At 38.2% G+C, this 72,089-nt stretch overlaps 1 pseudogene; it reads left to right on the plus strand.

Annotated features, from left to right (window-relative positions):
- The first annotated feature begins 16,537 nt into the window (after positions 1 to 16,537).
- On the plus strand, positions 16,538 to 35,068 carry LOC101549023 (rab proteins geranylgeranyltransferase component A 2-like; annotated as a pseudogene).
- Positions 35,069 to 72,089: the final 37,021 nt, after the last annotated feature.

A 72,089-nucleotide genomic window follows, 5' to 3' on the forward strand; every position in this document is an offset into this window, starting at 1 on the left:
TTACAAAGTCAAGTCCAATTTTATTTTCTAAGTTGAATTTTTTTTCCTTTTGGGTCATACCCGGCAATGCACAAGGCTCATGCACTCAGGAATTACTTTTGGCGGTGCTCAGGGGACCATATGGGATTCCGGGTCTATTGCGTGCAAGGCAAATGCCCTACCTGCTGTGCAATCACCCCAACCCCCATAAATTGCAGTGTTTTGCTTAATTTTTGTTTTTTAAAAGAGAGCATTTTAGTAAAATACTGGAATCCCCTCACAAAGATACATTTATTATTATCCCAATGATTAGAAAAGGAAAGCATACAGAAAAAATATGAGTCAATTTCTTGAAGATGTTCTGTACTCTTCTCATATTAGTGTTCTCTGACACGACCAATTCTCTGCATGATACAGAAAATGTAAAAGGAGACCTTTTCTGAAAAGTAAATCATAGCCTTTTGAAGTAAAACTAAAATCAAAGGTAGCCTGTAGCTGTGTCTTTTGGTCAAGCACATGAAGCTGTTTTCTATCTGACAGCATTTATCCAAAGGTTAAAAGAGTTCACAACAGAACATTTTTTACTATTCACATAACAGTGATTCTTTCTCTTGTTCTTCCTCAACATTTTATTATCTCATTCTAACATTCTATTCATATTTTCTATAATGTGTATTCTCTCAGATGATAACAAATAACTCTTCACTTGCACTTTCCCTGCCATTATTTTTATCTCTCATTCCCTTCAGTGTTTACTGAATCACAAAAGTGCTTTATATAGTGTATATAATTTTTCATATTTTCATATCTTTCAGCATAAGAAATAAAAAAGTGTGGTATTACTGCTATTACAGTAATGTCAAAATGTCCCCCAAAAGAAAGTCTTTAGTGAAAAAATTTACATATAAGTACTTAGTCCTGCCCTGTTTTATGTATTTAACGATGAAACCAAACATTTCTTACTCACCAATTCTTATGTCTAGCACATAATTGGTAGCTAAAGGAGTCTGTTTAAAATATCACTGACCAAGGTAAGGATGTTATAATCACTGACCAAATTGATAAAATATTTTTAAATCTCTGTACACAATTAATAGTTTGGATAACAAAAGAGAAAAATGAAACCATAGCTGAGACAATTCACAAATTATCTAGTCTAATAAAGATAAAAATCGTTTGTAAGAGAAAACTAGACTATGTTTGCCATAGAATTTAAAGAAAGGATTCTGGAAAGGTCAGTAGATGGAAGAAGGGGAGATTTTTCATTCCCAACAAAAAATGGGCAAGTAGCTGACTATTCAGGAGGGAGGACTAAAGAGCTAATGAAGAACCAAGAGAAATATAAGTCAGCGCTGGGCAGGTCCCAGTCATTCGCCCACCGAGCCTGATCCCGCCCTCCCGTGTCCAAAGAGGTTAGGGGCGTGTCCTGTCATTTGGGGGCGTGGCCTCAAAAGTGGGCGTGGCCTGTTTCCGGAGCACAGGCCGCTAACGCGGCCGCAGATATTTTTCTTACCATTCCATGCATTGTCCTTTGGCTACAATTGATTGAACCCATTCCTCCGAAGAACTCCCTCATCATATTAGTTACTATATGTTGATACTCAACTAACCTAGCCTATCCTAACTTCACAGAAACTGTCAATGAACACATCAACTTGCACAGAAAAGTACTTTGTCAAAAAAGCATAGCCAAAAATCTTTAGTTGAGGTTCCTCCCAAGTTAACGAGAGCTCCAGATAGTAAAGCCCATAACAACATGATGAAACTGAGAAAATTCCCACCACTAGGAGAGAGCCAAGAAAATATCTCACTAACCTCAGCAGCAACCTCCCAGAAATACACCCTCCTCTCAGATAGAGAATTCAGAGAGGAAATTGTGAGGATGATTCATGAACTCAACACAACTATGGAACGAACATCCAATAAATTAAGGGAGGATATGGATGCCGCGTTGGAACGCTCCACCAAGATAATCCAGGAAGAAATGAGAGCAGAAATTTCAAAGCTACGAACAGAAGTCACACAACTAAAAGAATCAGTAGATGAAATGAAAAACTTCCTAGAAGCCCTCAATAGTAGAATGACTACAGCCAAAGACAGAATCAGTGAGCTTGAAGATGAGCTGCACAAAGCATATAGACAACAGCAAATAATGGCAAAAGACCTCAAAATGGCTCTAGAGCGAGTTAGAGTCCTAGGGGACGACCTCAGGAGAAACAACATAAGAATCATGGGAGTGCCGGAACCACACGGAACCAATCCCAATGAAAAAAACACCATTAAAGACATCATTGCTAAAAAATTCCCAGAGCTAGAGAATGTGGACATCCAGATACAAGGAGTCCGAAGGGTGCCAGCTAAAAGGGACCCAAATAGAAAATCCCCAAGGCATATCATAGTCAGAATGATGGATGCCGTGGATAGAGACACAATACTGCAAATAGCAAGATCAAAGAAGGAGATCATATGCAAAGGCGCACCCCTTAGATTCACAGCAGACCTATCAGAAGAAACCCTCCAAGCCCGAAGACAATGGTGGGATATAGTGAAAAAACTTCATGAAATGAATGTCTCACCAAGAATACTCTACCCGGCTAAACTCTCAGTTAAACTTGAAGGAACCATACATTATTTCATGGAAAAGCAACAGCTCAGGAACTTCATAGACTCAAGACCAAATTTAAAAGAAGGACTCAAAGGGCTATATAAGACAAGGAAAAAGACCTATAAGAACAACAAACTCTACAGAAAAATGGCACAAAATCCAATGACAATAATCTCTCTTAATGTTAACGGGCTAAATGCACCAATCAAGAGGCATAGAGTGGCAAAATGGATTCGGAAACTAAACCCAACTTTCTGCTGCCTACAAGAAACACATCTGAATAGCCGGAACAAACACAGACTAAAAATCAAAGGATGGAAAACAATCCTGCAAGCAAACAGCCCCCTCAAAAAAAAAGCGGGGGTGGCCATACTAGTATCCGATAGCATTGATTTCAGGCTGAAAAAGATCAGAAGGGACAGCAAAGGTCATTTTATATTCATCAAGGGATATGTGCAACAGGAAGAAATCACACTCCTAAATGTATACGCACCTAATGAACGACCAGCGAAATACTTAAAAGAACTCCTAACAGAATTTAAGGAGGACATAACTAGCACCACGACAGTAGTTGGAGATTTCAACACTGCCTTATCACCTCTGGATAGATCGACAAGAACAACACTCAGCAAGGAAACGATGGCCCTGAAGGAAGAAATGGAGGAGACAGGGCTAATAGACCTATACAGGGCTATATACCCCAAAAAGAAAGAATACACATTCTTTTCCAGCGCACATGGAACATTTTCCAAAATAGACCATGTTCTGGGCCACAAGTTATACCTTAATAGAATTGGAAAGATAGAAATTGTATCAACTATCTTTTCAGACCATGATGCACTGAAGATGGAAGTTAATCATGCACAGACGCGGAGAACCAAATCAAACACTTGGAAATTAAACAACTCACTATTGAACAATGAGTGGGTCACGGAGGAAATCAAGAAAGAAATTAAGAGATACCTCGAAACAAATGAGAATGAAGACACAAGCTACCAGAACCTATGGGACGCAGCTAAAGCTGTATTAAGGGGAAAATTTATAGCTCTGCAAGCCTTCCTCAGAAAGGAAGAAAGGGCCTATATAGATAGTTTGACTTCGCAGCTCAAGATCTTAGAAGAGGACCAGCAAAAGGAACCCAAACCAGATCGAAGGAAAGAAATAATAAAACTTAGAGCAGAAATTAACGATATGGAAACCCGAAAAACAATCCATAAGATCAATGAAACAAAGAGCTGGTTCTTCGAGAAAATAAATAAGATTGATAAACCGCTAGCAAGACTCACAAAGAAAGAAAGAGAGAAAACCCTAATAAACCGAATCAGAAATGAAAAGGGGGACATCACAACAGAAACCAAGGAGATTCAAAGGATCATCAGAGACTACTTTGAAAGTCTGTATGCCACAAAACAAGAGAACCTAAAAGAAATGGATGATTAGGGGCCGGAGCGATAGCACAGCGGGTAGGGCGTTTGCCTTGCACGCGGCCAACCCGGGTTCGATCCCCGGCATCCCATATGGTCCCCCAAGCACCGCCAGGAGTAATTCCTGAGTGCAAAGCCAGGAGTAACCCCTGAGCATCGCTGGGTGTGACCCAAAAAGCAAAAAAAAAAAAAAAAATAAAAAAAAAATAAAAGAAATGGATGAATTCCTTGACTCCTACAACCTCCCAAGACTGAGCCAAGAAGACGTGAAATACCTGAATAGGCCCATAAATATCAAGGAAATCGAAACGGTAATCAAAAGTCTCCCCAAAAACAAAAGCCCAGGTCCAGATGGATTCACTGGCGAATTCTTCCAAACATTCAAAGAAGACTTGTTGCCAGTTCTCCTTAAGCTTTTCCAGGAAATCGAAAAGACCGGAACCCTTCCGAACAGTTTCTATGAGGCACATATCTCCCTAATACCAAAACCAAACAAAGACACCACTAACAAAGAAAACTATAGACCAATATCCTTGATGAATACCGATGCGAAGATTCTCAACAAAATACTAGCAAATAGAATCCAACAACTCATCAAAAAGATCATACACCATGACCAAGTGGGATTCATCCCAGGGATGCAAGGTTGGTTTAACATTCGGAAATCAATCAACATAATCCATCACATCAACAAAAGTAAAGATAAAAACCATATGATCATATCCATAGATGCAGAAAAAGCATTTGACAAGATCCAACACCCATTCATGATAAAAACTCTCACCAAAATGGGTTTTGGAGGAACTTTTCTCAAGATAGTCAAAGCCATCTACCATGAACCTATGGCAAGCATTATCATCAATGGAGAAAAACTAAGGGCTTTTCCTCTAAGATTGGGGACAAGACAAGGATGTCCACTCTCACCACTTCTCTTTAATATAGTACTGGAAGTATTAGTAATAGCCATCAGGCAAGAAAAAGATATTAAGGGGATTCAGATTGGAAAGGAAGAAATCAAGCTCTCACTATTCGCAGACGATATGATACTATACCTAGAGAAACCTAAAAGCTCTAGTAAGAAACTCTTAGAAACAATTGACCTATACAGTAAAGTCGCAGGCTATAAAATCAATACCCAAAAATCCATGGCCTTCCTATATGCAAACAATGAGACAGAGGAAAGGGACATGAAAAAAGCAATCCCGTTCACAATTGTGCCCCAGAAAATCAAATACCTTGGAATCAGCTTAACTAAAGAAGTAAAGGACCTCTACAAAGAAAACTATAAAACGCTACTTCATGAAATAAAAGAGGACATGAGGAAATGGAAAAATATCCCCTGCTCATGGATAGGGAGAATAAACATTGTCAAAATGGCAATACTCCCAAAAGCATTATACAGATTTAACGCGATCCCTATAGGGATACCCATGGCATTCTTCAAAGAAACGGAGCAAGCAATCCTGAAATTTATATGGAACAATAAACGCCCACGGATAGCTAAAACAATTCTTGGGAAAAAGATGATGGGAGGCATCACCCTTCCCAACCTTAAACTCTACTACAAAGCGGTAACAATTAAAACAGCATGGTACTGGAACAAAAGCAGAACTGCAGACCAATGGAACAGGGTGGAATATCCCCACACACAACCTCAAATGTATGATCATCTAATCTTTGATAAAGGTGCAAGAGATGTGAAGTGGAGCAAGGAAAGTCTCTTTAACAAATGGTGCTGGCACAACTGGACAACCACATGCAAAAAAATGGGCTTAGAACTCGATCTGTCACCATGCACAAAGGTCAGATCAAAATGGATTAAAGACCTCAACATCAGACCACAAACCATAAGGTACATTGAAGACAAGGTAGGCAAAACCCTCCAGGATATTGAAGATAAAGGTATCTTCAAAGATGACACGGAACTAAGCAATCTAGTAAAAACAGAGATCAACAAATGGGACTACATTAAACTAAAAAGCTTCTGCACCGCAAAAGAAACAGCGACCAGAATACAAAGACTATCCACAGAATGGGAAAGGATATTTACACAATACCCATCAGATAAGGGGTTGATATCAAGGGTATATAAAGCACTGGTTGAACTCTACAAGAAGAAAACATCCAACCCCATCAAAAAATGGGGCAAAGAAATGAACAGAAACTTTACCAAGGAAGAGATACGAATGGCCAAAAGACACATGAAAAAGTGCTCTACATCACTAATCATCAGAGAGATGCAGATCAAAACAACCTTGAGATACCACCTCACACCACAGAGGCTAGCACACATCCAAAAGAACAAAAGCAACCACTGTTGGAGAGGATGTGGGGAGAAAGGGACCCTTCTACACTGCTGGTGGGAATGCCGGCTAGTTCAGCCCTTTTGGAAAACAGTATGGACGATTCTCAAAAAACTTGAGGTTGAGCTCCCATTTGACCCAGCAATACCACTGCTGGGAATATATCCCAGAAAAGCCAAAAAGTATAGTCAAAGTGACATATGCACTTATATGTTCACCGCAGCACTGTTTACAATAGCCAGAATCTGGAAAAAAAACCCGAGTGCCCTAGAACAGATGACTGGTTGAAGAAACTCTGGTACATCTATACAATGGAATACTATGCAGCTGTTAGAAAAAATGAGGTCATGACGTTTGCATATAAGTGGATCAACATGGAAAGTATCATGCTAAGTGAAATGAGTCAGAAAGAGAGAGACAGACATAGAAAGATTGCACTCATCTGTGGAATATAGAATAATAGACTATAAGACGAACACCCAAGAATAGTAGAAATAAGTACCAGGAGGTTGTCACCATGGCTTGGAGGCTGTTCTCTCATTCTGGGCAACTCAGAGAAGGGAACAGCAAGTAAAATGTGGTTGTTGGTCATGTGGGGGAAAGATGATGCGGGCCAAATATAGACTAGAGACTGAACACAATGGCCACTCAACACCTTTATTGCAAACCACAACACCTAATCAGAGAGAGAGAACAAAAGGGAATACCCTGCCATAGTGGCAGTGTGGAGTGGGGGGAGACGGGACTGGGGAGGGGGGAGGGATGTTGGGTTTACTGGTGGTGGAGAATGGGCACTGGTGAAGGGATGGGTTATCAAACTTTGTAAGGGAGAAACATGAGCACAAAAATGTATAAATCTGTAACTGTACCCTCACGTTGACTCACTAATTAAAAATAAACTATTAATTAAAAAAAAGAAATATAAGTCAGCATGAAAAACGAGATATAATTACATAGAAGATAGCTTCAGAACTCTATTTAGCTGGGATGTTTGTAAAGTTCAAGAACCTAATATTGGGGGGTGGTGTGCCCAGAAAACAGACTTAGGGAACTTCAAGAACACCCCCCCCACATCAGTTAAGGTGCCCCCAGCACTCCAGCAAATGTTAGGACTGCATCAGAGGTGGGACTTTAATTCTGCTAGGGCACCTACACGATTAACAGTGGCAGGGGTTGTGGCCTTCAGGGCAGCAGCCTCTCAGGTGGCTGCAGTTATTTCCCACGTCCCAGCACCCTGGACTCACATCTCAATCTCCATTATCTAATTCTGAGGAAAACATCCTAGCTATACCAATCACATTAGGCCAATAATCCAGTAGCCTATTCCAATATCACCAAAATGACAGTGAACACAAGAAATTGAACACACGCCTAATATAAAAGAACACACCCTCTGAAGCTTCAGTAGAAGCCTCACATTAGTCACAGAGGAGCAAAAAATAAGAAGGTAGTATTCTAGAAGGGGTAAAGGGTGACCACCATTGAATGAGCTCATCCAGAATCATTTCTTCCAGTGAGAGGGGTACACTGATAGTGAACTGGAGGGTCTCTCCTCCTTATTACAACCACAACATGAAGCAACAGTGTAAATTACCACCACGAGGAGTGGATGAAGAAAAGAGTCCAGGAGTCTCAACAAGGATGACCCACAAAAACGATCACTCTGATAGAGAATTTATAGATGAAATGTTCAGTGAACTTAAATAAATGGTGGACCAGACATCCAGCAAATTAAAGGAGGCCATGAAAAAAACAGTGGAACAGAAAGCTAAGAAAACTCAGGAAGAAATAAGAGCAGAAATAAGAAAGCTACAAGCAGAAGTGTCACTGATAAAGGATTCAGTAGATAAAATAAAAAAATCAGTGGGTGCCCTCAACAGTAGATTGACTACAGCCGAAGACAGGATCAGTGAACTTGAAGATGAGCTTGAGAAAGCATACAGGCAACAACATACAATGGGGAAAGACCTCAAAATAGCTTTAGGGTAAGTAAGAGACCTAGGGGATGACCTCAAGAGGAACAACATAAGAAGCATCAAAGTACCAGAAGGACAGGGAGGCAACCCCAATGAAAAAGCAACAGTTAAAAATATCATTGCTGAGAAGTTCCCAAACCTGGAGAATGTGGACATCCAGATCCTAGGATCCCAAAGGGTACCAGCTAAAAAAGACCCTAGTAAAAAGACTCTAAGACATATCATAATCAGAATGATGGATACCACAGATAGAGACACAATATTGCAAGCAGCAAGGTCAAAGAAGAAAATCACAGGCAAAGGAACACCCCTTAGATTTACAGCAGACTTATCAGAGAAAACCTTCCAAGCCTGAAGACAGTGGTTGGAAATAGTGTAGAAACTCAATGAAATGAACATCCTTGCTCCACTTCACATTTCTTGCTCCCTTATTGGAGATTAGATGGTCATACATTTGGGGTTGTGTGTAGGGATATTCCACCCTTTTCCATTGGTCTGAAGCTCTGCCTTTGTTCCAGTACCATGATGTTTTGATTATTAACCGCTTTGTAGTAGTTTAAGGTTAGGGAGGGTAATGCCTCCCATTGTCATTTTCCCAAGAATTGTTTTAGCAATCCGTGGACGTTTGTTGTTCCATATGAATTTCAGGATTGCTTGATCCATTTCTTTGAAAAACATCACGGGTATCCTTATAGGGATTGCGTTGAATATATGTATAATGCTTTGGGGAGTATTGACATTTTGACAATGTTGATTCTAACTAACCATGAGCAGGGGATATGTTTCTATTTCCTCATGTCCTCTTTTATTTCATGGAGTAGCGTCTTATAGTTTTCTTTGCAGAGTTCTTTTACTTTTTTAGTTAAGCTGATTCTGAGGTACCTGATTTTCTGGGGCACAATGGTGAATGGAATTGCTTTTTTCATGTCCCTTTCCTTTGTCTCATTGTTTGCATATAGGAAGGTCATTGATTTTTGGGTATTTATTTTATAGCCTGCAACTTTACTGTACAAGAATATTGTTTCTAAGAGTTTCTTAGTAGAGGTTTTAGGGTTCTCTAGATATAGTATTATATCGTCTGCGAATAGTGAGAGTTCAATTTCTACCTTTCCTATCTGGATGCCCTTGATATATTTTTCTTGCCTAATAGCTATCCCAAGTACTTCCAGTACTATATTGAAGAGAAGTGGTGAGAGTGGGCATCCTTGTCTTGTCTCTGATCTTAGATGAAATGCCCTTAGTTTTTCCCCATTGAGGATAATGCTTGCCATAGGCTTGTGGTAAATGGCTTCAACTATCTTGAAGAAGGTTCCTCCAAAAACCATTTTTGTGAGGGTTTTCATCATGAATGGATGCTGGATCTTGTCAAATGCTTTCTCTGCATAAATTGATATGATCATATGGTTTTTATCTTTACTTTTGTTGATATGATGGATTTTGTTGATTTATTTCCGAATGTTAAACCATCCTTGCATCCCCAGAATGAATCCCACTTGGTCATGGTGTATGATCTTTTTGATGAGTTGTTGGATCCTATTTGCTAATATTTTGTTGAGGATCTTCGCATTGGTGTTCATCAGGGATATTGTTCTATAATTTTCTTTCTTAGTGGTGTCTTTGTTTGCTTTTAGTGTTAAGGAGATATGTGCTTCATAGAAACTGTTTTGGAAAGTTAGTGTTTTTTTTAATTTTCTGGAAAACCTTGAGGACAACTGGCAACAAGTCTTTTTTAAATGTTTGGAAGAGGGCTGGAGCGATAGCACAGTGGGTAGGGCATGTGCCTTGCACGCGGCCGACCTGGGTTCGAATCCAAGCATCCCATATGGTCCCCTGAGCACCGCCAGGGGTAATTCCTGAGTGAAGAGCCAGGAGTAACCCCTGTGCATCGCCGGGTGTGACCCAAAAACCAAAAAAAAAAAAGTTTGGAAGAATTCGCCAGTGAATCCATCTGGACCTGGGCTTTTGTTTTTGGGGTTACTTTTTATTACAGTTTCAATTTCCTTGATATTAATGGGTCTACTCAGGTATTCCAAAGTCTTGGGAGATTGTAGGAGTCAAGGAATTCATCCATTTTTTTTAAGGTTCTCTTGTTTCGTGACATACAGATTTTCAAAGTAGTCTCTGATGATCTTTTGAATTTCATTGGTTTCTGTTGTGATGTCCCCCTTTTCATTCCTGATTAAGTTTATTAGGGTTCTCTCTCTCTCTTTCTTTGTAAGTCTTGCTAGAAGTCTATCAATCTTGTTTATTTTCTCAAAGAACCAGCTCTTGTTTTCTTTGACCTTTCGGATTGTTTTCTGGGTTTCCATGTCGTTAATTTCTGCTTTAATTTTTATTATTTCTTTCCTTTGGTCTGGTTAGGGTTCCTTTTTCTCGTCCTTTTCTAAGGCCTTGAGCTGTGAAGTCAAGCTATCTGTGTAGGCCCTTTCTTCCTTCCTAAGGAATGCTTAACACAGCTTTAGCTGCGTCCCGTAGGTTTTGGTAGCTTGTGTCTTCATTCTCATTTGTTTTGAGCTATCTCTTGATTTCTTTCTTGATTTCCTTCCTGACCCACTCATTGTTCAACACTAAGCTGTTTAATTTCCAGGTGTTTGCTTTGATTCTCTGTGTCAGTGTGTGGTTAGCTTCTATCTTCTCGCATTGTGGTCTGAAAAGATAGTTGATACAATTTCTATTTTTCTGATTCTATTGAGCTATGTTTTGTGGCCCAGTACATAGTCTATTTTAGAAAATGTTCCGTGTGCACTGGAAAAGAATATGTATTCTTTCTTTTGGGGATGTAAAGCCCTGTATATGTCTATTAGGCCTCTCTCTTCTATTTCTTCCTTCAGTGTCAGTATTTACTTGGTGAGTTTTATTCTTGTCGATCTATCCAGAGGTGATAGGCGTTGTTGAAGTCTCCGACTACAATTTTGCTGCTAGCAATGTCCTCCTTAAAGTCTATTAGGACTTGTTTTAGTATTTAGCTGGTCGCTCATTAGGTGCATATACGTTTAAAAGTGTGATTTCTTCCTGTTGTACATATCCCTTGATAAATAGAAAGTGACCTTTGCTGTCCCTTCTAATCTTTTTCAACCTGAAATCTATGTTGTCGGATACTAGTATGGCCACCCCAGCTTTTCTGAGGGAGTTATTTGCTTACAGGATTGTTTTCCATCCTTTGACTTTGTGTCTGTGTTAGTTCTGACTGTTCAGGTATGTTTCTTGTAGGCTGCAGATTGTCGGGTTTTGTTTCCGAATCCATTTTGTCACTCTGTGTCTTTTAATTGGAGCATTTAGGCCATTGACATTGAGACAGATGATTGCATGGGGTTTTGTGTCATCTTTCTGTGGGGTTTGTTGTTCTTGTAGGGTTTTTCCTTGTCTTACAAAAGCCCCTTTAGTCCTTCTTTTAAGTTTGGTTTTGAGTCTATGAAGTTCCTTAGTTGTTGTTTATCTATGAAATTGTGCATGGTTCCTTCAAGTTTGAGTGAGAGCTTAGCCAAATAAAGTATTCGTGGTGAGGCGTTCATTTCATTGAGTTTTTTCACTATATCCCACCATTGTCTTCTGGCTTGGAGGGTTTCCTCTGATAAGTCTGCTGTGAATCTAAGGGGTGCTCCTTTGTATGTGATTTCTTTTTTTGACCTTGCTACTTGCAGTATTGTGTCCCTATCCGTGGCATCCATCATTCTGACTATAATATGTCTTGGAGTCTTTTTATTAGGGTCCCTTCTAGCTGGCACCCTTCTGGCTCCTAGGATCTGAACATCTGTATTATCCAGCTCTGGGAACATTTCAGCAATGATTTCTTTAACTGTGGCTTTCTCGTTAGGGTTGCCTCCCTGTCCTTTTGGAACTCCAATGATTCTTATGTTATTTCACTTGGCATCATCCCCTGGATTTCTGATTCGTCCTAGAGCTATTTTAAGGTCTTTTCCAATTGTTTGTTGTAGCCTGTGGGCTTTCTGTTGCTCAACTTCAAGCACACTAATCCTATCTGCAGCTGTAGCCATTCTACTGTTGAGGGCTCCCACTGTATTTTTTATTTTGTCTACAGTGTCTTTTATTTGCGACATTTCTGCATGTAGCTTTCCTATTTCTGCTCTCATTTCTTCCCGTAATTTCTTCGCTGACTGCTCCACCATTTCTTTAAGTTTGATGAACATTCTCAGAATTTCTTCTCTGAATTCTTTATGAGAGATCATGTTTGTGGGAAACCCCTGCTGAGGCTTCTGGACTGTTTTCCTTGTCCTATCCTTGATGAGGGGATTTGCACTGTTTCTTCATGCTGTCGCGGTTGTATGGAGGTGGGACCTTCCAGTTCACTAAGGCTAATTTCTCTTTTCATGAGTTTTTGATATTTTGGTGTAATTGGAGTAGGCTAGTGGTTAATTTAGCCGTTTGTGTTTGAGGTAACTTGGGAGATCTCCACAGTTAGTTAATGGGGATTGCGATGTCTGTCAAGTACAGTAGAACAGGGTTTCTGCGTCTGCCCCTGATGACCACGCCCACTGCAGCAGGGCCCCGCCCACTACCAAAGAGGCCACACCCCTTTTGGCCACTGGATGCTGGCTGGAGATGGGGTCCCGGGGTGCGCAGCGGGCACCTACGGCTGGGAGGCTCACTGAGGGGAAGAGGTACACCTGGATGAGCAAGCAGGAGGCACAGGCTCAGCAGTGGCGAAGGGTGGGGTCCCTGTCCATTGGACGCTGGCTGGAGATGGGGACCGACAGCTGGGAGGCTCAGTGAGGGGAAAAGGCGCCAAAAGCTTTGAAGTTTGATATCAACCATTCTGTATACTTGTGTTTTTGTTATCTTTACCAAAGGGGCACTAAAATCAAGGCTTCTATGAAGTCAAGATGTTGTAGAGTTCTGCCTGTCTTTTATATATATATATATATATGTATATATATGCATATATATACATATATGGGAAACAAGTTTCCATATCTTTAATCCATTTTGAATTTTGAACTAAGCTTTGTGAATAGTATGAGGTAGGCCATATTTTTTTCCTGACAAGTTTATGTCCAATCTTCTGAGCACAAAACTGTTCATGCTACAGTTCATGCATTTAGAATAGTGACAGAACTATCATAGGAATTAGCCTTACGTTAACATTAGGGTTAGGTTTGTGGAGGTTTGTTTAAGGCGTTCTCCTTTTCTGTTTTCATTCTTAAAAATGAAAGTCAATTATAGGAAGTTCATTAAATGTAGGGAAATTGTAGATTTCGGCAGCCCTAGGGTTCAGGCCTACTCCAGTTTAGGGTTAAGGTTAGGATTAGGGCTAGGGCTAGGTTTGCAGACTTTGTAGGATTTAGATGTTAAGTATTGCTGTGTTGTAAGATAAAAAGACAAGTGAAGAAGTATTGGGTGATTGTTAATTTAGATCTTACTGGTAAGTTTGTCCCTTTGCTGCCGTCAAGGCTTAGTATAGCAATAGGATTTGCCTAAAGTTAGGGTTTGACTTCTGGAAATTTTATGTTAGAATTTCACGTCTTAATTCTATAAAATGAAAGTAAGGTATAAAGATATCATTAAATTTAATAATATTTGTTGGTTTTGGAGCCAGTAAAGGTGATGCTTATTATGAGGTAGGCTTAAGATTAGCTTTAGGGGGGCTACAGCAATAGCACAGCGGGTAGGGCGTTTGCCTTGCACGCGGCTGACCCGGGTTCGATTCCCAGCATCCCATATGGTCCCCTGAGCACTGCCAGGGGTGATTCCTGAGTGCAGAGCCAGTAGTAACCTCTGTGCATTGCCGGGTGTGACCCAAAAAGATTAGCTTTAGGGTTAGCGCTAGGGATGGTGTAGCATTTAGGTGTTAAGTATTTCTGTGTTCAAAGATAAAAGCAAGGGGCAGGAGTGATAGCACAGCAGGTAGGGTGTTTGCCCTGCACACAGCTGACCCAGGTACAATCTCCCGCATCCATTATGGTCCCCAGAGCAACACCAGGAGTGATTCCTGAAGCAGAGTCAGGAGTAACCCCTGAGAATTGCTGGGTGTGACCCAAAAAGCAAAAGGAAAAAAAAAGATAAAAGCGAAGTGAAGGGGCTGGAGCAATAGCACAGTGGGTAGGTCGTTTGCCTTGCATGCGGCCGACCTAAGTTCGATTCCCAGCATCCATTATGGTCCCCTGAGCATGGCCAGGAGTAATTCTTGAGTGCAATGCCAGGAGTAACCCCTGAGCATTGCTGGGTGTGACCCAAAAAACAAAAAAGCGAAGTGAAGTATTGGGCAATGGGTAAATTTATGCTAACCAGTTAGTCTTTGCTTGGTTAAGTTTGGACTAACTTGTAGGTAAATGCCAATGATTCAGTTAAGCTTAGTGTGAACATAGGATTAGCCTCTTGCTAAGGTTAGGGTTAAGTTTGTGGAGGTTTTAGTTATTAGCATTTTCTGTGGTAAATATTAAAAATGAAAGTTAGGTGTAGGGAGATCCTTAAATTTAGGCAAAATGGTGATTTTAACGTAAGTAAAATTAAAATTTACTATGCCTCCCAGTGAGGATTAAGTTTAGAAGTACGGTTAGGTTTAGGGGTAGTGAAGAGTTTAGGTGGTAAATGTTCCTGTGTTCAAAGATATAAAGGAAGTCAATTATTGGGCTATTGTTAATTTTGGGCAACACGGTAGTTTATACCTCTCCTTGGTTCAGGCTTCGAATTCTGATAGGATAAGCAATAGCATTATTCTTTTTTTTTTTAAGGGTTCGTTTTAGATTTGCGGTGATTTAAAGTGTGAGCATTTCCTGTGTTCATTTTGAAAAATGAAAGTTATGAATAGGGAATTTATTAAATAAGGAAAATTGTAGTTAATGGTCAAGTTAATTATGGTTTAGTTACAGTCTTCAGATTAAACATAGGGTTAGCATTTGGGACTTTGTAAGGTTTTGGTTACTAAGTATTGCTGTGTTCAAAGATAAAAATTGAAGTCGAGTAATGTTTGTAAATTTTGGCTAATAGGTAGATTTATGCCTATGCTTGATTTGGGTTTAGTATAATCATAAGGATTAGCAATGAAATTAGCCTCAGGCTAGGACAAATGTTAGGTTTGTATATGTTCTAGCTGATAGCATTTTCTGTGTTCATTCTGAAAAATGAATGCTAAGCATAGGAAGTTAATTAAATTTAGGGATAATGGTATATTTTGGCATGAGTAAAAGTCAGGTTTACCATGGGTATATTTAGGATTTAGACCTGGGATAGGGTCAGGTTTGGAGACTCTGCAGGATTTTGGTATTAAGTATTTCTGTGTCCCAGAATAAAAATTGAAGTAAAGTATTGTACAATGGTTAAATTTTTGCTAATTGGTGGGTTTATGCTTATGATTTGGAAATGCTTAGAATATTTATGCAATTGGGATTAACATTAGAATAGGGTTAATGTTAAATTTGTGGAGATTTTAATGGTCAGCTTCTTCTGTGTTCATTCTCAAAACAAAAGGTAATTATAGAAATATTGTTAAATTTAGGATAATTGATAATGTTTAGCATCAGTAAATGTTAGGGTTACTAAAGTTTAATGTTATGATTAGGATTAGGTCTAGGGTTAGGATTAGGAATTGTGTAGACTTTAGGTGTAAAATATTACTATCTTCCAAGACAAAAAATAACAAATGAAATATTCTGCAGTTATAAAATGTGGCTAATTTGTAGGTTTATGTCTCTACTTGGTCAGGTGTAGTATGATAGGATTAACTGCAGTCTAGTATAAGGCTTACCTGTTTTAGAGATTTTAGGAATTCACTTTTTCTATGTTCATTTTCATAAATAAAGGGCACATAGAATAGGATCCTTATATTTATAAAAATTGGTTGTTTGGGAATAAGTTAAGTTTTGGTTTTTGCTCTGGTCAGGTTAGCATTCGCATTAGGGCTAGGATTAGGGTTAGGTATTGTGTTGATATATGTGTTAAGTATTACTCTGTTCTAAGATAAAAAGTGAACTTAAGTATGGGGAAATTGTTAATTTGGGGCAAATTCACCAGTTATGACTCTTCTTAGGACAAGCTTATTAGATTAATATGATTAACCTAAGGCTTGGGTTTGTATTTGGTTTGTGGGAGTTTCAGGTGTTATTTTTTGGTATTCATTAAAAAAATGAACGTTAAGTATAGAAAAATCATTAATTTTAGTAAATTTTTACTTTTTTCATACATATAAGCCAGATTTGGCATGTTAAGTTTAGTATTATGATTACGGCCAAGGTTAGGTTTAGGACTTGTGTAGGAGTTAAGGAAGTATTGTATTGCTCCAGAATAGAAGGGGAAATGAAGAATTCAGTGATTGTTAATGTTAAATTTGATCAGATTGGTAGGTTTATGCCTCTACTTGTTCAGGCATAAAATAATAAAATTAGCCTTCAGGTTAGGGTTTTTTTTTTAAGTATCATATTTTTCTGTGTCAAAAATCAGATGGGCTGGACACGTAATGTGATCTGGAGATGACCACTGGACTAGAGCCATTACCGACTGGATTCCACGGGAAGTCAAAAGACACCTGCCAGCCCACCTACAAGATGGTTAGACTTCTTCGTCAAGATTCTGAATGAAGAGTTTGATGCTCTTCATGTTCCTGGAGTGAGCAGATGCCATTGGGCTACACTAGCATGAAACAGGCATGAATGGGGATGTTACTGGCGCCCGCTCAAGCAAATTGATGAGCAACGGGATGACAAGTGATACAAGTGATATATTTCTCTGATGGATCTCATTAAAGAAATTTAAGTATATAAAGATTATTAAATTTAGATAAATTGGTCTTGGCATCAGAAAAGGTCAGGTTTACTGTTTTTAGGGTAGGACTAGAGTTAAAGTTAGGGACTTTATTATTTAGGTGTTAAGTTTTGCTGTCTTCAAAGTTAAAAAAAGGGAAGTAAATTATTAGACAATTGTTAATATTGGGATATTGGTAATTTTATACCTTTGCTTGGGCCAATATCCTGATGGGAATATCCTCAAGCTATAGTTAGGGTTACTCTTTTGGAAATTTTAAGTTTTTTTCTTGATGAATCTAAAAAATGATAGCAAATTACAGGGGCATCGTTTAATTTAGGAAATTAAATTAAACGTTAGTTAGTAGCATCAAGGAAGGTCAAGCTTACTCTGGGTTAGGGGTAGTATTACAATTAGGACTAAGGTTAGGGTTAGCAATTCTTAAAGGTTTAGATATTAAGTATTCCAATGCTCTGGGATAGAAATGGATGTGAAATATATGGCAATTGTTTAGCTTGACCTAATTGCTAGCTTTATGCAGCTATTTTTGTCTTAGTTTAATAATAGGATTAACCTTCAGAGTAGGGCAAGATTATGTTTTCTGAGTTTTTAGGTGTCAACATTTTTTAGTGCTGATTCTCAAAAATAAAAATGAAGTGTAGAAATTACATTGAATTTAGGTAAGCTCTTTGATTTGGCATCAGAATAGGTCAGGCTTTCAACGAGTCAGGGTAGGATTAAGAATAGAGCTTGGTTTAGGGTTCAGGATTCAGTAGACTTTAGGTGTTAAGTATTATTATGTTCCAAGTAATAAAGGCAAATGAAAGATTGGATGATTGCCATAGTTTGGCTAGTTAGTAGGTTTATGCTGATGCTTATATCAGGCTTACTATGATGATAGGATTAGTATTGGGCTACAGTTAGGATTATATTTGTCAAAAATTTATGAGACTGATTTTCTGTACTTATTCTTTAAAATGATAGTGAAGTAAAGAGATATCATTCATTGTTGAAAGATTGATATCTGTTTGCCATCAGTAATATACAGGCATACTATGGGTTAGGGTTGGGATTTTAGTAGGGCTAGGATTATGGCTAGGGATTTGGAGAGGTGTTGAGTGTTTATGTACTCCAGGGAAGTGAAGTATTAGGGGACTGTATGTCTCTACTTTGTCAGACTTAGTATAAAGATAGGAGTAACCTGAAACTAGGATAAGTGCTATCTATTTTGAGTTTTTAGGTTTCATCTTTTTCTGTGCTGATTTTTAACAATGAAATTTAAGTATAGGAAGATAATTCAATTTAGTTAAATTCTTATTTTTTGTCATCAGAAAATGTCCGTCTTACAGTGGTTTAGAGTTAGGATTAGTATTAGAGCTAGAGTTAGAGTTAGGGACTGTGCAGGTTGTAGGTATTAAGTATTGATGTGTTCCAAGATTAAGAGAAAAGAGAAGTGTTGGGTGATTGTTAAGTTTTAACTACTTGGTAGTTTTGTGCCTATGCTTGGATCTATCTTAGTATAATGATAGGAATGGTGTCTGGCTAGGGTTGAGATTACATATCTTTTTTTTTTTTTTTTTTTTGCTTTTTGGGTCACACCCGACGATGAACAGGGGTTATTCCTGGCTCTGCACTCAGGAATTACCCCTGACAGTGCTCAGGGGACCATATGGGATGCTGGGAATGGAACCCGGGTTGGCCGCGTGCAAGGCAAATGCCCTACCCACTGTGCTATTGCTCCAGCCCGAGATTACATATTTGAACAATTTAGGTGCTTAAATTTTCATTGTTGACTCTCAAAAATGACAGGGAAGTACAAATAGTTTATTAAAGGTTGGAAAATTGGTTGTTTTGCCATCAGTAATGGTTAGGCATACTATAGGTTATGTTTAGGATTAGGGGTAGGTTTAAGGTTAAGGATTGTGGGATTTAGATATTAACTATTACTGATCTCAATAATAAAAAAGGAAGTATTGGATGATTGTAATATGCAGGGAACTGCTTTCCTAGTCAGACCTCCTGGCTCTCTGATTCTAACAGAGGCTTGTAGCAAGGTTGCCACTATGGTCGCCATTTGTTTCTCAATAGCCTATGCCTGTAACAAAAGGACATGTCAATCTGCATTTGTATGTGGGTCCAGACACCATTTTCCCCCAGCTGAAAAGGTATAAGTAGTAGCTGCTAGTAGAATAAACTCTCTCTTCCTCCTTGCTGCTTTCTGTGTCTGTGGCTGTTCATTTGGCTGTGTCCCCTCCTTAGCCCCAGGAAGGGTCCTCCCTGTGGGACAGGATGACACCTGCAGGGGGGACCCCACAGTAATATTTGGACTATTTGCTAGGTGTATGCTGATACGAGGTCAGGCTTAAGTTTATGTCTATGCTAAGGTAAGGATTAGTATAATGATAGCATTAACATGAAGTTAGGGTTAGTGATATGATTAGTTACATGATTAATATAATTATAGAATGTGTGGCAGGCTAGGGCTATATTTATTGACATGTTAGGTGTTTCATTTTTGTGTGTTGATTCTCAAAATGATAGTGAAGTAAAAAAGGTAATTCAATTTTGGGAAGTTAGTAGTTTTCGACTAATGGCAGGCCTACTACGGGTTAGAGTTATGACTGAGATTAAGGCTATAGTTTTGTGCAGTTTTTACATGTTCTGGTCCATGATAAAATGCAAAGTGAAGTATTGGGCAGTTGTTAAATTAGGCCTAATTGATATGTCTGTATTTTTTAATTAAAAAATTTATTCAATCACTGTGAGATAGAGCCATACAAAGCTGCTCATGACTAGGTTTCAGGACTGGACAACGGTTGCTATATCTATATTTCTACCAAATCAGTCTTGGTATAATGATAGGATTTCCTTCATTCTAGGGTAAGAATTACAATTTTTTTTAGATTTTAGGTATCAGCTTTTTCTGTATTGATACTCAAAAATGAAAGTTAAGCATAGAAAGATCATTAAATCTAGGTAAATTTGTTTTTTGGGACTTCAGAAGAGTTCAGGGTTGCAGTAAGGTAAGTTAGGATTAGAATTAGAGCAAGGGTTAGGTCTAGGGATTGTGTAGCATTTTGGTGTAAAGTATAATTATTATAAGATAAAACAGAAAGTGAAGTATTTTGTAATGGTTAAGTTTTGGCTAGTTGGTAGGTATAGGATTATTCTTGTGTCAAACTTCTAATAATTATAAGGATTATTTGTTTTTGTTTTTCTTTTTGCTTTTTGGGTCACACCTGATGATGCACAGGGGTTACTCCTGACTCTGCACTCAGGAATTACTCCTGGTGGAGCTCTGGAGACCATATGGGATGTTGGGAATAGAACCCGGGTCATCTACATACAAGGCAAACACCCTACCCACTTTGCTATTGCTCCAGCACCGTAATGATAAGATTTTTTTCCAGGCTATGGATAAGATTACATTTGTAAATATTCTAAGTGTTTGCTTTACCTCTGTTGATCCTCAAAACTCATAGTGAAATATTAAAAGATCATTAAATTTTGCAAAATTCTTATTTTTGCCATAAGCAATGGTCAGGTGTAGGATAACATTGGGTTTGTCCTTCCAGCCTTGCTGCAGGTAACTTAGTTTACCTTAAAGCAATGTCCTTTCTGTATGGACACAGGAAGACAGTTAATATTATGCTTTGTAACTTAGGAGCTGACTGATTCCAATAATATTTACTCTTGGGCATCTGCTTTCTCAAATCAGTTGCCCTTAGTTCCTAGCACCCCAAAAGCAGGGTCCCGACGAAGGACAGAATGGACCCAGGGCAGGCTGTGCGCGACCCTGGCATTGAAAAGGGCCAGGCTAAGTTGCCACAATACTCAACTGCAAGTTGAGAACATGGTCATAGACAAATGCTGTCATGATCCAACAGTAACGACAAGACTAGAACCCTGATTTTGTTAGGAAGACTAACCTGGCCTAAGGACTGTGGTCTGGAATATATAGTGAATATCCTCAGGAAAAATCAAACTTTAAGTCTGATATATCTCTTACTGTTGTCATACAGAAGGACATTTCTAGAAATATTAGAAGTAAATTTACTATAACTATTTAAGTGGATTACTAGCTGAGGAAGGAAGAAAGCGACACAACCTTGTTTGGAAATCACCCTTGAGTGGATCTCCTAGTAATCTGGAGTCATTTCCTTAGATGAGATTTTGTAAATCTCCTGAAGAAAATGGTCTTACCCCTCTTTGTTGATTTATTAATGTTCAACCCACCTTTGTGTCACCACCATATCTAAGTGTTATATAAACTAAGACTGTAAGGGGAGAAGGGCAGAGGCAAGACAGAAGCGGGAGACGTAAGACAGAAACAAGGAGAAGAGACTGAAGTGGAGAGAAGATATAAAGGCAAGACAGAAGACACAGGAGAAGACAGACAGAGAGAAGACACAGAAGCAAGAGAGAAGACACAGAAGCAGAGACAGAGAGAGGTTGGAAGAGACCAGAGGAGAGACTACAGAGACAGAGACAGAGATAGAGTGACAGACAGAAGAGAGCACAATGGCACACACAGAAGTAGAGCACAAGGAGGAGCCATCCCTATCTGGTCCATACACAGTGGCTCGAGAGAACTGACCCAAGAGCCCATGAATAACACATCATCACACATCAACCCTCTCTGCATGCATGTCCTGTCCTTTGTATTTTTTACAGTCCGGTATACTATAGGTTAGTATTAAGATTAAAATGATGACAAATGATATGGTTTTGTTGGGTAAGGCATTAGGTTTAACTGTACTCCAGCAAAGTGAAGTATTGGTTGGCGTGCCTTAGTTTTTTACAGGCAAGTGTTACTTTTATTGAGTTTTTAGGTGACTTTTTTTCCTGCTGGTTCTCAACAAATAAAGTTAAATATAGAAAGATCATTAAATTTATGTAGCTTCTGGGGGCTGGAGCGATAGCATAGTGGGGAGGGCGTTTGCCTTGCATATGGCCAACCTGGGTTCAATTCCCAGAATCCCATATGGTCCTCTGAGCACTGCCAGGAGTGATTCCCTGAGTGCAGAGCCAAGAGTAACCCCTGTACATTGCCGGGTGTGACCCAAAACGAAAAAAAAAATTATAGGTAGCTTCGTTGATTTTGGCATCAGAAAAGATCAGGCTTTCATTGGGTTAGGATTAGAGCTAGAGTTAGGGTTAGGATTGTGTCTGTTTTAGGTGTTAAGTACTTCTGTGTTTCAAGATGAAAATGGAAGTAAAGTATTGGATGATTGTTGAGTTTGGGGTAGCTCATTTTTTTGTCTATGCAGGGATCAAGCTTCATATAATATAATGATTAGCATCAGGTTAGGGTTATGATTATGTTGTAGATATTTTAGTTGATGGCTTTTTCTGTGTTCATGCTCAAAGACGATAGTGTAGTATAGAAAATTAAATTTTGCTAAATAGGTAGTTTTGACATCAGTAATGCACAGGTATACTATGATTTAGGATACAGTTACTAAAATACTAAAATACAGAAATCCAAAACCATGCGGCTGCTAGTGTGGCCTCTCGACCTCATATCTCTTCATTCTCAGCAATGGAGAACAAATTATCAAATGCTTTCTTTTCGGCAGGTCGACTTTAGGGGGGAGAAACTCCAAATCAATAATAGTGAATTTTTTGTTGAAATATTGAATGTAATCAAAGTAAAGTGAAAGTAAAGTGAAATTTACCAGTTACACTTGCGGGGTGGGGGGCTGGGGAGGTGGGGGGGAGGTGGGGAGGTATACTGTGATTCTTGGTGGTGGAATATGTGCACTGGTGAAGGGATGGGTGTTCGAGCATTGTATAACTGAGACTTAAACCTGAAAGCTTTGTAACTTTCCACATGGTGATTCAATAAAAGGATAAAAAAAAAGAGTTATGTGGTGGTGGGGGGGACGACGGGCATTTCTACCTGCATCTGATTGGTAACTCTAGTTGACCTCACCATGGCTATCTTACTTTGGGGGTATCCTAACTCAATTCCAGGAACCTGCACTCAATTCCCAGAATTCTTAAACTGAAACCTAGGCCTAGCTTCTTCTGACTCCTTTATGAGCCTGCCATGGCACTGTCTTTGTTTTCTCTATTTCTCAATAGAAAGATCATTAAATTTAGGAAAATGTACATTTTTTTTTGCATCAGGATAGGTGGGGCTTACAATAATTTACAGTTAGGGCTAATGTTAGGGTTAGGGATTTAATAGGTTTTAGGTGTTAAGTACTTCTGTGTTCCAAGAATGAATGTAAAGTGAAGTTTTAGACAATTTGTAAATTTGGATAATTAGTAGGTTTATGCCTCTGCTTGGTTTAGGCTAAGATTATTGATAACATTTCCCTAAGGCTAGTATTATTGTTAGGTTTGTGGAGGGATTATGTTTTAACTTTTTCTGTTTTTGCTCTTAGAAATGAATGCAAATTATAGAAATATCATTAAAGTTAGTAAAATTGGTAGTTTTGACATCAGAAAAAGTCAGATGTACTACAGGTTAGGTTTAGGATTAGAATTAGTCATAGGGTTATGGTTAGGGACTGTAGAGTGTAGTGCTTACTACTGCTGTGTCCCAATATTAAAAAGAACTGAAGTGAAATATTGAGATAACATTAAAGAACTAATTGTTAGTTTTATGCCTCTGCTTTGGCAGGTTTAATAAAATTATAGATTTGCCTTCAGGCTAGGTTAGGGGTTATTTTGCTTCAGTTTTTAGCTGTCAGGTTTTCTACATTCAAAATAAAAAATTTAAGTATATAAAGACTAAATTTTGGTTAATTGGTCACTTTTGGCATCAAAAAAGTTCAGTTACTATGAAAAAGTTATTATGGGTTATGTTTACATTAAGATTATAATTAAGGATTGTATGTAATTTAGTATAGATTTAGGTTGTTAAATTTGGTCTAATTAATAGATTTATGCCTCTTAGTCATTACTACTATAACTATAGTATTAGCTATAGGACTAAGATAACAGTTATATTTTTGTTTTTTTAATTTCTAGGTGTTAGACTTTTCTTTGTTGATCCTCACAAATGAAACCATGTAAAGATCATTTTATATACAGGTAAGTTGGTTGTTTTGGGGCATCGGAAAAAGTAGGTGAACTATGGGTTAGGGTTAGGATTAGAATAGGGTTAGGAATCATATAGAATTTAGGTGTTAAGTAAGGCTGTATTCCAAGTAGAACAGGAAGTAAAGTATCAGGTAATTATTAATTGGTAAGTTTATGTCTTCTTTTTGGTAAGGCTTTGTATTACCCTCACACTGATGTAGGCAGGTAGATAGGAAAAGGCCCTTGACAATGAAACTTAGATTAACAAAGTCCTATGAAGGAGAATCCTGAGACTGACCCACCCTGTGGATACAGAAAACAGATCTGATAAGACCTTCAGCAGACCCTGAGGAGGTTGGACCCCTCCCCATGAAGTTCCGGAATTCTATCGACCTCTCCCTTAATCTGATTAAAATGTGACCCAGCCTAAAGAAGACCCAGCCTCCCTGGTAACCTCCTTAGCAACGGACTTTTACCTGAGAAGAAGCCCCCACGTGGGGGCAGGTTGAAGAAACCCTATAAAGGCCACCTTGAACAAAGGAAGTGCACGCATGTGCTGCCTGAGCCCATGTGCTGCCTGTGCCCACGTAGCCGAGCACATGTGGTGCCCGAGCACATGTGTCACCCGCATCTTCCCCCTTGAGATGTGTATTTTCATGCTTTCATGTCCAGTGCTAGGATGTGTGTAGGGCTCTCTCCACCATTGGAGAAGCCCGCGTTCTTCTTGAGCGTGTTACTCCTGCTGTTTTTCTTTTCCACTTATCCCTTCCCCCTTCCCTAAGACCTTCTAAAATAAAATCTGTTACCTCACTGCTTGTCTACTCCTGAAATTCTTTTCCGCGAGCAAGACAAGAACCCAGTAACCCTGGGTACCGGGTGTTTGAGGTGGTTGGAGAGAAAGTGACCGTCTTTCTCCTCCCCGCTTCACGTAAGTCACCCGTGGGGCCCACCGACATCAACACTAGAATTAGGGTTCTGTTGTGGAATTTTTAGGCATTGTTATTTTTCTTGTGTTGATTCTAAGAAATGATAGTGATGTATAGAAAGATCATTATATCTAAATAAATTGGAAGGTTTAGGATAAAGCAGGCTTACTATGAATTAGGGTTGCAATTAAGATTAGGTTTAGGGTTATGGTTAGGAATTGTGTAAATTTTAGGTATTACATAAGGCTGTATTTAAACATGAAACAGGAAGTGAAGTATTTGGCAACTGTTAATGTTGAGCTAAAGGGTAGTTTTATGCCTATGCTTTGGTCAGAATTATTATAATGATAGGATCAACCTCAGGCTAGAATTAGGGTTAGGTTTGTGGATGTTTTAGATGTTAGTACTTTCTGTGTTCATTGTTAAAAATAAAAGGTAATTGTAGAAAGGTCATTAAACATAGGAATATTGATATATTTATGCATAAGTAAATATTAGGTTAACTACGTATTTGAGTAAGAATTTGGATTAAGATTAGGGTTAGGAATTGTGTAGGGTTTATGTGTTTAATCTTTGTTCTAAGTTAAAATGGGAAGTGAAGCATTGAGTGATTTTATTTTTTGCAGCTAATTGGTGAGTTTATACCTCTACTTGGGTCAGCCCTAGTATAATGATAGGATTTGACTCAGGCTAGTATTAGGGGTACATTTGTGGGGACTATAAGTCTTACATTTTTCCTATATTGACTTCCAAAATGACAGTTAAGTATAGAAAGACCATTATATTAAGTTTAGGATTGTTGGGGCTGGAGCAATAGCACAGCAGGTAGGGCGTTTGCCTTGCACACGGCCGACTCAGGTTCGATTCCCAGCATACTCTATGGTCCCCTGAGCACCACCAGGAGTAATTCCTGAGTGCATGAGCCAGGAATTGCCCATGTGCATCACGGTGTGTGACCCAAAATGGAAAAAAAAAAGTTCAGGATTGAGACAAGGACTAATGTTAACATTAGGGATCCTTTTGGGTTTAGTTATTAAGACTTTCTGTGTTCAAGAAAAAAGGGAAGTGAAGCATTGGATGACTGTTAAATTTTTCCTGATTGGTAGGTTTATTCTTCTACTTTGTCAGATTTAATATAACGATAGGATACATATATATATATACATATATATTATTTTTAGGCATCAGATTGCTCTGTGCTGATCCTTAAATATAAAGGTTAGTTATAAGAATTATTAAATTAAGACAAATTGGTATTTTGGGGCACCAGAAAGGTCAGGTTTAGTATGATTGATTTTAGAATTAGAATTAGGTCTAGGGTTAGGATTAGGGATTTTTTATGATTTAAATATTGTGTTTCAAGAAAAAAGAGACGTGGGGCTGGAGCAATAGCACAGCACCTTGCACGCAGCTGACCCAGGTTCGAATTCCCAGCATCCCATATGGTACCTCCAGCACCATCAGGGGTAATTACTGAGTGCATAAGCCAGGAGTAACCCCTGTGCATCGCTGGGTGTGACCCAAAAAGCAAAAAAAGAAGAGAAGTATTTGGAAATTATTATATTTTTGGCTATTGCTAGGTTTATGCCTCTACTTGGTCATTATTTGAATTATAGGACTAGCTATCAGGCTAGGTTAGGTGTTTGAAGTATTATATGTCAGCTGTTTCTGTGTTGTTTTTCAAAAGTGAAAATTAAGTAAAAGAAATAGTATTAAATTTAGAAAAAAAGAGTAGCTTTTGGCATCTATAAGGTCAGACCTACTGTGGTTTAGTGTTAAGATTAATTGGTAGAGTATTTTTTTTTTGGTTTTTGGGTCACACCCGCCGATGCAAAGGGAGGGGTTACTCCTGGCTCTTCACTCAGGAATTACCCCTGGCGGTGCTCAGGGGACCATATGGGATGCTGGGATTAGAACCCGGGTCAGCCGCGTGCAAGGCAAATGCCCTACCCGCGTGCAAGGCAAACGCCCTACCTCCAGCCCCTAATTGGTAGAGTTTGGATGTGAAATTTTCCTCTGGTATAAGATAAAAAATGAAGTCTTGGATAATTTATAATTTTTAGCTAACTAATAGACTTAGACCTCTACTTGGATCAGCTTTAGTATAATGACAGTATTAAACCCAGAATATTTGAGGAGACATTAGTATTGATTTTTTCATACTTATTGTAAAAATTACAGTTTTAATTATAGAAAGATCATTAAATTTGAGTAAATCTGGTTTCTTTTTCGGCCTCAGAAAATGTCAGTCTAACTATAGGTTAGGTTTAGTACTAGAATTCACTGGAGTTTAAGTTTGGATTGTGTAGTGGTTAGGTGCTTAGTAAAGCTATGGTAGTGTTTAGGTGTTTAGTAAGGTTATGTTCCAAAATAAAAAGAGAAATAAAGTGTTAGGGGATTGATAAATTTGGGCTAATTGGTAGGTTTATACCTCTGTTTGGTTCAGGCTTAGTTTAATCATAACATTAGCCTGAGCCTCAGTTTAATGATAAAATTAATCTAAGTTGAGCCTGACATTATTTTTCTGGGGTATTTTTGGTGTTATCTTTTCCTGTTTTCATTCTATGAAATGAATGTGAAGTAAGAAAATGTCTTATTTATGAAACTTGGTAGTAATGGGCATCAATTAAGGTTAGGCTTACATTGAATTAGGGTTAGGATTTAGATTCATATTAAGATTTGGTGAAAGTTTAGGGAGAGGGATTAAATAGGATTTCAATATAAGTATTGCTGTATTCCAAGATAGAAACAGTAAGTGAAATTTTGGGCAAACGTTAAATTTGGGCTAATTGGTAGGTTTATGCACCTGCATGAGTTGAGCTTAGTATATTGAAAGAATTAACCTCAAGCTAGAGTTAGGTCTATGGAGGTTTTAATTATTAGCTATTTTTCTGTTTTAAATTCTGCAAAATGAAAGCTAAGCATAGAACTATCTTAAATTTAGGGAAATTGGTAATTTTTCAGGTCTATTATTGGTTAGGGATAGGATTAGAATAGATAGAACTAGAGTATACGTTAAGGGTTGTAAAGGATTTATGTGTTGCATATTCCTGTGTTTCAAGATAAGGAAAAAGGAATTATAGTATTGGCAGATTGCTAATTTTGAGGTAATTGGTAGATGTAGATCTCTGGTCGGTAAGATTTAGTATACTGATAGGATTAGCCTTCAGAATAGGGTAAAGTTTAAGGTTTTTGAAGTTTTTGGGTGTTATATTTTTGTGTCAATTCTCAATAATGAAAGTTAAATATATAAATATCACTAAAGTTAAATTGGTTGTTTTTGGTCTCAGCAAAGGTCAGGTTAATTATGAGTTAGTGTTAGAATAAAGAATAGTGTTAGAGACTGTGTAGGGTTTAAGTGTTAAACATTGCTGTATTCCAAGATAAAAAGCAAAATGAAGTATTGGCCAATTGTTAAAATTGGTCTAACTGGCAGGTTTTTGCCTGTGCAAGGGTCAGGCATATTAATTGATAGGATTGGTCACAGAATAGAATAAGGGTTAGGTTTGTTGAGGTTATATTTATTAATTTTTTCCGTGCTAATTCTGAAAAATAAAAGTTAAGTATAGCAATATCTTAAATTTAGGATACTTATTAGATTTGGCATCAGTAATGGTTGGACTTTCAGTGGGATAGAATTAGGATTTGACCAAGTGTTAGAGTTTGTGCAGGACTTAGGGTTATGTACTGATGTTGTCCAATATAAAAAGGAAAGTGAATTATTGTGTAACTATCAATTTGGGGCTTCTTAGTAGGTTTAGTTTTATGATGGAATTTGCCTCAGGTTAGGTTTAGGGTTAAGTTTTTGCAGCTTTTATATTTTAGCTTTATCTGTGGTCATCTTGTCCGCACGCCTGGCTGTCTTCCCCAGGGCCCCTCGAAGGGCTTCAGCTTCCCTCCCCACCCTGAGGAGAGCTCCCAGCGGCCAAAGACCACCGGAACCTAGCTACAGTCATGCTCGAGGCCCCTCTCCACACATTCAAATGGGCCTCATGCATGAAGGTACCGGCAGAGGAACCCAGGTGTGTGTAATCCCATCAACGGCCAACATCCAGAGACTTAAAAGCGAGCTCCCAGAAGCGCACAGCTGCGAAGGGGCTGCGTGATATCTTTAGCCTACTTCCCCCTTTGGGAGAAACTGGCAAGCTTCTGAGAGTTTCCTGTCCACATGGGACAGCCTTGCAAGCTTCCCATGGTGTATTCATATGCTAAATCCAGAAACAAGCTGGATCTCATTCCCCTGACCCTGAAAGAGCCTCCAGTGTGACATCGTTGGAAGGGCTGAGTCGAGAGAGACTTCTATGATCTCAGGGAAAGGACGAATTAGAGGTTACTGAGCCCGAAATCGATGATTAATTTCGGGATTTCGTGATCGTGATTGTGATCTGTGGTCGTCATCATCATCATCATCATCATCATCATCATCATCATCATCATCATCATCATCATCATCATCCCGTTGATCATTGAATTTCTCCAGTGGTCTCAGTAACGTCTCCATTTGTCCTAGCCCTGAGATTTTAGAAGCCTCTCTCTACTCATCCTTCCCAACGATGCCGCATTGGAGGCTCTTTCAGGGTCAGGGGAATGAGACCCAGCTTGTTACTGGTTTTGGCATATGAATACACCATGGGGAGTTTGCGAGGCTCTCCCATGTGGGCAGGAAACTCTCTGTAGCTTGCTAATTTCTCCCAGAGGGAGAAGTAGGCTATAAGATGTTGGAAGCATCAGGGAGCTTGGTTTTATAGTCTCTGGATGTTGGCTGTTGGTGGAATTACATGGCGCCGGGGGCAATCACTGGGTGTGTCTGCCTAGCTAATGGAAAATGGGAAATCTGGACAGGGGCAATCACTGGGTGTGTCTGCCTAGCTAATGGAAAATGGGAAATCTGGACGGAAGAGACCCAGTCCTGATCCAAGCTGGCTTGGAGGTCTCAGCCCCGGTCCCACACACCTGGGTTCCTCTGCTGGTACATTTACGCGTGAGGCTCATCCGAACGTGTGGAGAAGGGCCTTGAGCATGGCTGTGGCTAGGCTCTGGAGGTCTTTGGCCACCAGGAGCTCTGTGGTCATTTGCAAAAAATAATTTTTTATATAAATAAAAGTAAAAATAATAAATTTTAAGTATAGAAAGATCACTAATTTTAGGAAAATTGGTACTATTTTGGTTTAAGTGAAAGCCTGGTTTACTATGGGTTATTTTGGGATTAGGATTAGAACTAGGGTTAGGGTTACACATTTGTAAGGTTTAGTTATTAAGTATGCTCTCTTCCTAATAAAGGCTGATGTGAAGATCGGAAAATAATTAATATTGTGCTAATTGGTAACTTTCTGCTGCTATTTTATCAAGTTAATCATTATATTATGAATAAGCTTGAGTCTAGGGTAAAAATTACATTTTTTGGGGTTTTATGTCTTACCATTTTTGTGCTGATTCTCAAAAATGGAAGTTAATTCGATAAAGATCATTAAATTAATCATAATTGGTCACTTTACATCAGTAAAGGCAGATTAACTCTTGAGTAGTGTTACAATTAGGACTAAGTAAGGGTTAGTTTTTGTGTAGGGATATGGTGTTAGATATTGCAGTGTTCAAAAGAAAAGGAAGTGAAATATTAGGCGATTGTTAAATTTTGGCTAATGGGCTGGTTTATGCCTCTGATGGGCTTAGTTTAATATATCGGTAGAAATAACCTCAATCTAGGGTTATTGTTTCATTTGGAGGTTATTGGTGTTAGATTTTCCTTTGTTTATTATCAATAATGGCAGTTAAGTATAGACAGATCACCAAATTTATGAGAACTAGTTATTTTGGTATCAACAAAAATCAGGTTTAGTATGATTTAAGATTTGGATTAGGACTAGTTTTATTTATTTATTTATTTTTTGCTTTTTGGGTCACACCCGGCGATGCACAGAGGTTACTCCTGGCTCATGCACTCAGGAATTACTCCTGGCGGTGCTCAGGGGACCATATGGGATGCTGGGAATCGAACCCGGGTCGGCCTCGTGCAAGGAAAACGCCCTACCCGCTGTGCTATTGCTCCAGCCCCCTAGGACTGGTTTTAGAATAATAGATTGTATAGAGTTTAGGTCAGCGGAATGAGGCCCATTATTGTTACAATTTGAAGACAAACGATTTGAAGACAACCACTGAACTAGAGCCGTTACATTCTGGATTCCACGGGACATCAAAAGAACGTGTGGCCGCCCACCTATGAGATGATCAGACTTCTTGGTCAAGACCCTGAACAAATGGATTGAGGCTCTTTGTGTTCCTGGAGCGAGCAGATGCCATTGGGTTGCAGGGGCACGTGACAGGGATGAATGGAGACATTACTGGCGCCCGCTTGAGCAAATCAATGAGTAACAGAATGTCAAGTGATCAAGTGATAGAGTGTAGGTGGGAAGTATTGCTGTGTTGCAAGATAAAAAGGGAAGTGGAGTATTGGGTTATTGTGAAATTTGGTAATTTGTAGGTTTAGGATTCTGCATGAGTCAGACTTAGTATCACTGTATCACTGTCATCCCATTGCTCATTGATTTACTTGAGCGAGCACAAGTAACGTCTCCACTGTGAGACTTGTTGTTACTGTTTTTGGCATATCAAATATTCCATGGGTAGCTTGCAAGGCTTTGCCGTGTGGTCAGGATACTCTCGGTATAACCCACTGTGCTCAGACTTAGTACATTGATAAGATTGTCCTCAGGCTGGATTTAAGGTTAAATTTATGGAAGTTGTAGCTATCACTTTTTCTATACCTGGTTCTGTGGGGCTTCACTCATGCGTGAGGCTCAGCCCGAATGTCCAAAAAGCGGCCTGGAGTGTGGCGGTGTCTGGGTAGTGGAGGTAGTGGAGGTCATCCAATGAGGTATTATCTGTAACCGGTCGGGTGGGTCATCTGGGTGTGACCCCTGGGGTGCCAGAGATTGGGGGAAGCAGGCAGAGGATCTCTGTTTCTGGGTCCCGTTGAGCCTGGAGTCCAAGGTCACAAAGTTCTGCTTTACCTGGTTCTGTGGGGCTTCACTCATGCGTGAGACTCAGCCTAAGTGTCTGGAAAGCGGCCTGAAGTGGCACGGTGGCTGGGTAGTGGAGGTGAGCCAGGTACCAGGACACACCATAGTAAACTTAATACTCATTTTCCATAATTACCACACCATATTTGATGGGGTTCAAATATGGTGTGAACCATGGGAACACCTGTAAGGACGATTAGAGGCAGCTCTAAAAGCCTCCATCCCTCTCGGAGAGCCCGACAAGCTACCAAGAGTATCTGGACCACATGGCAGAGCCTGGTAAGCTACCCGTGGCGTATTCCATATGCCAAAAACAGTCACAACAGTGGGTCTCATCCCCCTGACGCTGGAAGAGCCCCCAATATGGCAGCATTAAGGATGAGCAAGGAGAGGCTGATAAAATCTCAGGGACAAACTAGACTGCCAAAACAAAAGAAGGACTAGAATGACTGTCTATACTTTCAATACAAGTATGCTGACATTGGAAGCATCCATCAAGGACCTGATGATGCAAGCACAGAACATCAAGTACGACATCATTGGTCTGACTGAGACAAGAAAGCATGGATCACATCATGCCATTTTTGACACTGAAGAACTGTTCCTCAGAACATATGACAATATTTGACTGGCACTCATCTTTTACCAAAAGTTCCAGCATCTCTGCACACTTGTCTTTCACTTCCTGGTTAAGATCAGCCTTAGCGACCTTCTGGTGTCACTCTTCCACTATCATTCATCTGTGTGACCTGTACCTTAAGGTCCTGACCAAGGAAAGGCTGATAATTGTGGGACTCAGTGAGTTGGGATGAACTTAGCAGCAGTTTCTTCACATAGAAGCATAAATATTAGAGTTTTATTTGCTGAAATATTTGAAACATGGGAAGAGATATGTGATACATTTTGACATTTACTGCTAAGATGAAATGCAGAAATGAAAAATACACACATATTTTAGTCTCAACTGTGATTAGACGTACTGTTACATCCTTTATATTACTGACCTATAAGACAGAAAAAGAGAGTAATAGTTAAACAGCTAGGACATGCAAACTTGACACTTCTTGGATAAATTATGACATCACAAAGGGAAATTTCTTTACAGTGTGAACCTGACTCTGCCTACATTGATGCACATACATATTTCTTCCATCAGAAGCTTGGACACCACATCTACCAGGATGGCAAATAGTATACTCAAAGAATATGTTGTGGTAATAAGAGAGACAGGTTTGCCAGAATCCATCCTTGTGGCTGCATATTCAAAAAACAGTCAGAGGGTGTTGTGTATTGATTCAAGAAGTTACTATGGAGGAATCCTGACTAGTTTCAACTTTTCAGAATTGCTATCTTGGTTGAAGAAATATCAGCAAAACAGTGACATTGGGGAAGAAAATATTACTGTATGGCAACTGATTCATGAAATACAAGAATCATTTTGTCTTCACAGTAAATCATTACCCTTGTCATCACACATAAAATGTTTGATATGACAATCAAAATATGGGTAACAGGATTGAGGGTACTAATGATTTACAGAGAAATACTTTTAAAGCCATTTATCATGCTAACTAAACCTCTGGATTTTGCATGTTTGTTTGAAGAAATAGTCATTAAAAATTATGAGCTAGGGAATACCTACCAAAATTTATCCAAAAAGTAATGAAGACACTTCCTGAAAAGAAATTTATGTAGAGGAATACCTGCCAGAAGAAATGCATTAAGAAGATAACACTTGTATGCATACATTTTTCAGATAAAGATAAAGATGAAAACAAATCTACAGTAGAAGACAACATTTATCAATCAAAGAGAAATAGGATTATGTACTCTCAACTAATCAAAGAAATCAGGTTGTTTAATATTGATTTGGTATCAAAGTTTCTATATTCTAAAGGATTGCTAATTGATCTCTTAGTCAAGTCAAATGTTGGTGGTTATGCAGAATTTAAAGTGTCACTAGAATTAAGTATTTTGTGAAGAATGTGGAGAACAGGTGCCTTGTTCCAGCAGATGTTTTTATTTTTGGTTTTGTTTTTATTTTTGGACCACATACCCAACAATGCTCAGGGGTTACTCCTGGCTCTGTACTGAGTGATTACTCCAGGCAGTGTTCAGAGTATCATATGTGATATCAGGGATCAAGCTCATGTAGGCTGCATGCAAGGAAAGCACCCTACCTGCTGTACTATCTCTCTAACCCCAGCAGATGTTTTAATAGAAGAGAAATCTCTATGGCTAAAAAAAGAATGCTAATGAAATTTCTTACATTTTGTTTGGACTATGAAAAGCACCCTGGTGAATACCAATCTTTCATGCAGTGTTCATTTTAAGATTACTTAAAAACTAAGAAATTAACCCCAAACATCCAATATTTTATACCACACTATTTGCAATTACATCAGAATCATCTTTCACTGCAATGTCATAAAGCAACAAAACGCTATCTTTACTGTCTTGGATGTTTTGACAACACTTCCTTTTTGTTTCTTTTGTATGGCCAAGGAGAAATTCTCCTGTACTTTCTAAAGGATGTGTACATTTTTGGATGAAATATATTCTCTTCACCAAAAGCAGAATGCCTTGTGGTCGTCTGATTCTGAAAGAGATCACATTGGTTTGTCAAAGAAGAAATACTAAATATTTTATTATGGAAGATAGTCATTTTCTGAGGAAACATGCTCAAATATGCAGCATAATCAGATTTCTAATGCAGTGCTCATTATGGATGCCCATTCTAACGACAGATTTGGAGTAGTAGATATCCATTTTGGTAGTTCCCTCAATGGAACCACATGTGCTGTTTATGTCACTGAACTCTCTTCTTCTACCATAACATGCATAATATTTGGTGCATTAGAATTACTCATCTTTGAAAACCGCAAAATAAGATACACAGTCAGAGGTGAAGAAATTATTTACCCTATATCTGATGGTTTAGAAAGAAATTACAAAGCCAAGATTCTTATGAACTCCTTACCATAATATGAGGCTTATGTAATGAATCAACTTTAAATGTTTATGCCTGTTTTGGGCCTGAATGTTGGCTGGGAAGTGAATATGCAACAAAAGAACCTGAAAAGCTTTTAAAGAAGATCTTTCTAGCAGGATAATTCTGACCCCCACCCCATCTCACCTCCATACTCAGAAGACAAGCCTTTGGTCTTCGATGACAATAATAAGTAAACACAGGCTTCTTTTTATTCCTTTTTATTTTTTTTCTTCTTTTCTTCTTTTTTATTGAATCAACATAAGATACTGTTACAAAGCTTTCATGATCCTGTTTCAGTCAATGTTCCAACACCATCCCTTCACCAGTTTTTCCCACCACCAATATCACCATATTCTTCCTGTCACCTGTCCGCCCCCCCAACCTGCCTCTATGGCAGGCATTTATTCCTTTGTGTCTTTGTTTCTCTCTCTTTCTCTCCCTTTCTCCATTATGATGTACAATGCTCTTCACCTTCCCTAACCCTGAAATCCGGACCACACAAAGAGAAGGCTGGACACTCAATGTTTCAACCACAGACTTCTAGAACCTATAACACAATGATGGCCAGACCAAAATCTTCTGTGGGAAGTCAACACCTAGGAATCCCATAGAAAAATTTTTTTAAAAATATATATCTTTGACCTTTATCTGGAATTAGAATAGTGTCATTTGAAGGAGAGTTTTCTAAAAAAAAAACTAAAACTGATTATATAATATATACCTGACCAATAGTATCTAATTCCTTTTGAGATATAGTCATTTTTCTTAACCTATCAGTACCTGATTAGTTACTAAAATTTTTGTTTTTGTTTGAGTTCCATGATCATAATTTTAAACATTAAGGGTCTTGTTAACATTTGTGTTAAAGGAAGATATTGTATTAAACAAAATAAATCCTGCTGAGTTTTAAATCTGTTATGTGTAATTTACATAGAATTTACTGCATGCCAAACTGTGTAAGTTAAACTTTGCTAAACTTGATACCTGATTAACTGTTCAGTACAGTTTAATTTTAATTTACACAACAAAATTAGAAACTATGAAATTATATTTACTCCATGTCTTATCTTAAGAAATTACTATTGTGCCTAATTAAAAAAATGAAGTATGAGTTAGAGTTATAGGAAATGCCTCATAACCCAATCTTAGTACAAAAATATCTCTGAAAAAGGACATAAAACTATATAACAAATAAATAAAAATATTTTCTCTATTTTTCAAGTGTATTTATTTCTACCCTGAGTGGTTTTGTTAAATGTTCAGGTTTTGTACTATTGTTGTCTTTTGAGTATGTATCCACTCAACTAGTAGAAGAGATAAGCATAATTAGGGATTCCCTCATTTACTAATGATTATTACTGAAAAATGTTGCTCATAAAGTGAATTTCTGTGAAACACTATATTCCATTAGTATTTATAATAAATGTCAGAAATGTGTTCCTGATTTTGTCTGTTATTCCTGCCTCTAGGTGCTTATGGCACTAGAGGAATACTCCGCTACACCAGAACATCTGACACCTGCCTGAAACCTTGGTTCAGTTCAGGCATGAAATGTAAGAAGCCTTGCTTTTTCCACCTTGCTTTAGTCTAAAATGTTTGCCTCATGCAGGCAACTTCTTTTCCCCTACTGCTGCTGTCTATATTTGATGACACATCTAAAATCAGGCTATGGGAGATAAGAGTAGCAGCTGGTCATATCCTGCAGTTTCTATGGCAAGGTAAAGACAACTGGAACTATCATTTTGCATATGCTCCTTTTAACTATCTGCTGAAAAATTCCATTCATGTGAGGCTCCCGGAAACATATATTGAATTTATTTCCTACTTTTTTATGGTGAATTTCTCACTGGTGAATCCCCATATAATAGAGTACACCTGCACTCTTTAATCAAGAAGTAGGGAAGTTGCATAACAAAATTAACAGTCGGTTTTTGGTTGTTAACACAGACACCGCATTTTCAAATGTACTCAATAGATCTGCAGAAGTATTACTGTCTTCTTTTTGTGTGTTTGTGTGTGCATTATTTTCCAGCTAAGAAATTATCACATCACTTTGATTGCTTTACATCTGATTCAGAATTTAGGCAGCATCAAATCTGCATTCAGAAAGAGACTACTATCGAACTTTTTGTCTTTTGAAAATGATATATAATTTAAGTTCTAATTTTTCTTTGTCTTTGGGGCACACCCAGCCATGCTTAGAGCTTACCCCTTGCTCTGCACTCAGGAATTAATCCTGGTGTTGCTCGGGGGACCATATGGGGACACTGAGATTGAACCTGGGTCAGACAAGTGCAAGGCAAATGCCCTACCTGCCCTACTTTGCTCCGGCCCCAAAGGTCTGGTAAATGTGTACTCATTATTTTCAAGCTAAGAAATTATCACAACACTTTGATTGCTAAACACGTGATTTGAATTTAAGCAGCATCAAACCAGCATTCAGTAAGACTCTGTTATTGAGAGCTTTGTCTTTCAGCTCGACATGCAATTTAAGTTCTGATCATTTTGTACCCACTAATTATCCTATGCCGTTTTTTTCAAGGATATGGACATTAGTGAGCTTCAGTGTCCTAAACTAATTTTATGTTAGGTGATTACACTGTATACACTGCAGTTTCAATTGGGAAACAAGTTCTTTACTTCCTGTCTCTAACTGATGGCCAGCTGTTAAATAGCTTCCAAGTTGTCCCCAGAGATGGTTATACATCTGAAATGATTTTTTATAGGACACTTTTAGAATGTTCAAGATGAAAGGAGCTATGTAAATTGTATTGTTATTGCTTCTTATTATCAATAACAGCTCTCCTCACAGAACCATTGCATTAGTAATTTGGAGGAAAATAGCAAAGCTATAAGGTGTATCTTAGTATTTTATCAGAAAAAATAATTTTGGAATGAATATATATGTTCATTTCAAATTTATATGTTGAAATCCTAAATCCCAATGTGGTGAGACCTTTGAAAGATAAAATTATGTGGCTGGAAGCATTACAAATTGTTTTTGTGTCATCATAGAAGAGATCTTAGAGATAGAATAAAGGTTAAATGCATCATTTTGTATGAAGTCAAAGTCATGACTAAACCATGATCCTACACGCTGTGTCCAAATTGAAAGAGTGAGAGAAAGAGAGATGAGGCGTGGGGGGAGATGGGGAGAAAGTGCCTACCATAGAGGCAAGAGGGTGTGATGGAGGGAAACTGGGAACACTGGTGTGGGAAATGCACACTGGTGAAGGGATAGGTGTTGGAACATTATATTATTGAAACCCAATCTTGACAACTTTGTAACTATTTCTGACTGTGATCCAATTTAAAACAAAAGGATAGACATGATACCCTTTTGGTAACAATATTGCAAACCACAAAGTGCCTACAAGGAAAAAGGGGATAGAGAGAGGTGGGTGCCTCAGGGAGGGTGGACAGAGGAGTGACTACCATAAAGGCAGGCTTGGACTGGGAACTGGGGACATTGGTTGGAAGAAATGTACACTTGGGAAGAGATGAATGTTATAACATTGTATGACTGAAACCCAATCATGAACAACTTTGTTACTGTGTATCTCATGGAGATTCAATTAAAAGCATTCAAAAAAAAAGAAAGTTGGTCAAATTTAGTTTGAATAACTTTCAATTCCAAATCTATGTTCTGAATCTAGAACTGAGACAGAACTGTGGAATGGTTTTTAGATAGACATAATTTCCATCCGTGATAAATTATTTTAAGATAAAAATTATTCATAAACTTACTTGGCATCTCTTAGAAACCCTCTGTAAACATAATCTCCCTTCATAAAAGTGGATTCATTGCATGAGATTAGTACAGTCATCCTCTTTTTGGAAATATACTATTTTTTACTCATTTTATAGCTATTGCTTCTGGAAAATATTAATGATACAATAAGAGCTAAAATATGAATGAACAAAAGACATTTTTCATATTTCAGTATTTTAAGCACAACATTTTATATTAATTTTTTCCTCCCTCCCCCCCATATTAACTTTTTAATAGTACTTACTTACTTATTCTTGGCATCGTTGGGAAGGCCGAGAAGAGAGAGGCTTCTAAAATCTCAGGGATAGGACAAATGTAGAATTTATTGAGACCACTCAAGCAACTCGATAATCAACGGGATTTCGTGATAGTACTTATTTTAATGAATAGTGTTGTGCAAACATCCTCTTCAATGAATGTTTTTCTGTTATGGGTGTAAATACCCATGGAATTGCTGGGTCATATGGGAGCTCAATTCTGAGTTTACTGAGTACCATTCATACTGTTTCCCATTTGGGTATGGAAATACTCCCGTTTGCAGTGGATGAGAGTTTCTTCTTCTTCTTCTTCTTCTTTTTTTTTTTGTCAACACAAATTGATTGTTCCCATTATTTTTCTCACTGGTGTGAGATGGTATCTTATTGCCATCTTGATTTGGATTTCCCTAATAATAATAAAATTAATAGTGAGCATGTGTGTATTGACCATCTGTTGATCTTCCTTAGAAAAGTCTTTTTTAAATTTCAATCCCATTTTTCATGGGGTTTTTGTTTGTTCTGTTGTTGTTGTTGATCTTTGTGATAACTTTATGAATCCTGGCTATCAACCCTTTATAAGATGTGTTGAACACAAAGATTTTCTCCCATTCAGTAAGCTGTCTTTCAGCCTATGGTTCATTGGTCATGCAGAAACTCTTAATTTGATGTAGTCCCATTTTTAAATTTTTGTTTCTGTTGCTTTTGTCAGTAGTATTGTATCATTGAAGACTCCTGGGATGTCCAGATCTTGAAGTATTGTGCCTATATATTTCTTAGTGTATTTTAGAGATTCTGTTCTGATTATCAAGGTCTTTGGTCCACTTTGAATTGACCTTTGTGTAACTATGGATGATTTTGTAATTCCATGCTTTAATTAAATAAAAGTTTTAAAAATTTAAAAGCATTTATTTTAATTTCTCTCAAAATTTATAATTTCTTTTCAGAACCTATCTCTGATCACTCTGGGATTTGGCAAATGAAGCTGTGACCATCCGTGTAATTTATTTGTTCAAATAATTTGATTGCTCTTATTCACAAGGAATTGTGGAAGATCCCAATATGATAAAATATGTCTCCCCAAAAACAACTATTTTAGTAGAGTAATATAAGATTATAGAAAAATTGTCCATGCAATAAAAAGTATAGAAAATTTACCACAAAGGAAAGACAGATGACACAGCAAAGGAGATTAATTAAAAGTAAATGTTGCAAACTATAATTCTAAAATGTGACATTGCTTTGTTTAGGAAGGGTCTCTTTAAAATATTATACTGATGGCAAATATACTTGATTTTCATCTTTTAACACTTGAAATTATGTATTGTTCATAAGTTTGTCTATTACAGTATTTTAGAAAACAAACTAAGAACACCAGTTACCATGAAATATGATGTGATATGTTCTATAATTTTCATAAAGATTTGTATTCTTAAAGTTTTATTATTATAATACTTTTATATCACTTAAACTATCAGTATTAAATTCATTTTACAATTACAAGTTTAATTTAGAAAACACTTTATGTATATATTATTGCCAGTTATCAATCAAGCAAGTAGTGAATATCTAATTAAACTTGTTTATTCAGAAAATACCTATCTTTATTTTATATACATTTATTATATTTTGAAATAAGTTGCTACAGGCTTTCTATTCAAGCCCATGTTCTTTATTGAACATATATCTTGCTTGCTTGTCTGTATCTTTTTGCTTGCTTTCACCAGTGTGTAGAAGTTGATGTTCTCTCCTGAATAAGTACTTTCTCTTTTTCTCTCCTGTCACATCTTTCAAACTAAGTTTCACTTAATAGAACTATATTTCTTCACTAAAACAATAAACAAAACTTTAAAAATAAAGCAAGTTGTTAGAGAACTTGGCAGGTCAAGCTACTATTTCTCAGTTAATATAAGTATTTCATCTGCTTTCCAGTTACTATACAAATTATGATAAGAGGCAACATACTAATAATCTTAGTCTATTTTATAACATAAGTCAAATTTCATTCATGAGATTCCAGTTACTATAAATAATTGTGATAATAAAAGGAAAAATATCAACAGTCTATCTCAAGTAAGAAGTCAAATTTCACTGGAACTGAATGGCAAAAAAAGGATTCTTTTACTTTACTGAAACCTTTTGGCCTTTATTTTATATGAAACCTGTCAGATAATTTATTTTCACTTGGATACACATTTCATATACTACTATTTATTGCACCACATATTAAATATTTTCTGCAAGCATTGGAAGCAGGTGGCCTAGAAATTAAGTATTTATGCTGTCTAATAATAATATAATAATATGTCTTTGGAAAATTAAGAGATCACTCATAATATAATCTGGTATTCGAGAAGATAATTGTCTAGAAAATAATAATTGTTTCATTCATGAACACTTCTTCATGAATGAAGAAATTTCAGGCTTCACATGATAAACATTTATCCCATTCATTTTTCGTTCCTGTCTCACTTTAAGTATATTAAATCTATTAGTCATTTGCTGCAATAAAAAATGTGCTGGTTGATTGATAAGAAACTGCATTAGCTACAGGTGGCCATTAGTTTCTTTTCATGATAGCATAACTGAAAAATATTTTTCACTTCAAATTTTAGGCCACAATTCTCAATCACCTAGTGATAATGTCTGTGGCATAATTGTTCTGAAACTACTCTTACTTATGGTTTGCTATGTTATGTTGAATAACTGATGAGAAGACTACATATGTGGAATGTTATGGCAGTCATTTAGTATCTGCTTGTAATCTATAGTGGCATTTTGAGAAAACCACATTAAGAAATACTTTTATAGATACCCTAAAGGAACAGTTTTATACAAAACAAGAGAGAAAGTAATAACAGTGGCAACCAAAAAACTAAGAAAAACCTGTCATACATAAATTCAATCTTGCATAATGTTAAAACAAAGGTTTGGAAAACAAGGAAATTAGTAAGTTATGTGCTCATTCTACGTAAATACAAATAATCAAATCAATGATTTCCCAAACATTTATTTAACTTCCCTTCATGTTGAATTGTGTATCTTGCATTGACTCAACTTCAATGAGGTCTGAATTACAATATGTATCGGGTAGTACATAGCATGTCTGGGACAGTAGTATAAGAATTATAAACAGTCTATCAATGGCATATGGTAGATATGAATTGTTGAATTTTTAAGGAATATTTGTTGAGATTCCATGATTTTTAAAGTTGTTCATGATTAAGTTGCTTCAGAGATACAACATTCCAACACCAATCCCACCACTAGTTTCCCTCTATGTTCCCTCCTAACTCAGCCTGTCCCTGTGGCAGGCAAGTAACAAAGTAATTTCATATTAGTTCATCCAAGGTATTGACACATAGAATTATTAGAAAACAAAACAATAAGAGTCAATGTGTGGTGATGAATTGAGTCATGTTTTTAACCTTTCTTAATCTAGTCGATGACAACCATATTCACCACTGTGAGTTCCATACTCATTGCCACATGAAGATGTTTTCCTTGTCTTTTAAAGGATTTCTTTCAATGCTTCTTGTAAAAACTGGTCCCAAGGCTAGGGATTTCCTCTGCTGTTGCCCGTGAATGAAGCTCTGTAATGTTTCTTCATACCTGAATGAGAATCCATTTGGATAGAGTAAGCTTTGAGAGGTATTCACTTTGTTGAACTTTTGTATATAGCCTTCCATATACTTCTGGTTCCTAGAGTTTCATTTGATAGACCTGCTGTACACCTAATGGACATTTCTTTAGAAAATATGTTCAATTTTTTATTTTGCTGCTTTCAGTATTCTGTATCTATCTTTGGATTTTGTCATTTTGAGTATGATGTCTTGGAGTTTTTCTAATTGAATCTATTTTTCACTGAGACCCTTTTGGGCCTCTTGGATTCTGGTGCCTGTAATCTTAAACTCTGGAAAGTTATTGACAATTTCTTTAACCATGGTTTCTTCATCGAATGTGTCCTCCTGTTCTTCAGGGACTCCAGCGACTCATATTTTTTTAACTCATCCCATGGTTCTCTGGTATCTGTTCATTTCTTTTCAGGCTATTTTCCACCTTCTGCAGTTTCTTATCAGTTTCCTTCTCATTGTGGAGCTCCTTTGTCTTTTACTCAGCTTCTGTTATTCCACCATTCAGAACTTCTATTATATTATCTGTTTATATCATCTACCCTTTTCTTCATTTCTGTCATGTTTGACTGTTGTTGTCTGGGTTTTTTTTTTTCTTCAGTTTGACTTTCATACATGTACTTTGCTGACAGTGGCTGGAGCAATAGCACAGTGGTTGGGCTTTCGCCTTTCATGTGGCCAACCCGTGTTCGAGTTCTCCACCCCTCTCGGAGAGCCCGGCAAGCTACCGAGAGTATTGAGCCTGCGCGGCAGAGCCTGGCAAGCTACCCGTGAGTATTGGATATGCCCAAAACAGTAATAATAAGTCTCTCAATGAGAGACATTACTGGTGCCCGCTCGAACAAAAACGATGAGCAACAAGACGACAGTGACAGTGACTTTGCTGACAAACTGTGTTATTGTTTCCTTGAACTCACTGAACATCCCCATTATATTGTCACTAAAGATACGGTCTGAGGATTTAGTGGTATTGTTTATGTCTTTGGTGATATCATTTCACTCACTGATCTTAGTGGGATTATATGTGTTTTCCCCATTTACTTTTTAGTATTTTTTTTGTACTGTGAGTAGGCCTTTGTAGTTACACTGATAAAAATACTGAGAGATTAATCTGGAGATTTCTCTCCGTCTTCTCTGATCATGTTCACAAAACGACAAGAAGAATAACTGAGAAGCATGTAATTTGTTGAGTGGATGTGACATGGCCACATACTTCAGGAAATGTGATCTGGACCCTTAGTATGGCACAGTCTGGGTATAGAGGTTGCTGGGACCCACCCAAAAGGAAGACGCTCTGCTTCTCATTCCAATATAGGCCCAGTGGTATCAGTTGGAGACAATTCTCACCTGGAATGGTAGAGTATCAAGTAGAAGTACAGGCAGAAGCTGTGATATGCATAATTTCTAACTGTAATTCATTCCATGATTACTGTGTTGAGTTTACCTCTTTGCAAAATGTAACTTTCACTGCTCTTTGTTAAACTGGATGGTATATGGACCCCCGTAACATAATGAAGTATTTACATAGAGAAAATACCCAATTGTATATATTTTATTGCAAATCTGCATGAACTGTAACTGTCTCTGTCATCCCGTTGCTCATCGATTTGTTCGAGCGGGCACCAGTAACGTCTCTCATCGTGAGACTTTTTGTTACTGTTTTTGGCATATCCAATACGCCATGGGTAGTTTGTCAGGCTCTGCCGTGCCGGCTCGATACTCTCGGTAGCTTGCCGGGCTCTCCGAGAGGGGCGGAGGAATCAAACACAGGTCAGCCGCGTGAAAGGCGAATGCCCTACCACTGTGCTATTGCTCCAGCCCCTGCATGAACAGAAAGAATAATAAACCACAATTTCTGATTGTTATGATGTTTGATCAATATAATTTTAATAATAAAAAATAATGATTCATGTTTAATGTTTTATATGTATTCACTCTATAATTTAGTAGTTTTGACAATTCTGTCACACCTATTCTAGAAATAAAGCTTCTAAGATGGATGATTAAAGTTCTCTGAAAGAAACTTATCAAGAAAGTTCCTAAAATAAAAATGAAAAACGTTGTAAAAGACGGCAAGCCCCTCATTACTTTGCTACTTTTGATGAAAACTATTAATCCATTGTGTTGCCAATTGAAAAACTCCTTTGCTCTTTTTTCCTCGACACCCTTCTATCCAAATACAAAACTAAACTCATTCATATAGCTAAATCATCAGTAGTGATATTTCTAGCTTTAAATAGATGCTTATAAAAGATGTAATCATTCTATTGATATGGGAAAACAACAAGCTAGAAGTATGTGGTCTGATACTAGTTTTAACACTTTGAAACAGATCTCAGGAGGTGGGTTTTACACAACTCAATATCAGATGATCCAAAATGGCAGATTCTGAGAGTGTAAAATAAGTATAATTGTGGTTCATGCAAGAAGTCCTCACAATTCCTCATAAATTTCTCCTATTTTGCAACATTTCCTATGAAGTGCCCTCCCCCCTATTTTGCATAAAATCAATATAATTATCAGACACTCAGGGAAATTCCCCCCAGAGAATGTTCTGGGTCCTTACCTCTTCGCTAGTCAGCGTAAATACCTTTTTAAAGAAAACCTGGTTCTGGTGCTAATTTACATTCTAATGTTGCAAGAAAATTGCCTAGACACTATCTGCAGACAACATAGAGCAGCAACCCCTGCTATTCTCCTTGGAATAGTGTACTTACTCTCTTGGGTTTTTTTTTTTTAATGCAAAACAGACTTTATCATGGTATAAGAATAACACTATTAACAGTAAATTTCAGCATGCAGTTTTTGTCCAGAGTGAACATTTCCATCTATCTTTGGCATAGTGGTCCCTTCTCTATCCTAACTGCCTTCTTTCCACCACTACTTACCGCAAGCTTCAAAGAATGGACCATTCCTCCTGGCCCTTGTTTCCACTGTCCTTGGAATTATAGTTTCATATTATGTTTTTTCCATCCAACAAATGAGTGTGATCATTCTATATCTGTTTCACTCCTTCTGACTCATTTCATTCAGCATGATACTCTCTTTAACTATCCTTTTGTATGCAAATTTCATGACTTCACTTTTCCTAACAGCTGCATAGAATTCCATTGTATAGTTGTACCATAGTTTCTTTATCCAGTCATATGTTCTCAGGCACTACAGTTGTTTCCTGATTATGGATATTTTGAACAGTGCTGCAATAAATATAAAAGTGCAGATGGATTTTCTGGGCTGGAGCGATAGTTCAGCGGGTAGGATATTTGCCTTCCGTCCCATTCCTCCATCCCTCTCAGACAGCCTTAAAAGCTACTGAGAGTATCCTGCCCGCACTGCAGAGCCTGGCAAGCTACCCGTGGTGTATTGAATATGCCAAAAGCAGTAACAGTAAGTCTCACAATGGAGACATTACTGGTGCCTGCTCAAGCTCGATGAACAATGGGAACAGTGCTACAGTGTTATAGTGATTTGGTTCTCCACGTCTGTGTGTGATTAACTTCTATCTTCAGTGCACCATGGTCTGAAAAGATAGTTGATACAATTTCTATCTTCCTTATTCTATCGAGGTATGTTTTGTGACCCAGCATGTGGTCTATTTTGGAAAATGTTTCTTGTGCACTGGGAAAAAATATGTATTTGTTTTTTGGGAGATGTAAAGCCTGTATAGATCGATTACCCCTCTCTCTTCTATTTCTTCCTTCAAAGCCAATGTTTCCTTGCTGAGTATTAATCTTGTTGATCTATCCAGTGTTGATAATACAGTGTTGAAGTCTCCAACTACTATTGTGTTGCTAGTAATGTCCTCCTTAAAATCTATTAGCAGCTTTTTAAGTATTTAGCTGGTCCTTCATTGAGTGCATATATGTTTAGGAGTGTGATTTCTTACTAATGTACATGAATAAGTATATTAATTTATTAAGTCACTATAAATATATAATATGTATATTAATTTCTTAAATTATATATAATTATATTGATATAATTATCAATAGACAATATGGTATGTTGTTTATTGTTAACAAATAGATATAACATATACTACACACTATATGGTATATATTACAACATATATATCATAAATATATCGCATATTATATATATCATGTACAGTACATATATCATACAACTTTTATAAGATATATCTTATCTATACTGGAATTAGCATCCTATATTTAGACATACATTAATTTATAAAATTATGTATTGCAAGATGGTATATTTTGTTTGGTTAGAAAAAATCTGTTCTATTTTAATATATAACACTGTCCTATTTTAGGAAAGCTTTGACACAATGTTACAGCTACTTAGATTTTATTGAACTTCATAAGTGATTGATCAATATAGTATATTCAAACTAAAACATGGAGAGGAGATAAAAAATAATGGAAACAAGATAGAGACTCATAAGTTGGGCCTTAACCAAAAAAAAAACAAACAGACGACAACAACAACAATAACAACAAAGAACAATGCTTTGTTAGCATAAAAGTGGAATTTCCTTTGCAAGTGGCTTCTTAAAATTTTATGAAATATTTTAATACAAAATTCATAAGCTTAAGAAATTAGAGCTTATTATTCAGTCTAAGTAAGTGGATCAAGGTCGCTTCCTGATATCCATGTCTCCCTTTTACTCATGAATATTTCACTCATCCTATCCTTCAATTCCCAGTCCAAAAGAAAACATCCTGTAACTCACCAACTGATCACCTCCAGTGTACAATTGCCTGATCTTGTCCCTAGCCATTCTCTATCTAATGTACATTTTCTTATGCTAAAATATTGTTGCTGAGCCTCTTTATGATTATTTTCTTTTGCACAATATTAGTTTGTTCTTGCTCCTCCTGCAGGAGCTTAATTTTATTGAGTTACTCCCAGAACAGTGCTCCTGAGGCCTACCCAATTCCATCACATACTAATAATCCTGTATTGCTTTTCTCTTTCCTCTATATCTTTTGTGTGGTTTAGCAATGTCTTTTTTGCATAGACACAGGAAGACAGTTGATGCTATCCTTTTGCAACATGGGAGTTAATTGACTCTGAATAATATTTACTCCTAGATATCCATCATATTTACCTGACTCAAGGCTCATTTGTCCTTACTTCCTAGCACCCCCAAAACGAGGGTCACAGTTAGGGACAAGGATGGACCCAGGGCAAGCTGTAAGACCCTGACATCAGAAAGGGACAAGCTAAGTGCCATAAGAAGTAAATAATTTAAGAGCACAATCATGGAACAAACTCTGTACTGACCCATAAAGAAGTAATTGAATAAGGATCATGCTGGGGTTAGGAAAGACTAACCTGGCCTGAGGATTGTAGCCTGGGATATATAGCGAGATGTCCTCAAGAAGAGCCAACTTTTAAGCTTAATATATCTCTCATTGTGGTTATTCAAAATGACTAGACATATTAGCCAAAAGTAAATTTATTATGATTGCTTAAATGGATTACTAGCTGAGGAAAGAAGAAAGGAATATGCCCTAGATGGGATCCCATCCTTGAGCAGATCTCCTAGTACTCTAGAGTGCTTAACCCTTGAGTTAATCTCCAAGAAGAACTTCCCCTGAAGTTCTTCATATCTATTTATTGTCATGATAATGTTCAACCCCACCTATGTGTACCCACACCCTTCATGATTTCTATATAACTATGCTGTAAGGAGGGAGAGGAGGGGAGAAAATAACTATGCTGTAGGAGAAACAACTAATCTGTAAGAAAAGTTGGGAGAATGAAGGTGTAAGAGAGGAGAAGGAAAGAATTAAACTGAATAACAATTAGCCTGTCTCCCCATTCCTTTATTCATCTGTCACCATAGACCGACCTGGGGAGGCAGTTTTCGGCCACTGAACCCACACATCATGCGCCCACGCTTTTTGAACTCATAGTTTCCAAGCAATTGCTTACTATCCTGGCTTTCCTTAGTCTTGTCCATCAGCACGTGTGCTTGAGCATGATCTCTATGTTCTGTACCTGTGTGTGAGCCTCTCTGAGACTGTACCCCAGAGGTTGCTTATGTTGCAGCTATCCTTGATCTCTGGCTATGGCCGAGTGTATATATGTGTGATTCATGCTGCCTTGCTGTCTGTCAATTTATAAGAGACCTACCTGGTCAGCAGTTTAGATGTAGGTAAATAAATCTAGGAAGAGTCTGGCTGGGAACTTCCTTTTACCTGCTGCTATCATCCACCCCCAGCAATCCCATCATCTATTTTGATTTGATGGCCAACTAAATTAACTAATTCACCTGGTACTGCACTCTATAACTTTTGCAGTGTCAATATGATCTGGAAAGTACAAAAGTCATGGAAGGTCTTAAAATAATAACTAGCATATTTGAAATTATTCCAAAATATTTGTTCTTATGTTGTAATATTGAGAGTTTAATCTCTATCCCTCAGAACACCCAGATACATATAAATTTCTATTTTAGAGATAATGAACTGGGAGGCTAATCAGAGAAACAAAGTCACAAAACCTATAAATAAATAAATAAATAAGTCTTCATATATATACATATATATGATGAAGCAATATATTCTATAATTGAAATTTATTTAGAAAAATGTGAAAGAAGAGAGAAGTATGTGTTTAAGAGAGAATGCAGGCTACTTCAGAGTAGAAATAAGCAATCAAAAAAGAAACAAGCAAGAGAGAAACACTTTTTCTTCTTTTTTTAAAAAAAATATTTATTTATTTTTAATTGAATCATAGTGAAATATAGTTAGAAGGTTGTTCATGACTGGGTTTCAGTCATATAATATTCCAACACATGTTACTTTAACTAATGTACATTTCCTACTACCAGTGTGCCCAGTTTCCCTCCCTTTTTCCCCCAGCCTCTATGATAGGTGCTTTTCTTCTTTGTCTCTCTTTCCCTTTCATTTTGGGCATTATGGCTTGCATTATAGATATTGAAAGGTTATCAAGTATATCCATTTATCAACTTTCAACACTCAGTTCTTGTCCAAAGTGATTATTTCCAATTATTATTGTCATATCGGTCCCTGCTCTACCCTAACTGCCCTTCGCCCTGCACACACTTGTAGCAAGCTTCACAAACTTGAAAAGTAAGCATTTTTTGTTTATTTCTTTTGTTTGCTGGCCACACTCAGAGCTTAGAGCTTACTCCTGGTACAGCATTCAGAGACTATTCCTGGCAGTACTTCAGGGCCCAAATGGGGTACTGGGGGTTGAATCCAGGTCAGCTGTGTCCGACACAACTGCCTTACCCACCGCACTATCTCATCAGTCTTCAAGTGTTTTAACAGAGACAGATTTTATCTTAGATCCACTTTTATTTTATAAGTCAAAATGATGAATAAGGGTAACATTATAAGATCTATTTTTATTTTTTTTCTTAGTCTGGCTTAGAGCAGGAAGCGTTCAGGGATTACTCCTGGCTCTTTATTCAGGGATCACTCTTGGCAAGGCTCAGCGGACCATATGTGAACTAAACCTTGAAGGCTGTGTCAAAATCAAGTGTCCAGGCCACTGCAGTGTCTCTGTGGTCCTTCTGCTACCATTTTTAACAAAAATATTTTCACATAATAGATTTATAATAAAAGCATAAACAAGTTTACATAAAATAATTTAATATTCTGCTGATATTTATTTGACGTTTAATAACTTTCAAAAGTAAACCAGTTTTTCTGCTAAAATACTTTGGGCAATAGCAGCTTCTTGCAGAAATGTCTCTAGACTGTGAACTGAGCAACTGCCCCATGCTGCATCAGGAGGGGAAAGGTTTTTCCCTCTCGGCTCTTCCTTTCCGGGCATAGCATGGCAACCACCATTTTGTGAACACAAAAAGGAGGTACGAGCCTGCAGCAACAGGGACACACGGGAGATCCCGGGATGGGGGTGGTACCGGCCCCTCTCTCCGCCGAGATTTAAGTGCAGCAGCCACACATGTGCGGCCTTTCTGCGGCTGCAAGAGCATGATCCCAGAGGCCAGCTAAACTACTTTGGGCAACAAAAGCTTCTTGCAGAAATGTTTCTAGACTGTGAACTGAGCCACTGCCCCATGATGCACCAGGAGGGGAAGGGTTTTTCTCTCTCGGCTTTTCCATTTTATGAGCACCACAAAGGAAAATAAAAACTTGCAGTGATGCAATTTCTGGCAGAAATTTCCCTGGACTTAGTTACTAAATCAGAGAAATCCAAAACTGCGTGGCTACGACTACGACCTCATATCTCTTAATTGTCAGCAATGGAAAACATTATCAAATGGTTCCTTTTCAACAGGTCTGACTTGGGGGTTGGGGGGACTCCAAACATTAAAAGTGAGTTTTTTGTTGAAATATTGAATGTAATCAGGTGAAATCTATCAGCTACACAGGCTGGGGGGGGGTGCCAATTTCACTGGCATTGGCAGATAGAGACAAGAAGTCCTAGAAAATCACCTCTAAAGAACCCCAAACCTCATTGGTGAGGAACTCAAATCAATGTTCCGTACAATAACCATGGAACTACGGTAATCAAAGGAAGAAAAACTCAACCAACTTAAAGACAAACTGATGCACCATATCAAAAACTACAAACAAATAGAGTTAAAGGAGTTAAAAACACAATAGAAAGTCAAAGCAACAAAATTCAACATTCCTAGGATCTAAAGATTATTTCTCTTATCTATCATTATCTTGTACTCTCTTTCATTCATTAAATTTTCTTCATTGTGGTGATGACTAGTAGTTTGTCTTCAATATCACTGATACATTCCTCTGCATGTTGAATAATTTTGGTCAAAGAAATAATAACTGAGAACTTTCCGGATATCTTGAGAGAGGCTTCTGCACAGAATTAAGATTTCCAAAGAGTATCAAACAAAATAGTAAGATGAAAGAACACCAAGTCTTTCAAGTAATCAAAATGGCAATATCAAAAGACAAAAACAGACTACTTAAAGCGAGAGAATTATACTATCAAGCCAATTAAAACCATTGTGAATAAAGCTCCAAGATTTCTCAGAGTAAGGAGAGGCTACATACACCCATCTCCCCATATTTCCCAAAGTCTCAGCAGTCTCTCTCTCTCTTTCTCTCTCTCTCTCACACTCTCACCACTCTCTCTCACACACATATACACACATACAAATACACACAAACACCAAAGCTGTCACTCAGTTAAAATTTAACTGCAGGTGTGTCACCACGTTAAAAATTGTGGAATTTCTGGAGTAACATGTCAAACCCTACAGCACTGATAAACAGTAGTAGCACACCAGATTGGATGGGATGTAATGTAGAAGACAAATAATCTAAATTAACAAAACATGAACACAGAAGACTTAACCTCTAACAACATTTTAATAATCTCTTATACAAGGACTCAATGGATCCATGGTGAGATACAATTTTCAAAAACTTTCTTCAAAGAACACATTTTTTTTGTTATTTTGTTAACATATTATTGATGACAAGCAATATAAAATAAAATATTAAAGGGTCTACAATGGGGACAGGCTTAAGGGGTGGTTGGGCAATTAGAGACATTGGTGGAGGCAAAGTGTAATGTTGGTGGTATTGGTGTTGGAATATCAAATGCCTATAACAAATTATCATGAACAACTTTGTAAATCACGGTTTTATATAAAGTTTAAGAGGAAAGTTTACACATGTAGGCAGTACTGATTCCATGTACACTTCAAAATATAACAACACAGAATTGCTTTAACAATGTTATTAATGACAAATGAGACATGATTATCACCACAATGACATCCAGGTATAAAATAAAATTGAATATAATATAATTTAGACTTCACAGTTGAAACCATATACATAAATGAAAATACGCATTTTTAGAGCATTTTTTAAAATTTAAATTTATTTATTTTTTAATTAGTGAGTCACAGTGAGGGTACAGTTACAGATTCACACATTTTCGTGCTTGTTTTTCCCTCATGCAATGTTTGAGAGCCCATCCCTCCACCAGTGTCCAATCTCTACCACCAATGAACCCAGTATCCCTCCCACCCCCCAATACAATCCCCTCCACCCCACCCCGCCTCTGTGGCGGGGCATTCCAATTTGATATCTCTCTTTCCTTTTGGGTGTTGTGGTTTGAAATAGGGGTATTGAGTGGTCATCCTGTTCAGTCTCTAGTCTACTTTCAGCACGCATTTCCCTTCCCGCGCAGAATCTCCAATCACGTATTACTTGGTGTGCCCCTCTCTATCTGGGATGACTTTCCCCCAGCGTGTGAGGCCAGCTTCCAAGCTATGGAGCCAACATCCTGGTATTATATACTGCTATTCTTGGGTATTAGTCTCCAACTCTGTTGTTTTATATTGCACAGATGAGTGCAATCTTTCTATGTATGTTCTTCTTTTTCTGGCTCATTTCACTTAGCATGATACTTTTCATGTTGATCCACTTATATACAAAGTTCATGACTTCATCTTTTCTAACAGCTGCATAGTATTCCATTGTATAGATGTACTAATGTTTCTTTAACCAGTCATCTGTTCTCGGGCACTCGGGTTTTTTCCAGACTTTGGCTATTGTAAGTAGTGCTGCAATGAACAGATAAGTGCAAATGTCATTTCGACTATGCTTTTTTGTTTCTCCAGGATATATTCCCAGAAGTGATATTGCTGGATCAAATGGAAGCTCAATTTCTAATTTTTTGAGAAGCATCCATATTGTTTTCCAAAGGGGCTGGACCATTCGGCATTCCCACCAGCAGTGTAGAAGGGTCCCTTTCTCCCCACATTCTCTCCAACAGCGGTTGCTTTTGTTCTTTTGGATGTGTGCCATTCTCTGTGGTGTGAGGTGGTATCTCATGGTTGTTTTGATTTGCATCTCCCTGATGATTAGTGATGCAGAGCATTTTTTCATGTGCCTTTTGGCCATTGGTATCTCTTCCTTGGAAAATTTTCTGTTCATTTCTGTTCAAAATGACAATCATTTAATAAAATATGAAAATGCCCAAAAAACAGGCATTTTCATATTTTATTAAATGATTGTCACTTTCTTATTTACGTAGGTCAAATCATATAATAATAATTATTTGGCCCTTACTGATTTATTTTCTTGCCATTCCATTGCCCAGTTCTTAAAGTTTTATAGGAATAAAGCAAGTTAAAGTAAATGTGTTATGTGCCAAAGGGGACAGGGAAACAGGACATAGGTAGAGGGAAGGTCACACTGGTGATGTTGAAATACTAGATGCTTGAAACAAGCTTATAATGAATAACTTTGTAAATCACAGTGTTTTAATTAAAAATCAATAAAAAATTTTTAAATCATATGGTCATATCAATTACTGCAGATAAAGCATTTGAGAAGATCTAACATCTATTCATGATGGAAATAAACTAACCTTCAATGAATTAGGGTTATAGGAAGCCTTCCTTAAGATAATAGTGGCCATCTATAACAAGCCTATAGCCAGTATATGCTTAATGGTGAGAAACTGAAAGAATTCCCTGTGAAATCAGATACAAGGCAAGGATGTCCACTCTCCACTTCTATTCAGCATAGTATTAGAAGTCCTGGCTACAGCAACCAGGCAAGCAAAACAAATAAAACGGAACCAAACTGGAAAAGAAGAACTCAAATTAACACTATTTGCAGATGTCATTGTGATATATGTTGAAGACCCCAAAGAATCCACAAAAATCTCTTAGAAACAGTAAACCAATACAGCTATGTCGCCAGTTACAAAGTCAATACACAAAAATATGTTGCACTCTTACATACAAAGAATGAATCAGAGAAGAAAGTGATTAAATAATCTATCCCTTTAAAAATAGTATTCAAAACATCAAGTACCTAGGAATAACCTTAAAAATATGTGGAAGATCTATAGTATGATGACTTTAAATAATTTTAGAAAGAGATATTATAAAATCATACAACATGAACAAATATCACATGTTCCTGGATTGGAAGAAACAATATTATTAAAATGACTATTCTATTATATATATTCAATGTAATCCCCATCAAAATTCAGATGGCATTCTCCCATGATCTAGAAAAGTCAAATATAAAGTTTACATGGTACCAGAAAAGACCACAAATAGACAAATCCATACAGAAAACTCAAATTTGGGAGGTATTTCATTACCTAATTTGGAACTGTATTATAAAGCCATAGCAAACAAACTGCATGATATAGAAATAAAGATAGGCCCTCTGACCAATGGATCAGAATCACTGTCACTGTCATCCCGTTGCTCATCTATTTGTTCGAGCGGCCACCAGTAACGTCTCTCATTGAGAAACTTATAGTTACTGTTTTTGGCATATCCAATACGCATGGGTAGCTTGCCAAGCTCTGCTGCGCAGGCTCGATACTCTCAGTAGCTTGCCGGGCTCTCCGAGAGAGGGGATCATAATCAGAATCACTATTAAAAAATAAATATATGGAAAATTGATTTTTGATAAGGGAGCTGAGAATATTAACTTCTTCAAAAATGTTAGTCCCAAAACTGGATAACTATGTGTAAGAAATTGAAGCTGGATGCATATTTTACACCTCACACAAATGTTAATTCAAAGTCAATCAAAGCCCAGGAGTCTCTACCAGAAACTTTAAAATACATTGAGGAAAATATAGACAGAACACTTTCAAGATTTGGACCTAAAAATGTGTCTTCAAGTATCTGAGACCACGGGCAGAGGCAGCAAAATGGAAAAATAAACAAAAGTGACTGGATAGAATCAAGGAGCTTCTGTGTGACAAAAGAAACACAGCCTAAAGCTAAAAGGCTGGATGAGAAAAATATTTGCATTCAAACATCAGATAAAAGTTTGATATACAGGATATATAAAGTACTCACAAAGATCAACCAAAAAATAAAGAAACTCTATTACTTAATGGGGAGATGAAACGTACAGATATTTCTGAGGAAAACAAGCAGATAACTAGTAGGCATGTGAAAACATGCCCGTCATCACTTATCATCAGATTAGTCCGAATCAAGACAACAATGAGATACCATCTCACACTAAAGAGAATGAAGCATATCAAAAATAGTAGGGACAATCTGTGTAGGTGGGATGTGGTGACAAAACAAAACCTCACTGTCACTGAGAATATTGTTGGTACAATCGCTGTGGAAAACAGTATGGAGAGTTGTCAGTAATCTTAGAACTATACTGTCATACAATCCAGCCATTCCACTTTTGGGCCACTACCCCAAGTACAAACAAACACTCATTCAAAGAGACATATGCACACCATTATTCATTGCTATACTTACAGCAATATCTAATATATGGAATATATAAGTGTCCAACAACAGGTGAATGGATTATGGTATGGATACACAATGGAATACAGTGTAGCTGAAGGAACAATAAAATCATGCAATTTCCTCCAATGTGGTCGGAACTGCTAGAGATCATGTTGAGTGAAGTCAGAAGAAAAAAGACAAACACAAGATGATCTTACTTATTGGTGGTATATAGAATACTGGGTATACTGTAAAAAAGGGATGCCTAGATTACACTTGAGACACATTTAGAAGGGAAGACAGAGAAGAAATCTAGGGAAGGAGAAGAAAATGGGAAATAGCATGTAAATAGGAATCAGTTCTTCAATTATACTGATGATATGGGTGAGTGGCAAATCCATATATCCAAAACACAGACTTAACAAATCTGAAAACTTGAGATCTACTTTTCAAACACTGAAGCTTTGTAATGTACCTCTCAAGTTGGCAGGCAAGTAAGGGTGCGGGTTGGGGTGGTGAGGGAATATAGTAACACCAGTGGAGGAAAGATGATACTGGTGTTAGGATTGGTGTTGAAAAAGTATATGCCTGAATCTCTACTCTTAGTAACTTTGTAAGACAGGTGGGGGCTGGGTGGGAGGAGGATATATTGGGGTTCTTGGTGGTGGAACATGTGCACTGGTAAAGGGATGAGTGTTCAATCATTGTATGACTGAGACTTAAACCTGAAAGCTTTGTATTTTTTTTTCTCACGGTGACTCAATATAATAAAATGAAAAAAAAATAACTTCGTAAGACAGTTTTTTAAAAAAAATAAAAAGTGCTAGTAGAAATCAAAAAGAAAGAAAACCAGAAGTCAAGATACATGTCCTTTCAAGCTTTAAATTTACATTCAGATAATATTGTGGGAGAGGCATTTACCTTCTGTGTTGTCAACCTGGATTCGATACTCAGCATCCCATATGGTTCCCTGAACACTTTTAGGAATTATCCCTGAGTATAGAGACATAATTAAGACCTGAGCACAGTCAAAAGTGGCCAAAACAAAACCTCAAAAAAAACCTGTTTAATGTGACTCATAGGGAGAATACATTTACACTATGAAATTGTATCCACAGAACATTTCTTCGTTCATTTGATAGAATCAGGCATTTTCTAAAACAGTATTTGCCTTACCATATGTGTTACACTTTAGTGTCTTATATTCTGTTTTATTTCTTTAAAAGTAATGAAGAACATGACCAATTAAATTTCATCCTATTTCAATTGAATCACTGAAGTACAAAATTTTTTATGATGGTGTTTCAGGTATACAATATTCCATAACACTTGACCATTTATCAGTGCCCACTTCCCCCCCAACTAATGTCCTCAGTTTCCCTCCTGCCCTACAGACTGACTTATTACATTTATTTCTTAGCACACTAATCGGTTGTGATCCAGAATTTTAATATAATTTAATACTAATATATTAGAATTTTTAAGTAAATGCAATAGGTCAGTCTGTAGGATAGGAGGGAAACTGAGGACATCGGTGGAGGGAAGTAGACACTGACAATATAATTGTCTGCCATAGAGACAGGAAGATGGTTGGGCTGGGGAAGGGAGACCAGGGATATTGGTGGTGGAAAATGTGCACTGGTGGAGATTGGGTGTTCGATCATCGTATAACTGAAACTCAAACATGAAAGTTTTGTAACTGTATCTTACAGTGATTAAATTTAAAAAAACAGAAAAATACTAATATATTTAAGCACCAAGATTTACTTCTTTTGGGCTTCTAAGCATAACTGAATTGTAAAATTATTAATTTATGTGAAGGGGGAAAAGCAGCATAAAGATCCTATCATAGATATTTCAGACTGGATTCACTATTCTTGATTAATAAGCAGGCTAGTTGAAATGCTCACAGCCATTCCTTCTGCAGGCAACTTTCCCTTTCATTCCACATCCTTTGACTAAACAGTACTACAGATTTTTCTTCCTCCTACCTGCATTAAATAATTACAACTTTTGGCACTTAAAAGTTGCATCAACATCAAATATTAACTAAATTCACAATCTCTGTTTAGTTGAAGAGAAAATTGCAAAAATGATAAGCAACGGATAGTATCAAACAAAATTAAACAAAAATATAACACAAACTCCTGGAAGGGATAGTTCTAAGTGCACTGTTCCCAGTTTATTATCATTATTAGTATTAACAATAGACTATAATTATCAGATATGTATCTATATTACTAGGGAAAGTAGTGACTTAAATATGAATCAATCTGATTAGCCTATGTTTTTCTTTGTTTAGTTTTGCTTTCTCTTTGGTTTTGGACCATACCTCATGATGCTCAAGTTTTATTCCTGGTCCTTTCTTCAGGTGCATTCCTGGCAAGCTTGGGGGTCATATGGGATGTTGAGGTTTGAACCTAGGTCGACCATATGTAAGAAAAGCACCTTACCTGCTGTCCTAACACTCCAGCCCCAACCTCTATTTTTCTTAAGGTTCTGATAAATTTACTATAAATTTTCTCTTTTAAAACTCTCATGAAAGCAGAACAAAGATTAGTTGGTACTTAAGAGTTAATGTAAACACTTTCATATGTGGTAAATGTACGTATAAAGTAGAAATAAAATGATAACTAATTAAGTATTTTGGCTGATATTTCAATGTTTTTTCATATTTGGGGTCATTTATTTTATTAAATATAATTTACAACTATTGTCATAAGTTAAACTACTTGTTCTCTTCCCCATTACATATCTCTCAGGATTGTCCTTTAGAGTTGAAAATTAAGTACGACTACTGATAATCAATATTTTTTACCCCAGATTGTGCTTATTTTTTTCAAATCATTATTTTGTTCTATTTATTTAAAATAAGGATACCATAGTCTGAAGAGGCAATACAGTGGGCAGGGTACTTACCTTGCACATGGCCAACCTGTGTTTGATCCTTGATACCCCATACAGATCCTTAAGCCCCACCAGAAGGGATTCATGAGCTCCAAGCTAGGAGAAGTCCTAAGCACTGCTTGGAATGCCCCTAAGTTTAAAACTCAATAGACTAAACGCGGAAACTATATTTTTAAAAGCTATTAAAAATACTGTCACTGTCACTGTCATCCCGTTGCTCATCAATTTGTTCAAGCGGGCACCAGTAACGTCTCTCATCGTGAGACTTTTTGTTACTGTTTTGGCATATCCAATACGCACGGGTAGCTTGCCAGGCTCTGCCACGCAGGCTCGATACTCTCGGTAGCTTGCTGGGCTCTCCGAGAAGGGCAGAGGAATCGAACTCGTGTCCGCCGCGTGAAAGGCGAACGCCCAACCACTGTGCTATCGCTCCAGTCTATTAAAAATATTAAAAAATAATAAATTATCTTAAATAAAAATATTCTTATATTTGTTCTCAAAAAGTACCACGTGCTAATAATTTTATATTAACTCTGAGTTGTAATAATACTTAGTAAGCAGATGGCATAACCATGAGAGTCATTCCCTTAAAACACATATTTGTGAGGGGCCAGAGTGATAGTACAATGAATAAGACACTTATCTCACATGCTGCAGAGTCAAATTTCTTCCCTGGCATCCCATATCGTCCCCTGAGCCCACAAGGAATGACACCTGTGTGCAGTCAGAAATAAGTTCTGAACACTCAACCAGGTGTTGCTCCAACCAATGGATAAATAAACAAACAAATAAATGATCAAGGGCAATATATGACATATGCAGCACCTCATTCAAATCCTGGAACTACATGGCCCTCTGAAAATGACTGGGTTTAGCCCTGGAGACCCCCTAGCACTGCCAAGCAGCTCTAGTGGTCCACCAGACTATAGTGTCTGAGCAGCACTACATCATCATATTCTAGCACTGGACCATCACACAATTAACCTTTATTTATAGGAGCAACCCTTATGCCCTCAGAAAACTATTTAGAAGCCCACTCCAAAGTTATCCAAACCATTCAAAAATACTAATAAAAATAAACCTCCTGGGAAAGTATTTCATTGTACCAAAAGATCATTATTTTTATATGCGTGGGAAAGTAATTTTTTGCTTTGTTATTTGGGAGGCCATATCTAGAAGTACATAGGTTTAGGCTTACTTCTGTTCTGTGATCAGGTATCTCTCCTATTAGTGCTCAGGGAACCATATGCAGTGCTGGTAATCTAATGATAGTAAACTGAGTGCAATGTAATTACCTTAGTTTCTATACCATCTCTTCAGCCCATGAAAGACCGCTTTTAATAATCACTTGTCATTTGTATCACTTGTCATCCCTTTGATCTTCAATTTGTCGAGCGGGCACCAGTAACATCTCCATTCATCCCTGTTCCATGCTAGTGTAGCCCAAGGGTATCTGCTTGCTCCAGGAACCTGAAGAGCCTCAAACCTTTCATTAAGGGTTGAAGAAGTTTGACCATCTCATAGGTGGATGGCCACGCAGTCTTTTGACGTCCCATGGAATCCAGTCAGTAACAGCTCTAGTCCAGTGGTCGTCTTTAAATCACATTATGTGTCTGGCCCATCTGATTTTTGATGCCTTGGCAAACGAGACAGCGTCCCTGATTCTTGATCATCAATGGAGGTCGGAACTCTGGATTCCTTCTCTCACTTGAGTGAAATGTGATATCCCAAGCATTGCTCTTTGAATTGCTCTTTGGGATACCCGAATAGCGTTCTCGTTCTGTTTTCGTAAGGCCCAGGTCTCTGAGGCGTATGTTAGTGCAGGAAGAACAGTGGAGTCCAAAAGATGTGCCCAGAGCCAGCGGTTCTTCACCCTCATAACCACTTCTTCGATGCTCTTGAAGGCATTTCACGCTGCTCTCTTCCTCCTGCACAGTTCTGGTGGCAAGTCCTTGCTCATGTTGTGTTCTCAACCCAGGCACACATAACTGCTGCATTCGGGGATGTTCGCTCCATTGAGAGCAAATGGAACATCGGGGACTAGTTTGTTTTTCATGAACATTGTCTTGGTGAGATTCAGCTGCAATTCAACCTTTCCACATTCATGGTCATTTGTGCTGCTTGGCTAATGTTTGGTGTCATTTGAACCATGTCATCAGCGAAGCGGAGGTGGTGTAATTGCCGACCGTCTATCTTCACTCCCATTCCTTCCCATCCCACCATGATCAGGATTCAGCATGATTGACCATATCCACACGGCGACCAAACTCATTGAGTTTTTGCTAAAGTTCAAGATGCCGCTCTGTCTAATGTTCATTGATTTAAAGAAGGCCTTTGATTCCGTTGAAACTGAAGCAGTCACTGAAGCCCTAGCCAAACAGGACATTCAAACTCATTACATCAGGATCCTCCACTAGTTGTATTACTGATTCACCACCAGGATCTCACCATTCTACAAGGAAGTGATCATTGACGTAAAGAGAGGGGTCCGGCAGGGTGATGCCATTTCACCAAAACTCTTCAATGCCACCCTCGAGAACATCATGTGATGACTTTTAATGATATGAAAAGAAAAATAAGTCAATCTCCATTTCAAAACCAACAAGTTTTCCCAGATAAGAGACAAAATGCAATGCATCTTAGTTTCTCCCTAAGATTACTTTTCAAAGAAAAGCACAAATTAACTCATATATAAGAAATTTTTAAATCATTATGTGTCTCGCACATAGTTATCTCTTGTCACATTAATGATCTGGAAGTCCTCTAGCACCCACTAATTCTATAACCCACTGAATAGGCTTCCATGTCTGTGGCAGTAGTGGTGTTCCCTAGACCATTTGCTGGTCTGGGACTCTGATATTCTCTAAACAAGCTTTATACCGAGGCCTTGCACAGTTGGAGATCTCGTAGTGCCCAGAGTTCATTGTGTACACTGTGTCGTCATAGTCACCCAGCCATCAGTGCTGCTTCCCAACATAATGTATCCATTCAACTTCTTTGCCCATCCACCAACACTGTGGCCTACTGTATAATATCTTATCAGGCACAGAAATTGCCATAGGAGCCTTAACTGCTGCTGGGACACTCTTGGAATTCCTTACTCATTTATCCCATGAACTGCCTCCAGCTGCTATTTAAGCTCATTAGCAGCCATGATCTAGAGACACACAAAAGAATATCCAAACTGAGCAGCTCACTGCGGAGATTTTTCCGAACACTAATTATCTAAAATTTTAGAATTCTAGGAGCATTCTTTTCATAACAAAAATTATCTAGCATCTTCCTGTTCAGCAGGTTTGAATGGTGACAGGAAAATTCAAAATAACAGTGGTGGGAAGGTGTAATGGTGATGGGACTTGTGTAGAAATATTTAATGTAATACATTATTGTGAACAACTTTATAAAAATTAAATAAAATAAAGAAATTTAAATAAACACAAAGGAAAGAACAAGAGGTATGTGTTCAAGGGAGAACACAGACTTCTCCAGAGAGGAGAAAATTCTGAAATATAAGAATCTTCAGTGTATATTATCATGCCATCTGCAGGCAATTATGGTTACACTTGCTTTGAAATTTGAATTCATTTATTTAATTTATTTTTTAAGTTACTATTTATCTATTTAGTGTAATGCTGCTGGTAGGACTCCCCATGTTTAATAGTGGGGAGAATGGACATACATCTTTTCCTTGTGATCTTTTTTTTTTTCTGAATTTTGCATTTATTGCCTCAAACCAAGACCCAAGTAATGAGAGAAATGTGACCCACACACAGCTCATCCGCGCCTAATCGTTCACGTAGTAATGATCAGATTCTTGCTCTGGTGTCTGGCTCAGGACTCAGGGAGACACACACTGATTCCCCAGAGTTGACATTTTCCCGACACTGCAACACCCACAGGTCTCCATGGCCGGCCTTCCCCTCCCAGGTGCTCAGACACGGCAGGCCTGGAGAAGGGTGGTTTGCTTCCAGTGCTCCGTTAATTAGTGAGAGTGAATAGAGCCAGGCTGGCCAGAGAGTGCAGGAGCCCAGGAGGATGGGAAGGGAGCACCAGGCCTGTGGGTTTGGGTTGCTCCGGCCTTGCTGTGTGCCAGGAGCAGCAGTAAGTGCCGTGGGCAGTGGGAGAAGCCTCTCATCACTTCTGCTTCCTTGGACACAGGCCCGCAGGTTCAGCTGGACAGGTGAAGGGCTGCGGGCTTCCTTGGCAACAGCAGCTCCTCAGCCTCAGGCCAAACCTAGGTGGGTTTCTGTTAAAAATCACAAGGGCGGCGGGTGCACGAGAGGGGGATACGATATGACACGTGTGTCTTGTTGTCCGTGGGCACTCGGGGCAGCTCTCTCTTGCAAGCACCGCTCGCGTTCGGTGTTCTCGAGCCACGGTGTAAGGACCGGATCGGACAGCTCTTCCTTGTGCTCTGCTTCTGTGTGTGCTGCTGTGCTCTTCTGTCTGTCTCTCTGTCTCTGTCTCTGTAGTCTCTCCTCTGGTCTCTTCCGACCTCTCTGTCTCTGCTTCTGTGTCTTCTTCTGTCTGTGTTGTCTCCTTTGCTTCTGTGTCTTCCTGTGTGTCTTCTCTTGTGTCTTCTGTCTCTCCTGTCTTCTGTCTCTCGTCAGTCTCCTTGTGATCTTATGGGAAACTTCATATATTTGTTCTTGAGTGCTTTTGCTAATTGCATGGCGAAGTACGTTCCTTATATCATATTCTGTTTTAGTTTTTATTATGAATGTGTTTTGAAGCTTGTCAAAACATTTCTCTATAGAATGGCACATATCAAAAAGTTCTCAGGTATTGACAGGGTTGTGTTGAGAAAGAAACCCTCATCTTTTCATGAGAATGTCATCCTGTTAAACCTTAGTGGAAAGCAGTGTGGAAATCTATCCAAAACATAGGAATAGAACTACCATATGACCCAATGTTACTACTTCATGGCATCAATACCCAAAATAAAAAAAATTAATTTGAAAGGATCTATATTCATCACCTCAATCAGTCACAAAACCTGAATAAGCAAAATTCTCAGCAGGTTCATTTCTCGGTGAGGTCTGTCTCAAGAGAGTGGAGTGCATCTGTGGGGTATGGCCACAATTTTGGATTGTGTTAGCAAGCGGATGCTCAGGACTCTGTTTGGAAATTGGGCTAACACCCCGCCCTCCATGTGCCCTGGTTGATTCAGCCATGTACAGGTAAAAAAAAAAAAATCACAATTTATTTTTTTAAATCTCTTTCAAGATTTATTTGTGTATAGAGCAAGGATGATAAATCAGCTTGTATGGGAGTGCTGGGTGGCTTCTGGGTGTGATTCCCTTTTATACCTCAATTTTGGCAGTTCAATTTCTCAGAAAACTTGATCCCATGTTGTTGGAGTCCAGCTGGAGGCATGGTGGCAACTAGGAAATCTGAGGGCACTATCAAGCTGCTGATGCTCTCGTCCAGTGGGTCTAGGTTGACTTGCCGGCAGCACTGCACCCACTGGGCCCCAGTAATGGTGATCGCAGCATCCATGGCCAGGCCCAGGACTGGGGCTAGGGCAGCTACCATGCGTGGCTTGGATGCTCTAGACTAGCAGCCGCAACCAGTCTCACAGAACCTGACCAGGGGGCACACACCACATCCTCTAGTCCAGTCCAGAGGAAGTTGTAGCTCAGGGAAATTTTTCTCCAAAATATGCTGCCAGTGGCAATGGCAGTGCAGGCTCATTGAAGGGAGCAGTGGCAGCAGGGACATCCTGCCAGCAGTGAGCAGCCAGCGCCTCCTGAGCCTCATCCCCCTGGAGGGAACCCCGGTTGGTCCTTCAACTCCATAGCCTGCACTCCTCAGTGGTGCCAAGTTGTCGGACCCAAAGAGCACTATTCTTTTTTGGTTTTTTATTTTAATGAATCACGGTGAGATAGTTACAGACTTACAAACTTTCATGATTACGTTTTAGTGATACTATGTCTGAGTACCCATCCCTTCACCAGTGCCCATTCTCCACCACCCATGTTCCCAGTATCGCTGTGGCAGGCACATTCCCTCTTACTCTCTCTCTCTCTCTCTCTCTCTCTCTCTCTCTCTCTCTCTCTCTCTCTCTCAGCTGTTATAGTTTGCAATGCAGGTACTAAGCAGCGATCATGTTTTGTTCGTAGCCTACTTTCACATAGAAATTTTGACTGCCACAGCCCGCTTCCTATAGCACCAAGGGGACCAGGTTGGTTCTGAAAGACACTCATTTCGAGAGGGAATATTTAAAGACACTTATATTCATTCATTCACGCAGAAGTTATCTGACCCCCGCAGCCCACTGTTCAGAGCACCGAGAGCACTGCTCCCCCAGAACTGGCACCTGCTGCTTCACCACAACCTTCTCTCACTAGGGGAGACTTTTAATTACTGTTGTTATTTCCTTATTCATGATTGATATGATCATATTTTCTATTTCCTCTTGGCTCTTGACTCAATTTTGGTAGATTTTAGGATTTTAAATATAAGTCCCATTTTTTTTTGATTCCCAGACTTTGTGTGGCATGTAATTGCTTGAAGTCACCTATTATGATATTTTGCATTTCTGTGGTGATGGTTGCAATTTCTCTCTTGTCATACCTGATCTTATTTACTATGTTTTTTTTTTTCACTAGCTTAAGTGTTTGTTGCTGTTGACTTTTCAAATAACCAACTTTGAGTTTCATTTACCATTGGTAATTTTTGTTCTGCTTTCTCTTCTTATATCATTGGTCTCGTCTAAAATAGTCGTTGTCTCTTGACTTTTACTTGCTTTGGTATTTATTTGTTACTCTTTTTTAAGTTTCTTTAACTGAGTGATTAAGTTACTGATTTAAACTTTATTTATACTTCTAGTGTGAGGGAAAACGGCCATGAATTTTCCCCTCAGAGCTACTTTTGCTGTTCCCTATAGATTCTAGCTTGTGACTTCATTTTGATTTGATTCATGGAATGGTTTTATTTTGTCTTTGATTTCCTCTTTGATTCAATTGTTATTTAACAGTATATTATTCAGCTTCCAGATATTTTATCTTTTATCCACTTTCTTTCTTGTTACTGATTCCTAATTTTCTGACTATTTGGTCTGAGAAGATACTCAGATGATAATTGTTCTATGTAATTATGTTAATATTTGCATTGTATCCAAGCATGTGATCTTAGAGAATGTTCCAGGTGCAGGAGCACTGAGTTTCTTGAAGGTTAGTGTTCTGAAAATGTCTATTAGAGCCATTTCTTCTAGTTCCTCATTTATGACTCTTGATTCCTTACTAATATTATACCTAGTTCACCTATCCAGAGATAAGATTGGGTTGTTAAAGTATCCCATTACTATTTGCTGCCATTGATGTAACTCCTCAAGTCGATTAGCAATTGCTTTATAAACTTTGCTGTTCCTTCCATTGGCGTTTATATGCTGATTAGTTAGGCCCTCTTCTTCTATAGTTCCCTTAACCAGTATATAATACCCCTCCTTATGTTCTATTGTCTTCTTTTGCTTGAATGTTATTTGTTCTAAAACCTCTATGGCCATCTCTGCCTCTTGTAGCCTACCATTAGTCATTATGATTACCTTCTAGCCATTAAGTCTGAGCTTTTATTTAAGAGTATTTAGGTGTATGTCTTATAAGCAAAAGGCAATATATTTTTCCCTGATTCGTCTTGCTATTCTATGTTGCTTTATGAGAGATTTTTGTACACTGACATTTAGAGAAATTATTGATATAGAAGTATTTGTTGCCATCTCTATGTGTAGAGTTTTGTTGCTTGTGTTATGCAATGTTTCCTTTCTATATGTGACCTTTGAGCCTCTTTGACAGTCAGGATTGGATCACAAGTATGTACTCAACTGCTGCTTTTGGAGAATATTTTTATCTCTCCTACTTGGAGTGACAATCTTAAAGCACAAAGCATTCTTGAATATGATTTTTTACATTCAGTACTTTATAGAGGTTATTACATTATTTTGTCTTGCTTATAGAGATTTATTAGAGAAATAAACTGTGAATTTAATGCATTTTGCCATGTTTGTGATATTTGCTTATATCTTATGAAGATAGGGAGCTCATGTCTTTTATCTTGCCATTTTGATTAAAAGATGTCTTGGTGGTGTTTTGTTTGGTTTACTTTAGTTGACACTCTTCGGGTCTGTAGGATAACATAGCCTCAGGTAGTTTAGGTTTATTGGGTTACTCCCGTTACAGTGCTCCCACTCCTCTGTGTTTATTTGTAACTTCTTTCTTAGTGTTCTGTTGACTTGCAAATTCTGTTTTTCTCTTCTCCTTGAGTCCTTTGCATAGTTTATTCAGAGCAATGTCCTTTTTGTATGGACACAGGAAGACTTAGCAAATGCTATGCTTTTGTAACCTGGGAGTCATTTGACTCTACATGATATTTTCCTCCTGGGCATCTGTTCTCTCAGCCTAAGCCTCAGCTGCCCTTACTTCCTAGCACCCCCAAAAGTAGGGTCCCGACGAGTGATGAGACAGACTCAGGGCAAGCGGTGAGTTGTGTGCTACCCTGGCATCGAGATGGGCCTGGCCAAAGTGCCTAATGCTTAACTATAAGTTAAGAGCTTGATCATGGACAAATGTTGTCATGATCCAAACAGTGATAACTAAATTTGGACCCTGCTAGGGTGAGGAATGATTAATCTGGCCTGAGTGCTGTGGTCTGAGTCTGTGGCAAGATGTTGCCAGGAGAGCTGCCTTGCAAGCCTCAATGTATCTCTTGCTATGTCCATACAAAAATAACTAGTATTAGGATGTTAATAAGTGTTTGGACTAAGGAAAGGAAAAAAACCTTAAGAGTCAGGAAGGGCTTTGGAATGCCCTGCCCTCAGGAAGGGCTTTCTTATGTTGATTTTGCTACCTGGCTGGGTATAGCCTAGAGGGAAAGGTGGGAGAGACAAGGAGGAGAGACTGAGAAGCGAGAGAGGCTGCAGTAGATGGAGAGAGAGGTCGGAGCAGGGAGTGCGGGAGATGAGAAAGATGGAAAATTGAATAAACGGTAACTAATCAGCAACCAGCTTGGTCCTCGTTCTTCTTTCGCCTGTCCTTGGCCAATGGCTGTCCTGATCCAGTCCACACAGAGCTGTTCCAGAGCACCGACCGCGGGCGGTGAGACAGAGCCGCCCAGAGACCCCGCGAGTGCACACGCCCCTCTGCGTGCTTTAGTTTTTTACAGGGTCTTTTGAATCATTGATCACATCTCATGTTTAATGGTGGGGGAAATTCTCACCAACTGTTTCTTCAACTGTTTCTTCTACTCTTCCTCTTTATTTTCTTGGAATTTCTATGATTTTGCTGTTTCTCTTTGCATTGTCAATAATGTTCCTTATATCATCTTTCTTTACTTTCATTCTTTTTTCTACTTCCTCTTATTTCTCAATGATGTTTTTGACTGTGTTGCATTTTCAGCATACACCACATTGCTTTTAAGGCTTACTGCTGCATTCTTGAGTTCCTTTCCTACAATTTTAAAGATTTATTTCCATTTTGCTATTATATTTTCTTTTAGTTTACTGGTTTTGTTTTTGGTTTTGTTTTTTGGGTTTCTTTTTTCTTTTTTTTTTTTGCTATATTGAGATTTCTTTAGAACATTGAGCATTAATATAATTGTAGTCCTAAATACCTCTTTGGGCAGACTACACAAATCTCCTATCATCGGGGGATCTCCCAGAGTTTTTGTTGTTCTTTTGTCATCTCTGTGTACTTTTGTTTCCTCTTTGTCTTAGGGGCTATACTCACCACGGACACAGATTGGACTTGGTTTGTGCTTTCTATGTCCAGATAGTTCTCTTAAGCTGGTACTGAGAATAGTCAGGTTTCTGGAAAAATCTTTGGATATTTATTACCACCGTGAGTGTGCCTAGGTCCTACACTTTTACTGATTATTTTTTGCTTGCTGGGCTGTAGTCTGAGAATTTCCCATAGGACTTTGACTGCATGAAGGAGATGAACAGCTGTTTTTATTTGGCTGCACAAGAAACTACTCAGTTTGGGATTTGGCAGGTAAATATCTGCATGCAAATATTGAGACCACCAACCCCTGAGACTAATCCTATGTGGGGCCATTCAGAGTGGTAGTAATTGGTGCTCAGAGTGGAGCTAGGCTGTGATTTTCTAGTTTTGCCTTTTGTATTTCTGAAGCAATCTTCTACACTCTCATTTTATTTAATTAAAAACATTTTGATATTTTTTCTTCACTAACAGTAAAACTTTGTTTCCTTGCTTATTTTTTCAAAAAGCCAGCTCTTGGTTAACTTTATAATTTGTATCATTTATTTTATTTATGTACATTAATTTATGATGAAATTTTTTATGATTACCATCATTTATTTCTTATTTATAGTGGTGATAATGCTGTACATATCACCACTTGTTTGTGTACATAGTTATCATTCTGACCTAACACCAAAGTAACGAAGACTTCTACCAATGACATTACGTTACTTGCCGTTCGTCTCTTTAGTCATTCAGCTCATCCACTACTTGGTATTCTTCGTTTTGCAGTCCAAAACCAAGACGTTATTATTATTATTATTTTTGGTATCTTGTTTTGTTTCTCTACATACCACAGATGAGTGGTATCATACGGTATTTCTCTTCTGTAAAAAACTAAAGAACGCCGAGGGGGGGCGAGTGCACTCGCGGGCTCTCCGGGCGGCTCTGTCTCACCACCCGCGTTCGGTGCTCTGGAACCGCAGTGTGTGGACTGGATCGGGAAGGCCGGTGGTCAAGGACAGGCGAAGGAAGAACGAGGACCAAGCTGGTTGCTGATTAGTTACCGTTTATTCAATCTTCAAGCTTTCTCATCTCCCGCACTCCCAGCTCCAGCCTCTCTCTGGATCTCCTGCTCAACTCTGCTTCTCTCTGGCTTCTCTCTCTCCTCCTCCTACTTCTCTCCTGATCTCTCTCTCAGTGGGTCTGGCCCTCGGAAACAAGATACAAAACCAAAACCGAAGCCTTCTTTGGGCTGAAAGCACTCGGATTTACATCCCAAAGACCAGGCTGGGCTGCAGCAAGAAATCTACATGACAACTACAAACTAGACAGCACCTGAAATTTACATCTCAAAGACTAGGCTAGCACCTTAGATCTGCGGGTCAAAGATCAGCTAGGTTTCTGTGACAAAAGGTTTCTGACAAAACTCCAGAAGGCAGCTGGAGAAGGGGAAATATTCCAACATCTCCCCCCTTTTTGTTTAGAACAGATTTTAACCATAAAATAAAATGCTAGGCACAAAAGGTTCAATAACACTAGCAGAACACCTATTCTCTAGCACAGATACGCTTTCAGCAGGACCCATCCAAGGATGAAATCCCATGGTTGTGTTTCTCCTCTCCTTGTCCAGTAAACATATAAGCATTCACAATATTAATCATTTTGTATGGGCATAGCAAGAGATGCATAAAACTTTTAGAATTGCTCTCCGGGGGTCACCTCATCTCAGACTACAGCGCTCAGGCCAGATTAGTCATTCCTCACCCTAGCAGGGTCCAAATCTAGTTATCACTGTTTGGATCATGACAGCATTTGTCCATGATCAAGCTCTTAACTTATAGTTAAGCATTAGGCACTTTGGCCAGGCCCATCTCGATGCCAGGGTAGCACACAACTCACCGCTTGCCCTGGGTCCTTCTTGTCCCACGTCGGGACCGTGCTTTGGGGGTGCTAGGAAGTAAGGGCAGCTGAGGCTTAGGTCAAGAGAACAGATGCCCTGGAGGAAAATATCATGTAGAGTCAAATGACTCCCAGGTTACAAAAGCATAACATTTGTTAAGTCTTCCTGTGTCCATACAAAAAGGACTTGCTCTGAATAAACTATGCAAAGGACTCAAGGAGAAGAGAAAAACATTATTTACAAGTCAACAGAACACCAAGAAAGAAGCTACAAATAAACAAAGAGGAATAGGAGCACTGTAACGGGAGTAACCCAATAAACCTAAACTACTGAGGCTATGTTATCCTACACTCTTCCTTCAGATGTTTCTGCTTAAGTGCTTAAGATAGTACCTTTTTTTTTTTTTTTGCTTTTCAGGTTACACCCAGCGATGCACAGGGGTTATTCCTGGCTCTGCACTCAGGAATTACTCCTGGCGGTGCTGGGGGACCATATGGGATGCTGGGAATCGAACCCGGGTTGGCCGCGTGCAAGGCAAACGCCCTACCCGCTGTGCTATCACTGCAGCCCCAAGATAGTACCTTTTATTTCCATCAACTTTGCAAGAAATTGTAAGATTTTATCTTTTCTTAATGCTACATAGTATTTACACTGTACTTATGTACCACAACTTCTTTATCCATTCCTCTGTCATTGGGCATTTGTATTGTTTCATGTTCTGATAATTGTACTAAACGCTACCACACACATAGATGTGCATATATTATGTAGAATTCATGTTTTTGTGTCTGTGGGGTAGAGGCCAAAAATAGAAATTTCTAGTTCTTGTGGGAGTTCTACTGTTTAAAATCCTCTATACTGTCTTCCATAAAGTTTAAATGACATAATATTCCCACCAACAGGTGAGGACCACATCCCTACTGATTATTTCTAGTATATTTGGATATATGCCATTTTCACTAAGGTGAGATGATGTATAATGCCATTTTGATTTGCATTTTCTTGATATCAATGATGAGCACTTTTTCATAAAACTAGTGACCATGACACACATATGACCTTTTCGGAGAAGTGTTCAGTCATCTAATAGATTTTCAATTGTGTCCTTCATTCTGGGCTGGAGCAACAGCACAGCGGTAGGGCTTTCACCTTTCACATGGTCAACCCATGTTCGATTCCTCCGCCCCTCTCGGAGAGTCCGGCAAGCTACCGAGAGTATCGCACCCACATGGCAGAGCCTGGCAAGCTACCCGTGGCATATTGGATATGCCAAAAACAGTAACAATAAGTCTACAATGAGAGATGTTACTGTGCCCGCTCGAAAAAATCGATGAGCAATGGGATGACAGTGACGGTGACTGTGACAGTCCTTCATTCTACTTTGGGTTTTATTTGCTGTTATTAGTCTCCTGATTTTACTGAAGTATCACAATTTACAATAACATTTATATTTATATTTTAGGTGTGCAATATTACTACATCACACCCATTACCAAAGTGCTGATGTCCTCCACACTTAACTCGATATCATTTCTTGTCTACTTCCCTCCCCTGCTGTGAAGTTATTTTTAAGTATTTTTATTGTTTCTTATTGCATACCACTTTGGATATGAACTTACCTTTTACTTCTGCTTTTTAGTGTGTGTCCCCTATAGTTAACGTCTTAAAAAAATTGCATTTATTTCTAGTAATATAATTCTTTCTTGATTTTCTCTTTTACCCAATGTTTATCAATCAACGGTACAAAGATTAGTCAACAAATATTTGTTATCATAGCAATAATTATGCTATTAATT

The sequence above is a fragment of the Sorex araneus genome, chromosome X, assembly GCF_027595985.1.
Source record: "Sorex araneus isolate mSorAra2 chromosome X, mSorAra2.pri, whole genome shotgun sequence".
NCBI lineage: Eukaryota > Metazoa > Chordata > Mammalia > Eulipotyphla > Soricidae > Sorex > Sorex araneus.